The sequence below is a fragment of the Dendrobium catenatum genome, unplaced genomic scaffold (genome assembly GCF_001605985.2).
Source record: "Dendrobium catenatum unplaced genomic scaffold, ASM160598v2 fragScaff_scaffold_226, whole genome shotgun sequence".
Lineage (NCBI taxonomy): Eukaryota > Viridiplantae > Streptophyta > Magnoliopsida > Asparagales > Orchidaceae > Dendrobium > Dendrobium catenatum.
Genome location: NW_021318688.1, coordinates 649,288 through 721,376, shown reverse-complemented (window position 1 = coordinate 721,376; position 72,089 = coordinate 649,288). Strand labels below are relative to the sequence as shown.

Here is a 72,089-nt window from a genome sequence, read left to right as displayed (position 1 = left end):
ATAACATATTTTAAAGATAAATTTGTAAATTACTTCAAGTCATTTATGCATGCAAAGTCAACCAAGACGCAACACATTAGAAATAGACTAAAGAACTCAAATTTTATTAGCATTTGAGCATAATTTTACCTAACATAAGTAAAGAGGCTAATTAGGACTTTCTCTAGACAACAGCCATAATTTCTAAAAAACTTATACCACCAACATAACTTATCTCTAATAAAGATTAGATACATGGATTTAAAGAGCTTAAGTGGTTAGCTAGCTCTCCAATCCAGGTCAAGGTAAGCCTAGATTTGCATGTCATTAGTTAGGTTTGTGTCACTATCGTTTAGTGCCAAATTATGATTTAGGATCTGGGCTAGACACAAAATCATATGTCCCCAACACCAAGAATGAAATTCCAAAATTCTAATAAAATGAAAAATTAAATTAAAATCTTCTCTAAACTAAAATGTAAATCCCGAAACATAAGATAGATTTAGGTATTTCTAAATTGTTCCACAATCCCAAAATACCTCCTACTTATCATCCTTTTGCCTCCAAAATAATTGTTCGAATTCGATCCAATCCTTATTTAAATTCCAACCTCACTCCTTTTATATCACTCCTTAAAAATACTAAATGAAATTCCTACAATTATTTTAATCAAGAGTATTAGTAGAAGACACAAAGCCCCTCAGATATAATTAACTATGAAGGCTTTCCTTTGTAGTAGATTTAAGACCCCAAAAATAATCAAAATCTATTCTGTTTAGCTCCTAAATAGAACATGAAAAATATTATTCTATTTGGGAAAATCAAAATCAAAGATAATATATCATTATTATCATATTCAAATGATTAATAATAATTGATATTTTCTTTTCTTGGGAAGATATATCATTTATTATCATGATTTTTATTTTTAAATTAATGATAATACAACTAGATTATCCTATCTAAATACTCGATTGAGCATCATTATAATCCTTTGGGGTCATATATAGTTCCTTCTTGTATTTGACTATAATAATCAGGATAAAGTTTATAGTTTTATAATATGAACCCCATTAAAGAATGATATTTTTATCGCCCAATGTGATATATCATTCATAATGATGAGTTTGGCTATAAAATAAAAAGAAACTCAAAAGAATTATGTTTCAAATTTTATTTCTTTACACTTTTCAACAAAGTTAGCAAACAATTTTTTTACGGTGACTCCACTGGGGAGTATCTCTCTCTCCAACTTTAATAATGGTAGAAATTTTATTACATCGATAGTTAAAACTATCTTTGTTTTTTTGGCCCTTCTTCCCTTTTCTTCCTTGGATGAGCAAAACTAACATAAAAAAAGTGAAAATAAAAAGTAAGAGAGGTTAGTGAGGAAACCTCTAAGAGAATTGAGTATTTGACATTTCACCCTAAGTCAGTTGGTGGAATGAGAGAGTCAACCCAACCTTCTTAAATTTTCATATAAATTTTGCACACCTCATTTTGGGTGAAAACTCAATGTGTTGAGTTCCAAAATTTGAAGAAAATCTATCAAAATCCAAAACCCAGTCTCCCTTTCAAAATGGATAAGAAATAAATCTTCGGTGTTATTGTTATATGTTCCACCATGATGCACCCTTATAGCTTAAGCATATACAATGAAATCTAAATTCCACAAAATCACGAATGATTTTCATAACTTATTACTATATGTCAAATTGTACTCTGTATGACTAGGCAAATATGATAGGAATCAAAATTACCATTGATTTTCATATTCAATTTCAAAATCAACTAAATAAAATTATTCCTTTTAATCACAAAACATTAAAACAAATCAATCAATTGGCTAGAAAGAAGATTCTCTCCCTTGATCGCGACATGGACATTCAAAATCTGATATGTAATAAATCAATTCAGTTTGAGATGGGGTTTCAAACCCTAAAATTGTCTGTTAATGGAGAAGTTGTAATTAACATGCCTTCTAATGATCAAGGAGATTTCCCCTTGGTAGAGGATGTGGTCGGATCAGGGATTGACTCCCCTGTTCCTCAATCAAAGATTGTTGTCACCACCAAACCCATTGTACCCTCTATTGAGGAGGATAAGAAAATGAGGTTAACAGTTATGGTATATGAAAATGTATTAGTTTTTTAGGTGGAATTGAGCTCAACCATCCCATTTATAAGTAAAAACAAGAAAATAACTATCTATGAAGATTCAGAAAGAAGATAACCAAGGCTATGAAGATGGTTGAATTAGAAGCCTTATGTAAGATAGAGTTTAAGGTTACTGAAAACCTATGTATTCCTGCATACTCTCCTCTTCAAGGAGATTCACTTCTATCCTCTTTCTACTATAGTGTGAGATGAGAGGGTTAATAGAATAGCTAACTCCCCAGTATGTGCAGTGTATTTTTGTGTCAAGAAAACACCTAAGGAGAAGTTTGTCTACAGGAGAAGGATTCTTAGAAATGTCATCCACACTTACACTACTGAGGCAAGGGAGACTTAAGATGAATTTTTGAAGCAGATGAATAGGATGATTTCCTATCAGATGAAGAAATAAATCTCAATGGAAGATAAGACCAAGGTAAGAATTTTGGCCAACTAATCACTTAAGATAAAAAAAGAGATATGTGAGATATTCTTCCACCTCAGTACTAATAGATAAATATCATTATGTGACCCATAATCCATCTACCAAGATTGATAAGATTTTCCATGATGGATTTGACAAGAGCCATCATCATAGTGGTAGGCTGCCGGTTCACCTTAGAAAATCGTGAGGCTGGCCTTTATGATGCTTTGATCTAAAGACCCAATAAAATTTGTTGAAGTCAAAGGCAAGAGGACTAAATCCCATAGAGATAATACATTCTAAAGAAAATTAATGAACATTTAGGAGAACTACTATTTGTAGAAACCTCCAATCCCCCGATCCTCTAGTGTGATACTCCCAGGGTGGAAGTCCTACTACGCACCAAGGAGGCCGCTCTTATGACTACAGATCTCAAAATAGTCAAAGGAAAGGAGAAAATCAATGAAATGAATAATATGTCTATAAATAAAACTTTGGATGACCACACCTTCACCACTCAAGATATCAAGATAATAGAGATCCCAGGAAAACTAGAAACTAAGGAAATTGAAGTGGCAATGGAATACAGTGGTTAGTTTCCAATTAATCATGAGTCTATTGAGGGGCATTCTATTGATGAATTAATCCAAGAGATTAGGGATATACTAAAAAGAAAGAATTGATAGATGCATTTGATCCAGATTAGTATGATCTCTTAATGAAAATAATTTTATGGTAAAAACCAAAGCCTTAGTAAAAGATGCTGAGCTAAGTAGAGCTTATCCAATAAGAGAAGAGGATTTAATGGTAGTTGATTTAGATTCTGATGTGTCAATAAGATTGAGTGATAAGGATGAACTTATCAAAAACTTGGAAGTTAAAGTTGAATAAATGTTACTAAGGGTGGAGGAAATATAAATTTAGCTTGCCAAGATGTAACAGTCTCAACCCGAGCAGTCCCAACCTATAGTATATGTTGTGGAAAATTAGAGCAAAAATCCAGAATCTTCCATAAAAAATCTAAAACCAACTTCAATATGCCTTAGCTTAGTCCTAAGGGATCATATCTATTCCAAAGGGTAGACCTTACCTTGAGGAATATAATGTAGCTCATTATCCTAAAAGGTTTATGCCACCTTCATTTAAAGTTTTTACTGGTGTAGAAAACCTGAGATAACATATGGCCAAATTTTGTGCAAGCTAGTGCAATGCTGGAGGGTCCGATGCTCTGCTATTTTGCCACTTTGTTAGTAGTCTATTGAAATTAATTTTGAGAGGTGTATTGATCTATTGTATGGTTTAATGATGACATTCACTCATTTGGAGAGTCTATTCTTAAAGAGGTTCTCTATAGCTCAACAACATATTATTGTGAGTGATATTGTCGTCGAGAAGCAAAAGCCAAGGGAGTCTTTGGTCTAGTACATATTGAGATGAAAAAATATCTATATGAAGTGTGAAACCCAGCTGTGAGAGCAACATGCAGTAGAGATTCTTTTAAAGAATATTCACAGACCTATTGCTTTTCTTTCAAAGGGGTTCATAATAAAAACCTTTGAGAAATTTCATAATATGACAAATAACTTGCAAAAAGAGGCTTCCAAAATGCCATTCTTGGAGGATTTTTTTGGTGAAAGAAAAGTGTCAAAATCTCAAAAAGCCTTTAAGAAAAAATCAACAAACGTGTTAGTGTGGATAAAGATAAACAACCAAAGAAAAGTCAAGCAACTGATCCACATCATCGACCGTTTCAGGTACCTTCTTACCTTCCTAGAGGTCCTTACTCGACATCCTTTAAAGAGAGGATGGAGAAGGTATATCCTTTTAAAAAGGAGTTAGTAAAGAAACTCTTCAAAAGTTTATTAAAGAAATAAGACTTTATATTGCCAAAGGTCAGAGAAACTAGAAGAGGCAAATAAGAGGGATGATAACAATTTTTTCCTAAACCATCATATGCTAGGCCACCCAATTGTAGATTTTTTTTTTTTTAAGATTGGATTGAGTAGAATATGAAATAGGGTAACATCGTCCTCCAGAAGGAGTACTTGGTAAATTCAGATCTCAAAGGCCCATTAAAACCATTTTAAGTAAGCATTCTAGCATTCCTTTATCAATTGAAGATGATGATTGGGATCTTAATTTATCCTGGGCATTTAAAAAGCTGATTAATAAATCTTTCAATTTTCTCACAAGTTGTCAATAATAGCCTGGGGGTTGATCATGGAGGTTGAGTTGGTGGCAATGCAGGAGAACATTGTGATGATTGCCTCTCTAGTAGTTATAGGAACTACAATAAAAGAAGAAAAAGAGTGATATACTTGTAAAAAGGAAATATATAGTTGAGAGATATATTCAGATGGCGGATGGTGGAGAAAAACCCTTGTGCCCCTCTGACCTTATTTGACTTTTACTTTTCTCCATCAAATGTGAAGTGTCAAAAATTAAATAAAAATCATTTGCAAATTCTTGTGATTAGTACTAAAAAAATTAAAATTGGGAACTTCTGGGATTCGAAATCAAGATCTAATAGTCATCAATCAAATCACATCAATGATCAATCCTCTAAATTTGATCTCTATAGAGGGCGATGAACCTGACACCTTAGCATATAGTGACACCTTCAAAATTAACTTCAAGGGATTCCATTTAGTCTCTCTATCAGAAATTGATATTGAATTTTCTGTGGATAACATAGACCCCAACATAGTTTATTGTCTTGTGGATATCATGGAGGTACAATTTTGTGGAAGCAAAGCCTTACTTCCACGGCTTCCACCTAAAGATAAAGGCAAGTAGGTCGTATTTGATGATAAAATTCCATCAACAACTCAATCAAAAAATCCTCCCTTAGGTAGACCAGGTTCTTAGTCTAATGTCCCTAAGGTTTATTATAATGTCTTAGCTTATCTTAGTAAATTGCTAGCTAAGTTGAGTATTTATGATGCCCTCATTTTGTTAAGAAAAGTTAGAGAGTCATTAATTAAGGCACTTATCAACCCAGAGATTTGTCTAGCTCAATTAGCTACATCTTCCCAAGAGGAAGCTATGCACTTCAAAGAAGTCCCAGGAGTAACCTTTTTTTAATGAGAATTTACATTTGTGGACTACTGATTATAATCATCCACTTTACATTTTTATAAACATGGGAAGTTTTAGACTATCTAGAGTTCTCATTGATTCAGGTGCATCGGTTAATGTGAAGAACATAAAGACTCTCACATATCTAAGTAGACACGCATAAGCTAAGCACTGATAAAAAGAAATTGTGTCGGTTTAATGCATAGGGTGAGAAGGCTTTAGGTTCAATCACACTCTTATTAGAGTTATGAGAGTTAAAAATAAATGCTAAAATTTTTATAATTGATTTAGTGACATTTTTCAATGCACTTCTAGGCCCTGGATTCATGAATATTGGATGGTTCCATCTACCATGTATTAATGTGTCAAAATTCAATGAGATGGCATTGAGTATGTGATTCAATGATTTGCAACCATTATCTATTCATAAGATTGGGATCTATTAGGATGATGTGAATTATGTACCAAAAGGGTTCACTATTTATTTTAAAGGTGAAATTATGATCATAGAGGAGAAAGTACATAAAGAAATAACAAAAGAAAATGAAAATCAAAAGAAGAAAAAATAAAAAGAGAAAAGTAATGAAAAAAAGAAATACATGGTGAAGATGACATAGAGTGCATGGTATTTCAGCCTCTAAACACTTTTCCTCAAAGAGGTGTGAAGATGGCCCAAAAAACACTTGGTCGATGATCTGCATCATTTTAAAGAAAAACACTCCCAATGTATATCAAATTAGATTCAAGCTTAGATGACGACTCAACAGTACGGGGTGCAAGAGTTACTTTTAATTATAAAAAGATAAATCCTCCTCCAAAGTTTGACATCACTTTAGAATAATTTGGTGACTTAGAGGATGATGTTCCAAAAACTCAAAGTGACAAGCCCGAATTTGATGAATTAAATAAGAAGCATATTGAATTAACAGAATTGCATACATCCTTGACATCTGAGCTTGTTGAACTAGAAGAAGCATTAAAGAACTAGAAACACTAGAAATAAAACTAGACACAAGTGAGCCTAAATTAAAGTTTGAGGTTGAAAGCTATAGAAGTACTAATTAAAATTAAAAAAAAAAAAATTTATACTTCTAAATAATGCACCACTACCTATGTTAGCATAAAAGCTTCAACCTAAACTACTATAATATGCACCCACTAGGACACAGTTTGCATTATCTCATGTATGAAGCCATTCCCTAGGGTTAGGTATTAATCATTTGGCATTGTATGACACAGCTCAAACCTGCACTATACACCATAGAACACATCTTATGTAGAGGAGGACTAAACCACTTGCATCACATCATAGCATGCATTTTAATCATTCATTTAACCATAAGGTGGAACCCAAACTTACTTAGGTTCCCAAATCTAACCAATGATTGATCTTGTATGGATACTCTCACAAAAGACCTAGTTAAAGCATGGGGTACCTGGAAAATTAATTTTCAAGATATATGATGGTAAACAAGAAGCAATTTATCACACTAGAGTTTAAGGTAGGAGGCAAGATAACACTTTGGGATAACACCGCTAGGAAATTGGTGAGCTCAGTTTTGATTTTAATTTTAATTTTTTTTTTTCATTTAAAATGTTTTTTTTAGTAAATGGATTAAAACATAATTTGCTTAGTATTAGTCCACTAGAATTGTTACATATATATTTGTTATGTTTAGTTAGTACAACTAGCTTAGGTGGGAAAAGTTTTGGATAGATAATTATTGATTATTACTCTATATTCAACTAGGTTAGATTTTAGGTCATAAAAGTGAGTCATTTGTAGAATTTAGAGTGTTCTCCACTTGGATACAAAGGAATTCAGGGCCTATGATTTCCATAAACCATTGTGATTATTGTGGAGAATTTGAAAATGAGATATTTGAATCTTTCTATAAAGAGTTTGGAATTGAATAAAATTTCTTTACCCCTAGGATCCCTTAATAGAATGGGATAGCTGAAAGAAAGAATATAACATTAATGCAAGCCGCTAGGGTAATATTAGCTGGATATTCTCTCCCTAGATATTTTTAGGTAAAAGAATTGAATATTGGTTATTATGTTTTAAATAGGGTAAATGTTATATAAAAATTAAATAAGACACCTTCTGAGTTTCTTAAGGGTAGGACAACCAACCTATCACATCTTTATATCTTTGAGTGTAAATGGTTCATCCTTACCAATAGTAAATCTCCTCTAGGAAAGTTTGATTCTAAATATGATGGAGGAGTCATCTTATGCTATTCCTTTGTAGGTAAAGCCTATTGGACCTTTAATAAGTGGACCTTAGTTATAGAGGAGTCCACCCTTTTTTTTTTATGAATCCAATAAATCTTGTGATCCTATGTTAGAGGAGGATTAAGAGGTTGAGGTTACCCAAGGAGTAGAGTCTATTGACTTAGGTGATAGAGAAGAATCTCAAAATCTATTACCTAAAGAATGGAGATACTCATATAGTCATTCTAGGGAGCTCATCTTATAAGATCCTATAGTAAGAGTTAAAACTAGGCATGAACTTAGGAAGGAAGTTAGTCATTCTATATTTATCTCTATGGTAGAACCTGTAAGTATACATCAGGCCTTATTTGATGAATTCTATACCTTAGCTATACAAGAAGAGTTAAATTAACTTGTTAAGAATGATATTTTAGAGTTAGTTTGTAGACTTAAGGACAAGTGTAGTAGGTACCATGTGGATTTTCAAAAATAAAATGAATGATTCTGTAGTAGTGATTAAATATAATGTTAGGTTAGTAAATAAGGGGTATAATCAAATAGAAGGAATTGATTTTGATGAAACTATTTCCTCTATAGCTTGATTAGAGTCCATCAGAGTACTATTAGTTTTTTTGTATATTTTAAAAGGTTCAAGTTATACCAGTGGATGTAAAAGTACTTTTAAAATGGGAATATAATAAAAGATGTCTATTTAGAACAACCCCTAGATTTGATAATTCAACCTTTCCCAACTATGTGTATAAATTAAATAAGGCTTTATATGGGTTGAAGCAAGCACCTATTGACCTCATTTTTGTATGAGGTCACTATGATCAATCTAGACTCTAGGATCAATCTAGATCTTAGATAAATCCAGATATTAGATCAATCTATGTTTAAATCAATCCAAACCCTAGGATTAATCAAGACCCTAGATCAACCTAAACTATAGATCAATACAAACTCCAGACCAATCAAAACCTTAAATCAATCTAGATTCAACTTCCTCAAGTCAATTAGAATCCAGTCTCCAATTCAAACCTCAATCCATCCTTCAAATCATTCTCCAATATTGCTTCAGCCCTATCTAGTTAATAACAATCATTCAATTGATTATAATTTACTTGGATAATTCAAATGTAACCATTCAAATCAAAAATCCATCTTATATCTAGGCCTCTAAACAAAATTTCATAGTCTAAAGGCCTACGTCCTAAAGCCCTTATTAAATGATTTTTCAAACATTTAAAAATCCAATCAAATGACCCCCAAATTATGATCTATCAATTTCATATTGATTACCCATGTCCCTAGGGTATACCTTCCAAATTTGAGCTTATTCTGAGGTCTCCAACCCTAGAAATTGAATTAAAATCCAAAGGCTATAAAAGCTTCAAATATTTGTGACCTTCCACACCATATTTTAAATATTAAACAAAACATGTCAGACCCAAACCAGGCCTTGGGTAAACTTGGTTGAGAAAGTCAACTTAGGTTGACCAAATAGGCCTTAAGGGTCCAAATAGTCAATTTCACTAAAATGACATCCCTAGACCTTAAGACCACCTTCAATAGACTCAAAATATCATTTCAAACCTAATGAGCCAAAACCTAGTCATTGGGTTAACTTTTTTAACCAAGTCAACCTAAGTTGACCTAATGGTCCCTTAATGGTTTAAATGGTCACTTTGACCTAAAAGTCCTTTCCAATCCTTAAATATTATTCCTAATAGACTCCATTAATCAAGCCTAATTTATTTAACCCAGACCCAAACCCTGGGTCAACCTGGTTGACCAAGTCAACCAGAGTTGACCCAATAAACATTTAAACCATTTATTTTTCTTTAAATCAAATTTCAAGTGTGTTCAAACCCTATCAATTTCCCGTTTACTTTCCAATACATGGTATAAGTGCTTCCAAACTCCCCATAGATCAAACTTTGATCAGTTTGACCATGTCAACCTTTTGAGATTGGTGAAAATCCTATGTTCTTGGTCAAACCATAATTTATATTCAATCAAACTTTATCAAACCAATGATTCCATCTAATTTTAAGGCTTAGATGTTCTTTTATCCATCAGGATTTGAATTCAACTAGGTTTGACCAAGTCAACTTAATATGACTAGGTCCAACCTCACAAATTTACTCATGCGATTAACTCTTTCCTTCAAACCCCATTCGAACCACTTCAAGCCAGCTCATCAAGACTTCCTTTATGCCACCTCATCCACATTGACCCATTGACTTATAAAATAGTCAATGAGTGGTCAGATTGCCTCCTAAGGGGGTCAAGTTGCTTTAAGCATCTAACCCTCCTTATTTAAAACCACTCCAGACCTTTAAGAAATCTCTAAAAGATTCTAAGACCCCTCCTAAGCTCTGGTTAAGTCCTAATTATGCCTAATCACTTCCACATGTGTACTAGGGGACAAAAGGACTTTCCACCTGTCCTTTTTTATTTGATCCCTCTGTTCCTAACAACCCAAGGGTAGTTGGCTACCTTCAAGAAATAGAGATAAAGAAATTAGAGCCATCCAAACACCTCATGTCATTTAAATATGGGGAAAATAGGCTAAAGGACCCTCATTCTAGCCCAAGTCTTCTCTCACCATTCAAACTTCCCCAAGCCTATCTCTCATTTCATTCGTGCTTCCCACATCTCCCTTCATATATCTTCAGTCAAATCCAGTTGTGAGAAGTGGCCAGTGACCAGCTTCTCAATGAACTCAAGCTCATATTCGTCCAAAGCATAGATCTCTCAATCCGTCGTGTTCAATATTGTGGTCTTAGCTAAGGTATTATACAAGGATAGTATATAAGCTCAAAGAATCATTAATCATCAAAATCTAACTATTGGATTGAGGTAAAACCCTAACCATATGTTTGAACACTTAGCTTTAAATAGATCTTCATTAAGCACATTTTAAGCTCTAGGAATCTCACCCATGATTTTTTTTTCATTAATGCTATTTAGGTTTAAAATTTCAAGTGAAATGGTCCATCTAATCGAGAGAATGAGACAAAAAATCCATTATAGGGTTTGTTCATAATGTGCTCTAGATGCACATTTTCTAGACCATTGATCATGCGATCAATGGTCTAAATCAAGCCATTCCATAGTTTTGTTTACTCATAAATCTGATCCCACGATCATTTCCTTCATCCGGTACAATCTGAGCCACTCATTGTGAAACAACGAAGATCCAACAACTGGAAGTGCGCGTTTATGGGGTTAACTTTAACCACATTGCATGCGTCGCTTTGCAATCATTGGAAGTGATTGCGTGGTGATGCAATCATTGTCGATGATTGCCTGCATTTATGATTGGCAAATCTCAAGCTGCCAACTAGCCCTGGGTTGCTGAATTGATTAAAATGATTTTAAATTAACTTTACTTTTCTTAAATAAAAAAACTTCATTAAATCATAAAAAAATATTAATTTTAATCTAAAAAATTAATATAAAAAATCAAAATGATCTAATTTTTTAAAACCTTTAATTTAAAATTAAAATTAATTTACATATTCTAAAATATTTAAAAAATTCACCATTTGATCTTTTTTAATTAATTTTTAATTAAAATTAACTCAATTGTTTTTAAAAATTCAAAGCTTTACTTTAAATTAAATAATCAGAGTTGATGCTTAAAATATTTTAAATTAAATTTTAATCAAGTGTAAAGTAATTTATCTAAATAATTTTAGTATTTTAATATTTAATCAAATTAAAATTAATATTAACTCACATATATTTTAAAGATTCAAAGTTTTATTTAAAAATATTTTAATTAATTTGTGAAACATTTTAAAAATATTTTAGAATAAAAAATAAATTAAAAGTATTCAATATATCAAGAAATTTAATATATTATATAAAAACTTTTAGAATTTTAAATATTTTAATAATTAGATAATTCCCTTAATATATTTTAATTTTGATTTAAAAATAATTCATGATATTTTAAATAATTTAGTGATTTTAATTATTTAAATATATGATATTTAATTAATTTTAATTAAATGTTAACTTAAATAAATTTAAATTAGAAACTTTTATTTTACAATATTTTCATATTATTAAGATTTTTTCAAAAAAAATTTTGAAATTATTTTGAAACTATTTTAATTTTTCTAAAATTCAAATTAAAAGTAAGTTATTTTCTTATATAAAATTAAATTTAAAATTATATATATTTAATCGTGAAAGCTTTGAGCAAGTCATGGATTTTTGAACATATATTAATCATGATTTAATTGAATAAATGGGGAGATGATTAATAAAAAATCTTGTCTTGATTGTTCATTAATCTATTCATCATTTACTTTTATTATTTTTATTATTTGCATGTGTAGGATGCACATACATACCTAGATTTAGGATTTAATTGTAATATTTGTGGGATGCATTTGTACCTAACCTATTAAAATCTTAATGAGAAAAATTAAGGATATGACTTAGACAATTTTTTAAAAAATAAAATATAACTATATTGGGCATTAAAATATAAACATTCAAACATAGTAACATCTCCAGCCTTACAAAAATTTCACACTGATTTTAAAAATAATAAGCCATTTGATTAATTAACTTAAGATTAAATCCTAAATTAAGACTTAAAACTTCTAAAAATTCTAATAAATCCAAATTAAATCCAAAAAATACAAATAATAGCTATAACTGAGTAGAATTCAACCATTAATCAATGAAAAATAAATACCCCTTGATTAGACTTCAATTTCAAGCTTAATTTAATTTTCAAAAATCAGTCCATAGGTCATTTCTCAAATACTTGAGAACACCTCCATAAGTCATTTCCAACCTTTACAGGTGATTTCAAGATGTTTGGAGTTCATTTGGATTCAATCATTAAAACTCTTCTAATTAAATAATTTCATTAATTCTAATAAATACCACAATTTTAAAAAATCATAAATATTTCAAAAATTTTGATATTTAGAAAAATTAAAAGAATTAAACTCGATTTGTGGTCTAATATTTATTTAAAAACTTAACAATTTGGTCAACCATGGGTCAAAAATAGATCAAAACGTTAAAAGTTTATAACTAAATGTAAAAAAATTCAATTCCCACAAACTCAATGTCTAATTACTCACCATAATGTCTAGTATCTAGAAAAAATCTTAAAACTCCATAATTCAATCTAATTTGATAAGTTAAAATTTAACCCCTTTAATTAAATATATTAAATAATTTAATATAATTCCAGAAAATCTTAATCCAACTTTTAAAAACTAGCAACGAATCAATTTTAATTAAAAGTCATCAACCTTCAAATCTTAATCAATTCAATTCACTTAACTATGTTGGTTACTACTAGGTAACCCGATCCTATGAGGCTATTAACTTAGCCCCAAAAAAGATGAAATAAACTTCATGGCCCTGGTGAACAACAAAGGTGGTAACTATTTAACATTTAAAATACCCTTTAAAATTAATTGTAAATCATTAATACTTAAATTTTAACTAAACTTTCGCTTAAGCCTTTCAATCATCCAGAACATCAGACAACTTTAACTAATTATCTTACGTATGATATATCAAAATCACACAGCTTACCTCACACACTTTAGATGATTTTCTATGATAACCAACTCTAGTCTTAGGTTAGGTTGGTGTTTACTTTTCTATTATTATGTGCCAGGTTTTTTGAGCTTTCACTATATGCTAGTTGTCAGTATAAATTGATTGATTCTTTATATATGATAGGGGTTAGATTTACCCTTAGGTTAGACATGATTTAAATTCTAACATAATCTTATGTAGGTGATCATGCTTATACAGGGCAATTAAAATAAAAAGGGGGAATAAAATTAAGCTTTAAAAATAACAAGTTTTTTGCAAGTTCTTTAGAATGCTATGTCCCCCTTTTAAAATCCAAATAGCATGGTCAAGTGTAGTTATGAGTTTGAGCATTTTTAACTTTTGATAAATATAATTGCTTAGGATGTTGGTTTTAAATATAATTTCTTAGGATAACCCTGTAGGTGGTTTGAGTCTAATTTTTTTTATTATTTATTCATTCAAATGTAAGTAAATTGTATTTGAGTTAATAAAAGTGTTATAAAAGTCTTTTGGGATGGGATATTAAATATCCTATCTAGAATCCAAAGAGAAGAGTGACATCCCTTAAGGGAGAGTCCCTCTCCTTTTGGATATCCAAATTAGGATACTTTGAGAATCCAATAGAAAACAAGAAACCCCTTTCAAGGGGGACATTCTTTTCATTTGGATATCTAGACCAAACAAATCCAAGGAGGCCATAGAAGGAAGAAGAAGTGATGACTGAGAAGAATCCCAATCTCAAAGTCACTCATGTCTTAGGACTAAAAATTTGGGTTTGTTGTTAGTGGTACCTTACCACTTTACTTTTTCTATAGACCCTAAGTTATAATATTAAGTGTGACTTGCCACATGGACTTTGAATTTAATTTAATTTGATATTATTGATTTATTTAATTTGATTGTGCAGTATAAATAGTATATTTTCTCTAACTTTTTTTTTATTGCATGATGCTTTAATTTTAGCTTGGAATGAATGGAGGCTTCTGAAGGTATGAATAAACTTTTTCTACCTTAATAAAATTTAAAAAATTTAAGCTAATATAGAAACTCTAACGATTTTATGAATTAAGCTTGAAACACCAAGGGTTTCATGCATTCATTTTAAACTTTCTCTTTCTTATTAGGCACCTCCTTGCCTGCGGATTCTAATAGGCCACCTGACATATTAGAGTGCATGCTTATCAACGAGATGTTGTGCATTCTCTAGGGTAAAATATATCTTTAAACCTTTTAAAACTACTTTATTTTTTATTTAATAATTTATTCAGTCAACTAACTTGCATTGCATTAAATATAAACTTTAAAAGTGTCTAAAAAATTAACTGTATTTAATTTCAAGCATCATATTACCTAGCATAAGTCAAAGGACTAATTAGGATATGTTCTAGATGTCAGGCCCATTTTCTCAAACATAACTGAACAATATACCTACCACACTTACATAAAATATTAAAATCATGGTTTTAAAGTGCCTAAGTGGTTAGCTAGCTCCCCAATCTTGGCTGGGGTTAGTCCAGGTTTGTATTGCATTAGTAAGGTCTTGGTTACTAATTTTTTATAACCAATTTAGATTTAGGTTCTAAGGTAGGTTAAAACTATAAGAACTTAACCTTATGGGAATTTAATCCTAATATTCTTATAAAATTAATAATTCAAATTAAAAGTTCCTTCAATCCAGAATAAAAGCCCAATACATAAAATAGGTTGAGGTATTTTTTTTAATTATTTCAAAATCTCAAACACCTACTTTTGTTCCTCTGACCTCTAGAATTAAGTGTTCAATCTTGATCCAATCCTAATTGAAATTCAAGCCTTTCTCTTTTGATATCAATCTTTGAAAATTCAAAATAAAATTTCTATCATTATTTTAATCAAGAGTATTTGTAGGAGACTTTGGTCTTCCTATGATATAATTAATTATGAGGGCTTGCACTCATAGGAGATTAGGAAACCCAGATCAATTTTTAAAATCAATTTTTCAAAACTCTAATTAATTCTCTTTGAGAAAATCAAATTTAATTATTATTATCTTTATATTCAAATGATTGATAATAGGTGATATTCTCTTTCCCTGGAAGGATGTGTGTTTTATTATAATAATTTTGATTATAAAATTAATGATCACCTATTCAAATTATTATAGTTAAATACTCGATCAAACATCATTTTGACCCTCTGTGATCATATGTGGTTCTTCCCTTAGTTTAACAATGATAATCAAGCTGAAATTGCAATTTTCTAATCTTAACCCATTAGTGAATGATATTTTTGCCTCCCAATGTCATATATAATTCATGATGATGTGTTCAATTTTAAAACTTAAATTCCAAAAATTAAATTCTCACAAAGATAATGAACCTTTTTTAAAACTCCAATAAAAACTTTTTCAATCAAACATCACATAGGTAATAGTATTAAAGGCCTAGTATAATTCTCCTAGATCGATCATTTAATAAGGGTAGTGTAAATATCACCCTATGTATTATGAAAGTAGAGATTCTTTAATCTTTGTTAAAATATATGTGGATTGTATATTATTTGGATCAACAAATAAATGTCTTTGTAATTATTTTTAGAAGTTATGAGTAGAGAATTTGGGATGAGTATAATGGTAGAGCTGATATATTTTCTTGGATTTAGTGTGAAGTAATGGTTGATGGCACCTTTCTTAATCAAAGAAATTCTAAAGAAATATGATATAGAAGGTGCTAAAGTAATTAATATACTCATGAGTTATATCATTCAATTTAACTAGGATGTAAAAGGAAAGTCAATATATCAAAAAAAGTATAGGGGGATAATAGGATCACTTCTATATTTATCTGCTAGTAGATTAGATGGAATATTTAGTTTTTATCTATGTGCTAGAATATAAGTAGATCCAAAAAAATCCTATATAATAATAGTTAAAAGAACTCTTAGATATCTTCTGGGCATCGAAAACTTACGTATGTGGTATCTTAGGAATAGTTCTTCATTTAAAATTATTGGATATTATGAATTAGACTTTAAAAGGTATAGAATAGTTAAAAAAGTACTTCTAGCATTTGTCAATTCATAGTGAAATCACTAATTTCATGGTCTAGTGGAAATTAAAATTCAATAGCCTTATCCACCGCTGAGGCAGAATACATAGCTATAGGAAGTTGACCTCTTACTCTTGGTCATGTTAATGGCTAGTCCTGGTGGCAATTTTGAGTTCGATTCCATCTTCCACCGTTCCTTCTCGTGGTTTCTACAGTTGTTTATCAATCCTTTTGTTTGAGTTCAATTTTGGGGTCTCATTTTATTTCGCTTTTGTGGCCGGTTGGCCCTAAGTCGTTCTCTTCTCCTTATGGAGGCAGGGTCATCCACTACGATACCTAATGCTTGGGGTGTTCCCCAATCTGCACCAACTATTTCCTCGAAAGGTTTCCTGAGTATTCATGGTTCTGGTTCTATATCTTGCTCTTTTTGTAATGTTTTATCGGGATCTTCCTCTTCGAAGGAACCAACCTTTCTTTCACTAAATTGTTGGTTAAAGGCCTTTTAATGTCTTATGATGATATTCTCAAACTTGTTAGCCCTAACTTACTCTTGTTGTTAAGTTTTCGGTTCGTTAGTCAAATCTTGATGCGATTCAAAAATTTTTTGGAAAGTTGAAATTATCTGGCAATTTCTCTATTGGTTTGCTTTATGTAAGACATGTTTCTATTCAGTTATCCAATGAACTTGATTATTGTAGGTTTTTTGCTAGCAGAATTTACTATATTCTCAATTGTCAAATGATATTACTTAAATGGACACATTTTTTAATGTCAAATAAGAATCGCCCACATTCTTACTTAGATTTCTTTTCCTAATTTTTGTTTGTATTTCCTTAACTCTCTTGTTCTTCATGCTTTGGGTCCATTTTTGGTAGAACACTTCAAACGGACGAAGATACTGCCTCTCATTCAAGGCCTTCAGTGGCTAAGATTTTGGTGGAATTAAATATCACTAAGAAGCATCCTAAAGACATCTAGTGTGGTTCTAAAAATTCTAGGTATTTATAGAAAGTTGAATTTGAAAATGTTTTGGATTTTTATTTGCATTGTAAAATTAATGGTCATTCGATTAATGATTGTTTTTGTTGCTCATCCTGAACTCAGAAAGAATAATATGACCACTAAAACTATGATTGAACCAAATAATGGTGAACATGTTGTGCATGGAGGTCAGAACCTTCTTAAGGAAAAGGCACAAAACCTTCATTTAGAGGAACCAAAAGCTTTTGGAGATGACATAGACACTGATCCTTTAGATATATCCATAAGGAGTGAAGGTTTATTAGATAAGTCTAGTAAAGATGGCCAATATAATATTAATGTTGAAAATGTTGATTTTGTGGAGGAACATGTTCTTTCGGATGTTGGTGAGAATGGTGTAGAGGACAAATTTGGGGATTGTCAACATACTACAGAATAATTGGTTAGCCAAGGAATGGAGGAGAAAAATAGGGATTCTCTTTAGCAAGAAAATGACCATAATGAATGTGTTGCTAATCATGTTATTGAGGATAAATGTGAAAGTGGATCTAAGCATAGTCTTAAAAATAATCAGATGAATGATGAGGACAAGATTGATGACATGGAGGAAGGGGAAATTAGGTCTCTTGATACTTTCTCTCCTAAGGATGCTCTTAAGGATTCCACTATTAATTATATGTCATATCCTAATGAAAAGACTAATATTATTGAGGAAGGTTATACTTCTTATTCTAAAAAGAAGAGCAAGAATGAAAAGATCATGTCGGGCATTACCCCAAGGCTCATTAGAGCTTCTAACCAACTATTAATGGTTAAAGATCTTGTGTGGAATATTAGGGGTGTGGGTGGATCTCTATATAAAGATAGAGTTAAGAATATTTGTAGGATTTATGGTATTCACCTTCTTATTTTAATTGATCCTTTAGTTTATGCTACTAAATTGGATTTTGTTCGCATAAAATTGGGTTTTGATTTGGCTTTTGGCAACTCTACTAATAAAATTTTGATTTTCTGGTAACACTTTATCACTTTAAATGTTATTATGGATTTGCCTCAATTGATTCATACTACTATTACTTTTAATCAAGTTTCTTGTTATGCTTCTTTTGTTTATGCCTTCTATTCTAGATTAGGGAGAAAATTTGTTTGGGATCAACTTAATCTCTAAGAAAGTGTTGGTGGTAAGAGTCCTAATTATCATGCTATTGAAGATTTTAATGATATGAATATGAGTAGTAACTTGCATGACATTGGTTTTTCTTGCAATGGTTTTACTTGGAATAAGGGTACTATGTGGCAAAGATTAGATCATATCCTTCTTAATAATTACTAGATTTCTTCTTTTCAAACTACTCACATTAAGCATTTAACAAGAACTTTATCTGATCATTCTCCTTTATTGTTAAGCATTAATAGGACTAGTAGTAATACTTTTCAACCCTTTAGATTTCAAAATATGTGGCTTCTTGAAGATATTTTTTTGCATACTATGCAAAGAAATTTGGATGCCCCACTTTTCTCGTCTGATAATATTTATGATATGACTAGGCTTTGGTTTAAACTTAAAAGGATTAATCTAAAACTTCCTTAGTGGAATAAATGCATTTTTAAGAATATATTTTTTGGTATTATTCTTACTGAAAAAGATGTGGATAAGGCTAATATGGATTACATGCAGAATTCTTCTTTTGATAATTTGTCCATTCTTAATGAAGCTAAGACTACTTTGTTCAAACTTCAAGAAAAATAAGAAGCTTATTGGAGGAAAAAGGCCTTCTCTATATTTATTATGGAGGGTGATCACAATACTACCTATTTTTATAACATTACTAATCATAATAAATGTAGTAGGCATATTCATAAGATCACTTCCTCTGAAGGTAATGTTATTGAGAATTGTGATTTGATTTCTGCCTCAGGTGCTGAGTATTTTGAAAAAGCTTTCAACACTAATTTTTGCCTAGATTTTAATACTGAATTTTCTTTTACTCATTCTCTTATTACCGAGGAGGATAATTTGATGGTGACTAACATTCTTTCTGAAAACGAAATTTGGCAGACATTGAAAGACATGAATTCTAATTCTACTGTTGGTCTTGATGTTTTCACTAATAAGTTTTTTTTTTTCAAAATACTTGGGAAATAATTAAAGAGGACCCTATCAATGTTGTGATGGATTTTTTTAGGGGTAATCCTATTCAAAAATATTTTTACTTTTACTTCCTATAGCTTTAATTACTAAATCTAATACCTTTAATTTTTTGAATAAATTCTATCCCATTAGTTTATGCACCTTTTTTAATAAACTTATTGCTAAAATTCTTATGGGGAGGCTTGCTTTAATTCTTCCTAATATCACTTCTTTGGAACAAACTAGTTTTGTGAAAGGTAGATCTATATTTGATAATGTTTTACTCGTACAAGAATTAGTTTATGATTTGCATGCTAAGGTTGATGGTGGAAATATAATTTTTAAAGTTGATATTACTAAAGATTATGATAAACTAAATTAGGTATTTCTTTGTACCATTTTAAAGCTTTTTGGTTTTAATTTGAAATTAATTAATCATATTAAAACTAGCATTGAGTTTTTTTATTTCTCTATTATTATTAATGACAAGTCACATGGGTTTTTCAAATCTTCACATGATTTAAGACAAGGGGATCATCTATCTACTATTCTCTTTATCATTGCTATGGAATTATTAGCTCGTGGTATTAATAATTTTCTTAGAATTCATCCTAATCTACAATTTAGAACGGGTGGTGGTTTTCCCCTTATCCATTTGAGCTTTGCGGGTAACTTTATTATTTTCTTCAATGTTGTATTAAAATTATGTATAATATTTTCAAATTTCTTAACTCTTTTCAGCATGCTAGTGGTTTAATTTTTAACTCCTCTAAAAAAAATTTTATTCATTCTAAGTATATTTCTCCTACTCATATTAATAGTATTAAAATAAAATTGGGTTTGAAAAAGAGGCTTCTTCTGTTTAAGTATTTGGGTACTCCTTACAAGTTTAAGAAATGATCTCGTTTATTTGATGATATTTTCACTACTATCCATAAGAAAATTTCTTCTTGGGCTTTCAATTTTATCTCTTATGGAGGTAGGGTTGTTCTTATTAAACATGTTATATGTTCTATTCATATATACTTGCTATATGCTGTGTGTCCAAACTTAATTTTTTTTAGTAGAATGGAGACTTTATTTAATAAATTTCTTTGGGGTTCCAAGGATGGTAATCGTTCTACTGTTTGGAATTCTTGGAGTAATTGCTCAGGGGTTATGGATGAGGGTAGATTAGGTTTTAAAACCTTTAATGATAATGATGAAGACCTATAATCATAAATTGTGGTTTGCTTTTAGAGATAAAAAAGGTTTATGGGCCAAGTTCATGGTTTCTAAGTATTATGTTTGGAATCATCCTTTGAATTGTTTTTTTAAATATGGCAACTCTTTTAATTGGAAAAGATTATTTAAAATTAAGTGGGAAGCTGAAGAGTTTATTCAATGGGTTATGGGAGCTGGCAATATTTTCTTTAGCAAGATAAATGATTGGGAAACTTTTCTATTCATAATCTTTTATACACTCACTCTACCTCTTCTTGCAAATTAAGGATATTATTATTAATGAGAGTTGGAATATTGATTTACTTAGTAATTTTATGCCTGACTTTATTATTAAGTTAATACTCAATATTTCTATTCATTTGGAGAATGAGGATTACATTATGTTCAATCAATCTAGTGATGGTTTTTTTGATACTAAACAAGTTTGGAATTTTATTAGGCAAAGTCTTCCAAAAAATTCTCTTTATTTTTCTTTCATGAATGCTAGCATACCTCCCTCTTACTCTTTTCTTCTTTGGAGGATTATACAAATTTATTTGCCTTAGGATTTTATTTTATTAAAGAAAGGTTTTTATATTGTCTCTAAATATCAATATTGCTATCATATTGAGAATATGAATCATGTGTTTATTCAGGGCTCTATTGCTATGAAAGTTTGAGTTTATTTTTATAATATGTTTAATTTGCTTTCTACTACTCTGTATTATTCTATTGGTAATCTTCTTAAAGAGTGATTTATTCCTTCTAAAGGTCATATTAGGAATATTCTCCCTGTTATTATTTTTTTGTTTTTGTGTAGTAGGAATGCCTTCAAACATGAGGATATTAAAATGGATGCTTTAAGTGTCATTTCTAAAGTTATGAATAAAATTTACCAGCTTTTGTTGCTAAGTTATTAAAGGTTGATTCCTTTAAAGGTTTTTTTCACGTGGCTTGTGAGTTTGGGTTGGTTTTTAGTTCTTATATTGTTGCTTGTAATGATAGGATTATTTATTGAAGAAAGCCTTTGGATGGATGTTATAAACTTAATACTGATGGCTCCAAGAATAATTTAAATGCGGGTTGTGATGGTACTATTCAGGATTCTAATGGTTTTGTGATTATGGCTTTTATGGGTCCCTCTACTGCTAATAATACTATTCATGCTGAAATTGAGAGTCTCCTTTTTGGGATTAAATTATGCATTTTTCTTGGGATCACTAATATTTGGATTGAAGTTGATGCTTTGCTATTGATCCAGTATCTCAAAGGTAACAGCACTTCCAATCCTTAAGAGGAATGTTGTTGCCGATTCTTTGGCTAAAATGGGTTGTAACTTGTCTGGCTTCATTGAATACTTTGAGCATACTCTCCCTAAAGAGATCAAAGGTTTGGCTAGATTAGACCGTCTAGACTTCCCTTATTCTTGCTTTAAACAGTGGTCTTGTGTTTGGGTGGTTGCTTTTGGTTATGTTTATATTTTTTGTTGTTCTGTTATTTTTAAGGTTTTATGGTGGTCTTTAGGTTCTCCTATTGGTACTTGGGTTTTTATGTTTCTTTCGTTGCTGCTCTTATTATTTATGAATATGTTGCTCTTCTTTAGGTTGTTATCCTTTCACGTTTAATGTGGAGCTTGGCTCTTTGTGGGTTGGCCCAATTTTGTTTCAATAATACTACTGAGTTTTTATTTTAGATCGCTTTTATTATCTCTATTATTTTTTTGCTGTTGGTGTTTAACTGTTGTGGTTGGTTGAGAATTAGCAATGATGGGAATTATTATTTTATTGAATTAACCCCTTATTGTTGCTCTCTTTTCCTTGGATGAAGTCTTATGGGGTGTTTGGCTTTGGTTCATTCTTACCTTTATCTAATGAGGCTTTTTGGTTGTGCTGGCATTTTAAGATGTGAATGATGTTCTTCTGTCCATAATATGGATTTTTTTTTTCATTTGGGATTGCTGGGCTGTGGCTTTTTGCACAGGTGCCATCTTGGGTTTCTTATGTCCTACTTTCACTAAATCACTTGTCTATTTGTATGCTGATTTCCTATGCTACTTTGGATTAGCTAATCCATGGATTAGATTTGAGTGGCATTTTGGGTTATATCATGATCGTGTAGGTACTACACACCTGACCTATGCTCCAACTAATGACTTCAATTATGTGGCTAACCTATTTCCCTTTTATGATGCTGAAATTTTAGATTTTTTTTTGTAACTGTAACAACTATGGCTTAATTATGGGTGTTCTTTGGTTTTGGTCTACTAATCGTTTGGGTCGTTGCTGAATTTATCATAGCCCGATCTACTATAATGATTTTAAGTATATTCTTTTTTATAATTATATTTTTTTAGGTAACTCTATTTACAATAGGTTTGGCTCTCTATTTGACAATTTTTGTGATTTACTATTTGGTTTAATGGTTGGTGGAATCATAATATTACCTGTTATGGTTACAAGGTCGGCTACTATCATATTTTTTCGCTCGTTATTAGTCACTCCATTGGTTTACTGCTGTTGTTTGCTTATATTAATGGGTAGTGTTAGGGCTATTTTAATATCATTATCACTTTCAATTGAGCTAAATTACAGAATTCTCTCTTAGTTTGGAGTTTGATCTATTGGCCTAGCTTTTTTTATTTCTTTTTATATTATCTTTGCTCTTAATTATTTTATCTAATGTCCTTGCAGGCCTTTTTTCAAGTTTTTAGAGACTCCTCATTTTGTGTAGGACCAAACTATGATTGGAAAGGCAGTGTTGAATGTGATTTGCTTATTCCTTTCCTTTTTTATCTAAAATGTTATTATGTTGCTTTGTAATTAGGCTTAGTAGGAACCAACTCTTAAATACTTTTTTTTAACTTTTCTTATAGTTCTTCAGAGCAGTAGCAAACTGGAGGTCCCTTTAAGGACCTTGTATTTCTTTTTTGATATGAACATGTAGGCCTGATAGTGGGTTTTATCAAAAAAACAATAGCAGTAGAAAGTTGTGTTACTTAAGTCTTATGGCTAAATCAACAAATCCTTGATCTTGGACATTTTATAGGCATTATATCAATCATGTGTGAAAACACTAGTGACATTTATATTTTTAAAAATCTGATTCAACACTCCCACACTAAGTATATAGATATCAAACACCATTTAATTAGAGACCATGATGTCAAAGGAGATATAAAATAGCATCATGTAGCAACTGAGAATCAATTGTTAGACATTTTCACCAAAATCTTAAATTATGACACCTTTAGCACACTGATGACTAGATTAAGTTTCGTTGACATTCATGCTTAATTTAGTGTAGAAGTGTAAACATTATATGTGTTGTACTTTTATGTTTGTTATATTTCTTAATCTTTTTTTTTTTCATATGTTTGAAGTTATTGTTTGTAGGAGTTTTCCCTCATCGTCACACATAAAAATAGGCTAAAAATGGGGAAATTACACACATCTTATTGTACGATTATCATTGTACTGTATAATTTTAAAAGATTTGCTCATCACCAGTACATATTGTATCCATCTACTCTGATTGAGTTAAGTATTGATGGTCATACTGTACGTACCCCTACATTATATTGTATAATATATATGGCAAACGCCATTAGAAAAATTCAATTCAGCTAGTATAATATTTAATAACATATCTTACTATTCAAACACATATTCAAATTGTACTATGTATTAGTTAAATATCATATAGCCTGATGCCTCGAGAGGCAGGGGAAGCTCCATCATCAGGCATAACCCCATCTCAAGCACCAGCTTTTACCCACCAATCTCATGATAATAACTTGATTATGGAGAACCTTAACCACCTAGAGACACAAGAGAAAATATAATATCAGGAGAATACTCAGCATTAAGAGTGGCTCCACTAGCAGCACGAGCTACTCAAACAATAACACGATCAGCTTCAACAACAACATTAGGTTGATAGGGAGTGATTCAATGAGCAATTTACTTCTCTTTAGCAGTACTTTTAGCCACCACCACTACCACCTAATCAGGATCCTTCTTACTTTTATATTGTGTGTTATATTGTAGTATTACTTTTTTCTTTTATTTATTTTTCTACATTCTATTTTTCTTTTTCTTTCTATTTGGTTGTCTCTCCTTTTCAGTGATTTTAAAATTTAGGGTTTCAATATAGTGTGTTGGTTATATTAATAGTACTTATTTGATTGAGTTACTTACTTTAGTTTTATTTATATTTTTATTGTGTTGCTTTATTATTCCTAAATTAGAAAAAAAAACAGTAATCTTAAAATAATTCACTTAGTGTGGGAGATATTAGGAGATAATACAACCAATTAGAAAATCCAACCAATAATGTTTTCCAGTATAAAAAAGGGAGAGATTGTTACAATATGAGATCTCGAGCTTGTGATTTTGATGATAACAAATATTATTGATTGCTACTTTATTTCTTATAGTACATGTATTGCATATTTATTTTTATACTCACTAATATTTCTGATACATCGCATGTCGTGTAATGAAGATACAAGGCTTAAGACTAGGTAGAATAGAGTGATGTTTGCAAGAGTATTTAGTTTTTATTTATTTATTTATTTTAAATATTTCTTAAGTCAAAGTCATATAAGGGTGCATTCTAGCTTACCAACCGTGCACACACACACTAGGTAGTGAAAACATAAATTTCAAAGTTTCTAAAGTTCATACTCTAGGATCATGATCATACTATATTATAAGTACCATACTAACAAAGTTAGCTAATATGAATTTTAGGATTATTTTGGCCTTTGTTTAAATATCATCCCTAATCCACATTAGAAAACCTTTGGTCACTTTTTTTAGGGAGAGCTTCTGTGAGAAGAGGGTGTATTGGTTTTAGAGAGAGAGAGAGAGAGAGAGAGAGAGAGAGAGAGAGATGTGAGGTCGTAAGGGAGAAAATTCTTACATGAATAATAAAGTATGTGAGAGAGATTTCTGCACATAGTTGCATGGTGATCTTGTACATTCTTCCTCCAAGGTCACTTTCTTTACTTGAGGAGGACTTTGGGAAGGGTCTCCTTATGGGAAGGATCTGATGTCCCCTCCACATCGAGGAGGTGAAAGGTCTTCGACTACTTCGCCGCACCTAGTAGGTGAAAGTGATTCGACTACTTTATCGCAATGAGGAGATGAAATGGATTCAACTTCTCTGCCTTACCAAAGAGGTGTATATGATTTATAAGTGAATCTCCACTTTTTTATGAAGGAAAAGGAGAGTCACTAAGTTTTTAATGTAATTCTCATAGTGGAGGACTCCGGGGAGTGGACATATGTTATGGTTGATTGAACCACGATAAATCTCTGATGTATTCATTCTTAGTTCTTTACATTAACTTTTCTACACTTTATTGCTTGCATTTTACTTATTGCTAAATCTGTAATTTAGAAGTATGTTTTGATTTCGCTTCAAAACAAAACAACAAAAATTTAAAAAAAAAAAGTATATATATATTTTTCCTTGCAAGTTTCTTTTATAAGTGTGGACCTCCGAAAGAACACCGCGCGAACGGGTCAATTGGAAGGGACAGATTGGATCGTGCATACGATTAACCATTGAGGATAGAGGCTTTCGCCAACACACCCCGATGGGTAGTAATATACACGACCTAGTCACGGGTTTCCCCCATCCGATGCAAGAGCTCGAGTGGGGTTTAGTAGATGTGGAACCGAGTTTCCCAGGCCGGAGCCTGAGAAAACTCTCGATTAAGGATCATACATTATCCTCTCCGAAAATGGGATTAGCATAAGGGTATAGACTAGGAAATCCTACTCAAAGGGAAGAAAAGTCCGAAGGGCTGAATCAGCATGCGTGGCTCACACCAGCATTCGGAGTCTCTAGGGTACTAAAGAGAAAATTGGAGAAAAGAAATCAAGCATTTAACCACATGCATGAGAGAAGAGATGGAGGTGACGTCATTCTGTGACGCGGATAAGTAGGATTTATAGTCCCTGAAAGAAAGGGACCTACCTACTATTTAAGGCATACTACGAGACCGAATGTAGTAGCCTCGAATCATAAATCTATATTGGGCTTAGTGCTCTACGAAACACTAAGACCCATGTCCTAGCTAATGCAATCCAAAATCTGGACTTATCCCGGCCTGGATTGGGGGAGCCAGCTAACCACCTAATCGCTTTAAAATAATGATATCCAATCAATTATGAAAGATGGGTGGGCGGTACAGTTATTGGAAATAGGACCGACATCTAGAGAGTTTCCTAAGTGGTCCTGGACTTATGTGGGTCAGATGCTCCTAGCTAATGCAATTAAATTTGAATTAATTAGTTACTAATGCAATGCATGTTAGTTAAAATGTCAACTCATGAATGCTTTGGATTTTAAAAATAGGCTTAATATAAAATAATTTTTAGAAAAGACTGGGTCTCCCTAGGTCCGGCACTTCATTCTCATATACCAGATTATCCGGACTCTACCCGCAGGCAGGGAGATGTCTTATAGCAAGGAAAGAGAAATGCAGTAATATGCATGCGACCCCAGACGATTCCGGCAGTTCCTTAGATTTATTAGGTTTCTATGTTATTTAAACCTTAAAATTTTAGAAATTAGTTATGAGTAGAAAAAAAAAATTATAATCCTTAAGAGAGCCTAATGCAATCCAGGCTAAAATAAAATCAGCATGCAAGAAAGAAACCTAGAAAAAGTAGATATTTCTAAGCGCAATCAGGTAAGCACATCAATATAAATCCACAAAAATAATCAACTAAATGTCCATAGGCAAATTGCCCTTATTACAACCCAGGGTATGCAGAAAATAAAGTAGCCGGGCAGTTTATATGAGAATGAAAGTACTAATACCATTGACCATGTGCCAAGCCATGCTCTTAATTATGAGGGCTAAGCGCTCCACCTGTGCAGTTATAATTAATTTAGCACTCATTTTATTTAGGGGGAGCTGAGCAAGCACATGCATAAAACATTATTAGAAACCATGACATTGCTCCCCCTTTTATTAGCTTGAGCATGACCACCTGCACGGAAGAATAATATATATGCATATAGATCGTTCCTAACCAAGGGGTAAATCTAACGACCATCACATTACATAGTACAAGAAAAGTAAGCAAACACGGTAATCTAATTTTCAAACAGCATGCAATAAAAATATCGAAAAGCTCCGGCACACAGCAGAAAAACAGAACCCAGCATCTCTGGGTCTCCTATTATCTTAGGAAAATACTAGACCTTAATACAAGTAGTTAGACAGGTAGTAGGCTGAAATCGAAGATTCCTGTCCAAAGTTATGAATTTTCTAAGTTTCGGGCCCTAAATGAACTACGGTTGACAAAAAAGTTGACTTTCTAATCTAGGCCATTTTCTAAAAACTTAAGATTTTTAATAAATACTAGGCCCTAATTGGTGTCTAACTCAAGTGAGTTTACCTAATTTGGAATTTTCTACAATTAGTTATGGATTTCTAAAGATCGGGTAATTAAGGGAATTTTCTAAATTTTCTAATAAAGGGCCTTTTTTATTGTTTTGATCCAAATCAACTCCAAACTGATTGGAATCACTCCCAAAGGTCAGAAATGACAAGAGAAAGTGTTTCCAAGTGTTTGGAGGAGATTTGGGTTTTTTAAAATTTTTTAATGAATTATTAGGAGCCAAATAGTAAATTCCACCTATGATTAAATTAGGGGTCAACCTGAAGTCCAACTAGGGAGCCCTATTTATCTAAGGTCGAGGATCAGATTTTGGTCAGTTTGGGGTATTATGTTTAATTTTCTGACCTAAAATGTATTTATTATAATTTCTGGAAGGTCTCGAGGCTTTATTTAATAGGTTAAATAGGGTTAGTTAATTAAGGGGCCTAAAGACTCCTAAAAAAATTCCTAGAAAATTATGAGATGTTTCATATGTCACTAAGTTTAATTGTTGAAGTTTTCATGTCGTTCTGGGGTCTATCCTAGTCCCTAGAAAACTTCTAAGTTTGCTAGACGAGTTCTTAATTATTGTCCTTAGGGTGTCGTTACGTTATATGGGTTTAAAGTGATGTTTTACCTAACCCTCAAAGTAATAAATGCATGGGAGTACAAAAATGAAATAAACACACATGTCCTGAGATCTAGGAGAACCTAAAATAAGTGCTCGTGGTGCGACTTACACATGCAGTCTACGAAAAAAAATAAAAGGAAAGACACCTAATGAAGGGATTAGTGAATGATTGGAACTCAATCATCCACTAATCTACTCTCCCATGATTGTTCTTCATATCTAGAACCCATATCTAAAATTTCATGAAATAGTAGGTCTCCCAAAAATTAGAGGATTTAATTATAGGTAGTTTTAAAATAGTTTAAAAGTACTTATCAATATAAATATATTTTTAGAAAATAAAGTAATTAAAATACGTCAATTCATAATACATAAGTAAAACTAGTTTCAGAATGTGCAGAATTTAAATACATTCAAATCAAGGTGCTGTGCGTCAACAGGGATTCAAAACGGGAAAGTTATTAATTTTGGAAGTTTACAACAAATAAGGGGTAAATTTCGCAATAGTTTTCAAAATAATATATATATATATATATATATAGTAAAAATCATCATTTTAACATTAATATAGAGAAAAAAGCTCTCGTTCTCTTGATCGGGTGGATGGAATTGTGAGCAAAAAATGGATTTTCTGCAATTTTTAAAGTTAAAATATGTTTAAAATAATTTAAAAGAAATTAAAAATAAAATTTGGCGGCGGCGACAATCGGTGCGCCACGTGGCAGACACGGGTTGATCCGCGGAACCGCGGCCAATCATTGCTTGGCGGCGCGATGATTGCGCCGCTAGCAATGATTGCCGCAATCACTGCGGCAATCGTACGCCGCTGACGCGGCGTCACTTAGCCATGTTGGCAGGCGACGCGAGGCGTTCGATCTCCCGCAATTCGGTTCAACGGTTCAGATCGAGTCGGCCGGCGATTCGTTTCGGCATGTATACCCCAGCGGTCGGACGGCGGGATGGAAAGGCGCGATCCGAACCGTTGATCGGCTGATCAACGGTCCGAAATGCACAGTGCTAAACGGATGGCCGGACCGAACCCTAGTTCCATTTTTTTGAAGATTTCTCTCAATCGGGTGAACAAAATTTGATGAAATTTTAAACCTAGATACTATGTATGAACAGAAACCATGGGTTCTAACTAGGGTTCACAATTTTACCGAAAATACTCGATGAAATCGAGAGATCCCTGGCTTGTTGCACTTGTAGACTGTCCACGCTCCTAGTTGTAGAAGAAACCGCGTTTCAAAATGCGATGGATCGATTGGAAGAAGCCTTAGAACGTTGTAGCCTTCGGTTCGTCGGAAAGCTCGCCGTTGGCGACTCCAAATTCTCAAGTCTGGCTTGGGAAAGGTCGGGGGGACCTAAGAGAACTCTCGCATGAAATCTCTCAGGCTGAAAGCGACCAGGTTCAAAGCAAGAGCGAAAAGTCCCCCAAAAGACCTAAATTTTCCCTATTTAAACCTCCTAATCCTATCATTGATGGCTTGGATTCGATCCACCGCCAATCATAAGGCTAAATCAAGTGATTTGGACGGGATTTTGAGTTTCAAAACAAAGGGGATTCAATTGGCATTGATTGGAGTAATGAATGGGCTCTAATTGGGCTTTAATAGGTTATTTCAACCTAATAAAGGCTTGATTTGACCAAGTCCACATTTTGACTTGGTCAAACCAGTCAATTAGGCCAAGGAGCATGAGGTATTAAGCCACGAATGGGTTTAGAATTAATTTGGATTGGAATTGGGTTCTTAATGGGCTTAATAGGTCAAAAATAACCTATTACGTCTTGGGTTGACCAAGTCAAAGGTTGACTTGGTCGACCTAGCCCATTTAGACCCATGGAATGATGGGGATGAGTCCAAGGGAGATTTGGGCTCAATCTAGAATTAAACCAAACTCAAATAGGCTAAAGAGGCCAATTTGGGTCAACCCTAGTTGACCTAGTCAACCAGGTTGACCTAGGACCTGAGCCTGGGTTCAACAGACTTTATATTGACCATCTGAATTGACTGGGAGTGGTCTTGGTCTCTGGCTTGGTCGATTTGACCAAGTCAACCCTCCAGACCCCATGATTTGACAAAATCAAGGTCAACAAACGGACCCCCAACAGGAGTGGCGAATAACTAGTGAACCGCTCGTGTTGACGTTGACCGACTATGCCAAAGAAAATGGAGTAAAGAACATGAGTGAATGAGTATCAGTAAGATGGTGGAAAAAGCAGGAGATTCTTCTCCAGGCCTTGAACCATAGCGGGGGCAGAGCCTAGGAAAGAAGAAGGAAAAGAAGCAGCAGTGCACATGCAAGGTGTCACCAAAATGGTGAACCAGTAGTGTGGTCTTCTCCTGGCCTTACCCTTTGAAAAGGGTAGAGCCAAGGATGGAACCAATGGTAAAGATCACCTAAAAAAGGTGAAAACGTGGTAAGGGGATTCTCCTATAGCCTTGCCCTGTAGCGAGGGCAGAACAGAAAAGAGAATCAAAAGTAAAGGTCACCTCAAGGGTGAAAAAGGTAAAAGGATTCTCCTATTGCCTTACCCCGTAGCAGGGGTAGAGCCAAGAGAAGAACCACAAGTAAGGTAGCAAAAGCATACCAACTATCTGTCTGACTATATCGAATCAGCATAATAGAAGGTGAAATGGTCACATATCCTCCTGCCTATTTCAGGACAGTGGATTGGGGTGACTCAGTATCTGCCCGACAAAATCGGGTCAGCAAACAAAGAAATCGCAAAGCCTGGTGTCTGCCTAATCGGAACAAGACACTCAGGGAAAAGGGTGGCGAGGAGTTCCTTCCAGGTGCCCTGTCAGGCTCTCTCTACCAAGTAAGTCAAACCAGCTTCCTGTCTGTTTATTTCAAACAGCATGATAGAAGGTGAAAAGATCCCATCTCCTCCTGCCTATTTCAGGACAGTGGATTTGGATGACTCAGTATCTGTCTGATCAACTCAAGATAGCAAACAAAAGAGTCATAAAATTTGGTACCTATTTGATCAGAACATGACACTCAGAAAAAGAGGCGAGGAGTTCCTGCCAGGTGCTCTGTCAGGCCCTCTCTACCAAGTAAAATCAGCTACCCGCCTGACCGTATCTGGCCAGCGGGGTGGAAAGTGAAAAGGATCCCGCCTCTCCTGATCCTTTTGGAATAGTGGATTGGGGTGACTCGATACCTCTGCCTGACCTCAGCAAAAGTAAAGAAGACACAAAGTGGAAGCCTGCGTAGTCCTTTACAGGATATCCGAGTAAAGGGGTGTTGAGGAATTACGCCTCCCAGGGACTCTGTCTGGCTCACTCAACGGTAGGTAAAAACGAACTATCAGGATGACCGCATCTGGACAACGGGTAGAGGGTGAAAAGGATCCCGCCCCTCCTGCTCCTTTCGGAACAGTGGATTGGGGTGGCCACTACTTCTGCCTGACCTCAGCGAGAAGCTCATGAACCACGAAGTGGAAGCCTGCGTAGTCTTTTACAGGACATCCGGGGTAAAAAGAGAAATGTTGAGGAATTACGCCTCCCAGGGACTCTGTCGGGCTCACTCAACAGGTAAACTTCAATATCTGCTCGGCCAGCTCGGCTTTGCAAATGAAGAAGGGCTTGATACCCACTCAGTCATTTCAACTGAGTGAATAAAGAGTCAAGCTCTGATGCCTGCCTGATCAAAACAGGACAATCAAAAGCGTGGCGAGGAGTACCTGCCAGGTGCTCTGTCATGTCCTCTCTACCAAGTAAAACCAACTACCTATCTGTTCATTTCAAACAACATGATAGAAGATAAAAGTCACCTCAACATCTGCCTGACACGTATCTGTGTAGGGAAGTGAGGGAGAAAGAAGTAAGTAAATGGGATAATTTTAAGGGTTGAGCCACCTAGGGAACCCCTTCTAGCGCTCTGGTAACTCACGTTAGAGGACAAATCATCGTGGTCATGAGTATCCAGATGCTGTCAGGATCTCCTAAGGAACCCTAACCCTACACAAAAGGGAAGGAAGACATCTGGAAGATGTCTCCTAAACAAAGCTGGAAGAGATACCCTCTCAGTAGAGTGTGCAAAGGGGCAATCTCATTCTATCTAAGCCAAAGGAACTGAAGTAGCGAGGGGGCACCTCTACTACAAAAGGTAAGACTATGCCTAGTAAAAACAATCCTCAAATGGGCTACAGTGGCAAACTCATACCAACTGATGGGGACCCTGTGAGAAGTGGAAAAAGTATCATAGCATCCAAGGGACCTCTCCGGCAGCTAGGAGTGGGGTCTCAATGGGGAAACAAGTGGTAAAAGTATCTGAAATTGCTGACTCTCTACTAGAGAGTCAAAGCTCAAGGAAAAGATGATTGCAGCATCTAAGGCATGATGCTTTATATCACCAATTAAGGGAAAAAGAGCCAAAGTAGTGAGGGAGCACCCTCTCTACTAAGGGCAACAACTCTGAGCAAGTAAAATCTCACAGTGGTAACACCCACACAAACTAGTGGGACCCTGTGGGAAAAAAAAGTGACCTCAACGCATTCATAAGACTAATCCGGCGACTAAGCCTAGTGTATGAATGGTAAGATAGGTCACAAAAAGTAGTGGAAGAACTGATCCTCTGCTAGAAAATCAAAGTTCTCAAAGTGGTGATGTTAGTATCCGGGGCAAGGTATACTACATCACAAGGAATCAACTCTAGGTAGTAAGGAGACACACTCACTATCTGAGGATAATCATCACGAGTGAGATCAAAGATCATCAAAAGGACACAGTGGTAACACCTACCCTAACTGGGTAGGACCCTGTGAGAAGTGAAAGTAACACTATCGCATTTATAAGACCACTCTGGCTACTCAGAGTAGTGTATGAATGGGGGAGTAGGCTGCCATAAAAGGGCAATCGGGGGGCGATCTTTCTTCAGAAAGACCCAAGCCCACAAGGTAGTAATGTTGACATCCATGGTACAATATACTACATCACTAGCAAAGAAAAGTATCTTGGAATCATAGAGATCTATGACCAACTAAATGCTGACTCAACCTTGAAGAGCTCATTAAAGAGTTTCAAGGGAAGAGAAAGAGGAATTTTTGAAGAATTTGAGCTCTTAGAGAGTTTTACCGGGTTCCTCCTGTGACAAGGACAACTGGTTTTGCTCTACTAAAAGCTTCCTTTTTTATATTTTTTTTTCCACATGTATATTTGTTTTCATTTTTTATAAAGGGAATTGTGATTGGTTTTGATATCCCAGACCATGTTCGCCACATAAACAAAACTGAGGAGCACAATCATATTGAAATAACAAAGATCAACATCAAAATAGAGGATCAACACTATCACACCTGACTAGCATAGGATGGTGTGGACCCAGTATCCTACCTCCAAAAGAGTCTAAACTAATGACTCTGGAATCCCTGATCACATTCAACCCATATGAGTGGACTGGGGGCTACATCTATCAGATCAAAACTGATAGGAAGAAGAGAATCTCATAGGGATAAAGGATCACTATTACCCCACCTAACTAACATAGGTTGATATGGACCAACTATCCTCTCTCAAAAGAGTCTAATCTAAAAAGACTACGACATTTCCGATCAAATTCAACTCATGTGAATAGACTGGGGGCTTCAACTATTAGAGCAGGACTGAGAGGAAGAAGAGAATCTCATTCAAGTAGAGGATCAATATCACCAAACCTAACAAACGCAGGAGGGTGTAGACCCAATATCACATCTCTAAATGATCTAAATTATTGATTTAGACATTTCCTATCACATTCATCTCGAATGAATGGACTGGGGGCTCCAACTATCAGAGCAGGACTGATAGGAAGAAGCGATTCACTTTCTAATAAAGGATCAACATCACTGATCCTAACAAGTACAGGAGGGTGTGGACCTAGTCAAAAGTGATAAGTGATCACATATCCCAAAGGAGTTTTTAGTATTTAACTCCCTCTAATTTAAAAAGAACCTCAATTTAAATTTACTAACTCACATCAAGCTCCATACTAGCTAAATCATGACATCTCACTTATATAAGTATTTTCTTCTCTTGAATTGAAATCTAATCCAAAAAGAAATTTATTTTTCTCCATTTCTTGTATGAGTGTATTTCCATATCTTATATGATATCATTGCATAGTGACGAATTCAAAATCATAATTTTTAAACTCAAGTATCAAAAATATCAAAAGGATATAGATTTTCTGAGATTTAGATGTTTACTAGAAAGGGAAGCCATTTACTCAACACTTTTGGGCTCTTTGAGCCACTTTCTCAACATTCATGTGCTTTGTACAACTCTCAATTGCTTGATACACTTTGTGTATCTTTCACTTTTGGCGCTTTGCGCATCATTTCACTTTTTATAACTGGCTTCCTTTTCCAAACCTCTAAAAGTAAAATATTTCTCAGTTGTAAGATCATCTTCTAAATACAAGAGAAGAAGCCTTACTTCTCTTGGGTAAGGAAGAATGATCTACAAAACAAATCCTATCCTCTGATAAGAATGAATAGCTTGATAAAAAAAATTATGAAGTTTCATTCATCAATATACTATAGTTATCTATGAGATAGAGAATCACAATATAATAGAGAAAATTTTTACTTCTAAATCCAATTTTAATTTAAAAAAGATTTTAATTCAAAAGAAAAAATCTCTTCACCCTAGGATAAGATAGAGAGATCATACTCTTTCATGAGTCATCACTATAAACTAGTAGAGCTAGAGAAATCAAATGAGTCAAAATAAATGAGAAAATCATTCTCTTTTTCTTTTATTAATTAATCATCGATAGAAGGGAGAACGAGGTCCTTCAGCCTAAGTGCTGGAAGGGGTCCTGTCATCCCTACTGAGGTTACAACCATTTTTTTTAGCTCTCTAGTACAAGTGAAAGCAAAAAGAAAATGTGCTCATTTGGCACTACAACAGAAGAAAGAAAAGTAAAACAAGTGCTAACAAAGCAGCTGGAGTGGCAACTGTCAATTTGGCCTTGGGATGCCTCCTCTCAACTGCCTCTAAACTCTATACAGCTTACTTAATCATTTGCTAGGTCATTTTGGAGAGTGCTATTTGCCACTCTCCCTCAGAATTGTGGAGTGATCTGCCACTACTGTCCTGACTGTAAGTCTGACTATCATCATGGCTGGAGTCTGAAATCCTCTGCACTATCTGAGTAGCCCTTCCCAAAGGCTGTACTAAGTCACTGTCCTAGAGCTGGATCTTCCCACTACCCATAAGGCTCTCCACTCTGTCCTTGAACACAAAACAGTCTTCAAGTGTATGTCCAATACATCGGTGAAAGGGGCAATAGAGTGGATGTTCTGTTTGTCCTTCTTCATTTTTTCTCTTATTAAATGGGAATGTCAAAATATCTTTCTCAGCCAAGCATTTGAATATTTTCCTTATACTTTCTCTTTTAAAGGGATATTCTTTATTAAGTCTCTCCTGTAAAGATGGCTGGCTCTGGATAACTGAAGGTACTGCATGCATTGCTCTCTGAACCCTGTCCACTCTCAGGGGGTCTAGTGTAACTGAAGGCACAACTGGCTGATCTCTAGAAGTACTGGCAGCGGCTACACCTACCACATGGGGTATTGCCCCCAAGGCTGTCAACTATGCTGTCATGGCCGTCATAGCTCTGGCCATCTCCGCCATCTGTGCCTGGAGGTTTCGGACCGTAGCATCCGTGTCAACTGATCTGGGAGATCCACCCACCTCGGGCTCTCCCTGCTCATCCTGATCCTCAGGCACTCCCTCATCCGAGTGACCTCTACGGGTAACCTCACAAACCCGTTGTACCGGCACATCCTCATCGGTATCCACTAGTGTATCATCATCATCTAAAAAGGTTCGTCGCATCGCCTCTATGTACGGACTCATAGGAGAGGTGATCCTATGAGTGCTAGGGGCTAACTCTGTCTCAATCCGTACTAGCGATCTATCTGGGGTAGGTACCACATCCTCATCACACATCATCGGGACCGCCTCAGTCTCAGAAGGAACTGCTAAGTCTATCAGATCATCTGCCTCATCTAACTGCTCTGTCTCTAACAACTGCTCTGCCCCAACTGTCGAAACTGGGTCGAAAGGGGTGTCCGCCCGTCGTCGCCTCCAGACCCATCTGGTACGGCGGGGCACTGTACTGGCAACTAGCTGCTCTGGGGCCACTACCTCTGAACTGACATGAGGCCAGGCAGGCTCCTACTGCTATCTCCATCCTCGACGACGTGGGCATCGTCCTACCGCAGGAGTAACTACTAGCGGCCTAACTGCTGGAACTGTCTGTGCTAGCTACTGATGTGTCTGCCCCCTCTGTCAACTATAAAGTCTTCTCGCAGTCTGTCGTCGTAACTAGAAGGTAGCCCGAGCAATCTGACGGAGTAAGCCCTCCCGACTGACGGGCCCTCTGCCACGATCTAAGCGGACGATGTTCCGAATCCTTTGAGTGAGGGCTCGGACACCAGTGTCCCTGGGTAACCTAGCTCGGGGTAGGGTAGTGGCGACAGGAGGAGTCGCCGCTATACAGGCAACATCCTCCTCATCTCCACTATGCGTCAGTGGGGAGAAGCGTCCTCCCTGAACTACCTCCAACTCTGGCGCTACCATCACCTCTGGAGCAGGTGCAACAACAACTAGACGTGGCCTTCGCTGCCTGGGAGCCACTCTCCTCTGCCTCTGAACTAACTCGTCGTGAATGACGGCATCGGCCATCCGCTGCCTCTCTGCCTCTAACGCAGCTAGCCGCAACCTCCTATTCCTATTCCTCCGGGCCCTTCTCCCAAGGCTAGAGGTGGAGGTTGAGGGGACATCTAAACCCACTGCCTGGGTGGCAGGGGGAACAGGAATGACTGGAAGTGCTGGGGTTTGACCGGCAGTCTCGGGGTGAGAAAGCCGAGAAAAAATAGAAATCCGGCCAGAAGAGGGCGAAAGTACCTCGGTCTGGGCACCCCTCTTCCTAGTGGAAGCGGGAGGGGGAACCCGAACGCGAGGTGCTTCCTCCGGCATAACGGGAGTAACAACAGCAGCAGGCTGCCGACGCTGAGGGGCCGGGGCATCCTGTGCAACAGGTTTCTGCCGGTCGCCTGACCGCTGCACGAACAGGTGGAACCACTGCAGCAGGCTGCCGACGCTGAGGGGCCGGGGCAACCTGAGCAGCATGAGCGGTAGGCACTAGACGCCTCACCACAAGATGAATTGGAACAGGGTGTGGCCTAGGCATTGGTCGCCTATCCACAGTGCACACTGGCTGTGCAAGTACAGGAACAGAATGAGCTGGTGCCCGGGCTGTCCGCCGAGCAGCTGATAGTCTGAAAGGGCGCATGGCTGCACGTCCTCTCCTCTGAGGAGGAGAGAATGCAGCAGCCTCCATTGGGGTCGGCCCGCCAAGAGTGACAAAGGTCGAGTCAGTGAAGGAATCAAAAGTGATTCCTACCACTAGCGGACTAGTGAGCAGGGACTCAGGGAGAGTCACCCGCGCGTCCGAATCGAAAGCAAAGGTAATAGAAGGAACAAAGGAAGCCATGGCACTGCTGCCAAGAAAAGAATTAGTTAGAATTGAAATAACAAAAGAATGAAGGATTTGATAAAGATTTGATAAAGATAGATAGGAATTAATAAATGGGTGGAATAGCCTATAAGGCTGGAAAGAAGTAGAGTAGGGAGAAACCCTAACTAAGGAAGGAAACCTAAATAAGGAAGAACCCTAACTAAGAGTGGGACGGACCTAATCTAAGAAGTACCAATCCCGGAGTACACACAAGAAAAGATAATATATAATCCAAAGATGGAGAGAGAAATTGGTCCCACTGTGGTCGCCAGAAACCTGTGGACCTCCGAAAGAACACCGCGTGAACGGGTCAATTGGAAGGGACAGATTGGATCGTGCATACGATTAACCATTGAGGATAGAGGCTGTCGCCAACACACCCCGATGGGTAGTAATATACACGACCTAGTCATGGGTTTCCCCCATCCGATGCAAGAGCTCAAGTGGGGTTTAGTAGATGTGGGACCGAGTTTCCCATGGGCGCAAGCCCCCGTGGTTAATTATATCCCAAGCCGGAGCCTGAGAAAACTCTCGATTAAGGATCATACATTATCCTCTCCGAAAATGGGATTGGCATAAGGGTATAGACTAGGAAATCCTACTCAAAGGGAAGAAAGGTCCGAAGGGCTGAATCAGCATGCGTGGCTCACACCAGCATTCGGAGGCTCTAGGGTACTAAAGAGAAAACTGAAGAAAAGAAATCAAACATTCAACCACATGCATGAGAGAAGAGATGGAGGTGGCGTCATCTTGTGACGCGGATAAGTAGGATTTATAGTCCCTGAAAGAAAGGGACCTACCTACTATTTAAGGCATACTACGAGACCGAATGTAGTAGCCTCGAATCATAAATCAATAGTGGGCTTAGTGCTCTACGAAACACTAAGACCCGTGTCCTAGCTAATGCAATGCAAATTTTGGACTTATCCCGGCCTGGATTGGGGGAGCCAACTAACCACTTAATCGCTTTAAAACCATGATATCTAGTCAATTATGAAAGATGGGTGGGTGGTACAGTTATTGGAAATATGACCGACATCTAGAGAGTTTTCTAAGTGGTCTTGGACTTATGTGGGTCAGATGCTCCTAGCTAATGCAATTAAATTTGAATTAATTAGTTACTAATGCAATGCATGCTAGTTAAAATGTCAGCTCATGAATGCTTTGGATTTTAAAAACAGGCTTAATATAAAATAATTTTTAGAAAAGACTGGGTCTCCCTAGGTCCGGCACTTCATCCTCATAGGCCAGATTATCCGGATTCTACCCGCAGGCAGGGAGATGTCTTATAGCAAGGAAAGAGAAATGCAGTAATATGCATGCGACCCCAGACGATTCCGGCAGTTCCCTAGATTCATTAGGTTTTTATGTTATTTAAACCTTAAAATTTTAGAAACTAGTTATGAGTAGAAAAAAAATTTATAATCCTTAAGAGAGCCTAACGCAATCCAAGCTAAAATAAAATCGGCATGCAAGAAAGAAACCTAGAAAAAACAGATATTTCTAAGTGCAATCAGGTAAGCACATCAATATAAATCCACAAAAATAATCAACTAAATGTCCATAGGCAAACTGCCCTTATTATAACCCAGGGTATGCAGAAAATAAAGTGGCCGGGCACCACTGCCAACAACCCAGATTTCTAAGCCTATGACTGACGCCAACAACTTTGAGTGGGATATTGGGTCTTCAAATCTTTAGTCTCTTGGATATCTTCTCCCTGGACTTCTTGGATCTCTCCTCCTTGGACTCCTTAGATCTCTCCTCCTTGGAATCCTTGGATCCGTCGTGGCTTGAATATCCAAACGAAGAGACAATTCCCCCAATATGGGTGTATTGCCTTTTCTTTTTGGATATCTAAAGCCATCCAGCTCGATCTTCCAAATGTAAGAAGACTCTCCCCTTAGGGATGCCTTCTTCTTTTAGAATCCGAGCTGGATAAGAATATCCCAACTTAAAAGTTATTTTCACAACTCTTAACAATTATTACATACAAATTTATATTTATTGAAAGCAATAAATCTAAGAATCCCTGCAAGGTTATTCTAATAAAAATCCCAAGTTGTTTATATGAGAATGAAAGTGCTAACACCATTGACCCTGTGCCAAGCCATGCTCTTAATTATAAGGGCTAAGCGCTCCACCTGTGCAGTTATAATTAATTTAGCCCTCATTTTATTTAGGGGGAGCTGAGCAAGCACCTGTATAAAATATTATTAGAAACCATGACATTGCTCCCCCCTTTTATTAGCTTGAGCATGACCACCTGCACGGAAGAATAATATATATGCATATAGATCGTTCCTAACCTAGGGGTAAATCTAACGACCATCACATCACGTAGTACAGGAAAAGTAAGCAAACATAGTAATCCAATTTTCAAACAGCATGCAATAAAAATATCGAAAAGCTCCGGCACACATCAAAAAAATAAAATCTAGCGGCCTAACCTAAGTCTAGAATTAGTTCCCTAGCAAACAATGATATTTTTGTGTAAGACTTGTGTGGTTTGGATAGATCCTAATATGGATAGTTAGTTGAAATTATCTAGAGTCAAGTATGTTTAAAATCAGGAACGAATAATTTAGTTGAAATTCAAACATTAATAGATTAGGGTCCATTTTAGTTAATTTAGTTTGTTGATCAGTTTTAAGAACTTAGGATGATGATATTTGAAGTTAAAGTTATATTAGCCAGTTTTGGAAAGTCCTGGGTCCTTCTAAGACTTAGACTAAGGGTCCAAAAAGTCACTATGAGAAATAGGCTAGTTCTGGGTCTCCTATTATCTTAGAAAAATACTAGACCTTAATACAAGTAGTTAGACAGGTAGTAGGCTGAAATCGGAGTTTCCTGTCCAAAGTTATGAATTTTCTAAGTTTCGGGCCCTAAATGAACTACGGTTGACCAAAAAGTTGACTTTATAATCTAGGCCATTTTCTAGAAACTTAAGATTTTTAATAAATACTAGGCCCTAATTGGAGTCTAACGCAAGTGAGTTTACCTAATTTGGAATTTTCCACAATTAGTTATGGATTTCTAAAGATCGGGTAATTAAGGGAATTTTCTAAATTTCCTAATAAAGGGCCTTTTTTATTGTTTTGATCCAAATCAACTCCAAACTGATTGGAATCACTCTCAAAGGTCAATAATGACCAGAGAAAGTGTTTTCAAGTGTTTGGAAGAGATTTGAGATTTTTTAAAATTTTTAATGAATTATTAGGGGCAAAATAATAAATTCCACCTATGATCAAATTAGGGATCAACCTGAAGTCAAACTAGGGATCCTTATTTATCTATGGTCGAGGATCAGATTTTGGTCAGTTTGGGGTATTATGGGTAATTTTCTAACCTAAAATGTATTTATTGTAATTTCTGGAAGGTCTCGGGGCCTTATTTAACAGGTTAATTAGGGTTAGTTAATTAAGGGGCCTAAAGACTCCTAAAAAAATTTCTAGAAAATTATGGGATGTTTCACATGTCACTAAGTTTAAGTGTTTAAGTTTTCATGTCGTTCTGGGGTCTATCCTAGTCCCTAGAAAACTTCTAAGTTCGCTAGACGAGTCCTTAATTATTATCCTTAGTGTGTCACTACGTTATATGGGTTTAAAGTGATATTTTATCTAACCCTCCAGGTAATAAATGCATGGGAGTACAAAAATGAAATAAACACACCATGTCCTTAGATCTAGGAGAACCTAAACTAAGTGCTCATGGTGCGACCTACACATGTAGTCTACGAAAAAAATAAAAGGAAAGACACCTAATGAAGGGATTAGTGAATGATTGGAACTCAATCATCCACTAATCCACTCCCCCATGATTGCTCTTCATATCTAGAACCCATGTCTAAAATTTCATGAAATAGTAGGTCTCACAAAAATTAGAGGATTTAATTATAGGTAGTTTTAAAATAGTTTAAAAGTACTTATCAATATAAATATATTTTTAGAAAATAAAGTAATTAAAAATACGTCAATTCATAATACATAAGTATAGGGAGACCCACTGACCATCCGATCGAGGCTTCAACACGATTTGAAAATAGTTTGTATCTTGAAAATAAATATTATCTTAATTATAAAAATAATATCAAAATACCTAAATAATCCAATCAAGGGAGAAATCTGTCAGAAAAGCCAAAACCAGCCATTGAAACTATGGTCAAAATAAAATTCACATTTTTCTGAAAAGATCGAGGGGTTATACGCAAAAATCCGATTTAAAACGACGAAGATATGAAATTTACAAGTTTAAACATCATAAAAGGATATTTTAAAATAGTGTCACTTTACTATTTTTTGAAATAATAGAAAATACAGATATACTTTTTATCTACAAATAGTCTTAAACTGTGCAGAATTCAAAATACACCCAAAACAAGGTGCTGTGCATCAAAATCTGACTTAAAACAAGAAAGTTATGTAATTTCAAAGTTTAAAGATAATAATTAAATAGTTTTAAAATAGTGTTATTGGCTGTTTGTAAAATAACTGCAGACAGATCAAAAAATTTAAGTAAAACTAGTTCCAGAATGTGCAGAATTTAAATACATTCAAATCAAAGTGCTGTGCGTCGACAGGGATTCAAAACGGGAAAGTTATTAATTTTGGAAGTTTACAACAAATAAGGGGTAAATTTTGCAATAGTTTTCAAAATAATATATATATATATAATAAATAATTATAAAAGCTTATTTTTACTGTTTTATTAGTTATTTAAAATATACTTATCATTTTTAAATAAAAATAATTTTAAAATAAAGAGCTCGGGAATACGAGCAAAACGATATATTATAAGTCGAAAACGGACAAAAAATGGATTTTTTGCAATTTTTTAAAGTTAAAATATGTTTAAAATAATTTAAAAGAAATTAAAAATAAAATTTGGCGGCGGCGGCTGTCGGTGCGCCACGTGGCGGACACGGGTTGGTCCGTTGAACCGCGGCCAATCATTGCTTGGCGGCGTGATAATTGCGCCGCCAGCAATGATTGCCGCAATCACTGCGGCAATCGTACGCCACTGACGCGGCGTCACTTAGCCACGTAGGCAGGCAACGCGAGGCGTTCGATCTCCCGCAATTCGGTTCAACGGCTCAGATCGAGTCGGCCGGCGATTCGGTTCGGCGTGTATACCCCAGCGGTCGGACGGCGGGATGGAAAGGCGCAATCCGAACCGTTGATCGGCGGATTAACGGTCCGAAACGCACAGTGCTAAACGGATGGCCGGACCGAACCCTAGTTCCATTTTTTTGAAGATTTCTCTCAATCGGATGAACAAAATTTGACGAAATTTTAAACCTAGATACTAGGTATGAACAGAAACCATGGGGGACCAATTTCATAGAATAATATTCATTATATAAAAAGTTAATTAGCTTCGTGTGTTCTAACTAGGGTTCACAATTTTACCTAAAATACTCGATGAAATCGAGAGATCTCTAGCTTGTTGCACTTGTAGACTGTCCACGCTCCTAGTTGTAGAATAAACCGCGTTTCAAAACGCGTTGGATCAATCAGAAGAAGCCTTGGAACGTTGTAGCCTTCGGTTCGCCGGAAAGCTCGCCGCCGGCGACTCCAAATGCTCGGTCTGTCTTGGGAAAGGTCGGGGGGACCTAAGGGAACTCTCACACGAAATCTCTCAGGCTGAGAGCGACCAGGTTCAAAGCAAGAGCGAAAAGTCCCCCAAAAGACCTAAATTTTCCCTATTTAAACCTCCTAATCCTATCATTGACTGCTTGGATTCGATCCACAGCCAATCATAAGGCTAGATCAAGTGATTTGGACGGGATTTTGAGTTTCAAAACGAAGGGGATTCAATTGGCATTGATTGGAGCAATGAATGGGCTCTAATTGGGCTTTAATAGGTTATTTCAACCAAATAAAGGCTTGATTTGACCAAGTCCACATTTTGACTTGGTCAAACCAGTCAATTAAGCTAAGGAGCATGAGGTATTAAGCCACAAATGGGTTTGGAATTAATTTGGATTGGAATTGGGCTCTTAATGGGCTTAATAGGTCAAAAATAACCTATTAAGTCTTAGGTTGACCAAGTCAAAGGTTGACTTGGTCAACCTAGCCCATTTAGACCCATGGAATGATGGGGATGAGTCCAAGGGAGATTTGGGCTCAATCTGGAAGTAAACCAGGCTCAAATAGGCTAAAGGGGCCAATTTGGGTCAACCCTATTTGACCTGGTCAACCAGGTTGACCTAGGACCTGAGCCTGGCTTCAAGAGACTTTATATTGACCATCTGAATTGACTGGGAGTGGTCTTGGTCTCTGGCTTGGTCGATTTGACCAAGTCAACCCTCCGGACCCCATGATTTGACAAAATCAAGGTCAACAAACGGACCCCCAATAGGAGGTTTATTTTATCCTTCTTGGGGCTAAGTTAATAGCCTTCTGAGCCCGAATTACTTAATAATTACCTATTAATTTAAGTTTAATTTTTTTGTTGGTGAAATATAATTAATTTAATTTATAGAGTATTAGTTCAAGATAATTATAACTTAATGTTTCTATTTCGTTAACTCATTTGTGGCGTTGTCACAACGTGCATGATGACCACGGGCTTCATAGGACATGCAACTCCGAAGCTCGAGTTAGTCCAACATAAAAAGTTTGTTTAAGGAGCGAGTTGAATTTATGTATAGTTATAATTGTTGTGCATTTTATTTAGTTCAATAAATGATTGAAATTCTAAAATTTTTGTGATTTTGTTAAATTTATGAATATTTATTAATTATTTAATTAATTAAATTTGTTTAGATTTTAAGTTTTTAATTTACATTGAATTCAAGAGATTTATTCTTTTTAAAAATATTATACTTAGGAATGAGTCAAATGCCTTTGAGTTTGTGTTAGTTGGAATTTTTTATAATTAATTATAATTTTTCAAAGTTTGGTCATTTTAATGAACTAGATTCAACTAAAAGTTGTCGTTTTTTTTTTCACTGGATTCTAGAAGTTTTATAATTTTCAATTTGTTTAATTTAGAGATTTTTATAATTAATTATGAATTTTACATTTTGTGAATTTAATAAATTATTTAATTGTTTATTTAGAGAGATTTTCTTATTTTTGTTCCACCTCAACCCAAAACCTCTTAAAATGTTTCCAAAATTTCACTGATTACTCCTAGGAATGATTACAAATGTTTAAAATTTATTTAAAATATTTTTAATAATATATTTTAATTAATCAATTAATAATTTTCCTAAGTTTTTAAATAATTTTTAATTCACGGTGTCTGTGATGGGCCTTTTAATTTTCATTGGTTGAGAACTTACTTCTGAGAAATTTGAAACTTAGTTTATATTTTTTTTAGATTTAATTTAGATTAATTATAAATTTTTTTAAGTTTCTAGGTCAATTATGTGCATTAATCTTGTGTTTGCTAAATGACAGACCAAATGACCTCCAAATTTAATAAAATTTGAACATTGGTGCATAAGCACATACGATTCAAACTCACTAAATTTGCGGTCACCAAAGCCCCCCTAGGTTTCAAAATCAATCACCAAAATTAAGTGCATCTACAACTTTGATGATTTGTTTTAGGAGTTTTACTTACAATATTTGGGTGAAATCAATGGTATACTAACTCATGTGTAATCATAAATACACTACAAAAAATAAAAGGAAAATACTATTGAATTGAAGAGTTATGAATTTACAAAATTATGGGTCAAATCATGACACATGACATTGAAATTTTAATTTACAAAACTAGAGCTCAAAATGGCCAGAAAAAAGTTAGGGTACGTAGGTAACACACTATAATACGCTCTATAAAACTTTTATTTTTACTTAGTATCCAACTTTAATTATTTATCTTGCATGCAATCCTAACAACAATAATATCTGCATTAGTAGCACCTATAATGCATTGGCCAAACTAAAAGATTTTGCTATCTCAAAATAAAACCAAAAGATCATCCCCACAAATGTTTTTTACTACTTTTTTTTCATTTTCTTTTAAATTCTTTAGTGACAATAAGATGCCTATTCCAATCATATCTGATGAAGTATATGAAAGTTGCTCTCCTTGGCCTATTGGTTTAGAGCTTAGGCATCCAACTAAGAGGTTTAGGGTTCGAGTCTATGTGTATGCATTGTGTGTGTGAGTTTGCCTTAAATGGCCAAAATGTCCCAAAAACAAACGTTCTATCCAAAATATTCCAGTGAGAAAAACCTCTAATATATACGAACAACATTTAGAAATTATGCTTTTCGCTTTTCACATAACTAAATTTTCAATTGTATTAAAGCAGACAGACCTGACACTTATCCATGCCACAAATCCTTTTTTTTTTTTTTTGGACATTAGGCCATTTAAGGCAAACTCACACACACAACGCATACGCAGACTTGAATCCAAGACCTCTTAATTGGAAGCCTAAACTCTCAACCAACAAGACAATGTGCATCTTTATTCGCTACACTTTTGTGGGTTGTACTGCACGACCAAATCGATCAATTCCCATAATGGTAGACCATTTACCAAATCAATTCAATCTTGGAATAAAATTGAACCGACCACATTTATTAATTTCATGGATTTACTTTGATTTAACCACAACTATACCGTTCAACATCAAAATATAACATTAATCGGACAATACAATCATTTTAAATAGTTAAGATAGATATAGTTAGTAAGTACATATCTTCATTTAAAACGTTAGCCACTGTACTAAGATTAATAACAAGAACATATTACTTGATTAAATGATGGGTTTTATTTAGGCATCGTTTGCGATAATTTTCCTACTATTTGTTTTATTATAATTATAATTTTTATTTAATTTTTTTTAGCTGTTTAAAAAAATTATACTAGAAAACGTAAAAAAATTATTTTCTCTAAAGCTGTTTTACAAAGAATAAAAGACTTAGATAATAAAAAAAATTTGAAATTTAAAATGCCAGAATAAGCCGAAGAAAACAATAAAATTAAAAAAAAAATGTATATTTAAATTTATTAGTAAAAATAATTATTATTTTTAAAAATATTTGAATTATAACACTCCTACTGCTTTCCACCTTGATCCGTTCCGACTCCCGTCGGCAAGCTCCTCCCGTTTACGCCACCAAGGGAACCCCACAAGCGAAACCTCGCCGCATCATGGGTCCCTCCCTCGTTGAAACCCCAAACGGGTCCTGGCCCGACCCGTACCCTCCTGTAGGGGCCACCACGTTACCTCCTCCCTTTTCCTTTCACAGATTCATCCTCGCCTAAATCTATCAAACATTTCGCTTTTCTAACGTCCCATCTAATTCTCCTCTTAACTCTCCCCATCCTCTCCTCCTTCCATCGTTTCTCGCTTCCTCACCCGAGCCCCAATGGATTCCAAAGTATCTTCAGCTGCAACACTTAACCGAAAATAAAACTCCCCGCATGGATCCAGGGGCCGAGGATTCCGGCCCCCGGGAACCTTCTTCTTCTTCATCTAAGCCTGCAGAAACCCCTACATCAGAAGCGCCGCTTCCACCAACAATAACTTCTCCGGCTGCCAGCGCATCATCATCTTCCTCCCAACCAAGCCGCTACGAATCTCAGAAACGCCGAGACTGGAACACTTTCCTACAGTACTTAAAGAATCACAACCCGCCGCTCACGCTAGCTCGTTGCAGCGGCGCTCACGTTATCGAGTTCCTCAAATATCTCGACCAGTTTGGCAAAACCAAAGTTCACTCGCAGGGCTGCCCCTATTTCGGGCTGCCAAACCCGCCCGCGCCCTGCGCCTGCCCGCTCTGCCAGGCATGGGGATCACTCGACGCTCTCATCGGCCGCCTTCGGGCGGCTTACGAGGAAAACGGAGGCCGGCCCGAGTCAAACCCGTTCGCGACCCGAGCTGTCCGAATCTACCTCCGCGAGGTGAGGGAGTCACAGGCTAAGGCCCGTGGGATACCCTATGAGAAGAAGAAGCGCAAGCGGCAAACAACAGCTGCTTCTTCTTCTGCTTCTGCTTCAACGGCAGGAGAAAGTTCTACGTCAGTAACTAGAACTGGAGGGGAGACCCACGAGGGATCCGGCTCTGGAGTATAGCTTTTTCTCTTCTCTCTAAATTGCTCGCGCTTCTTTTTCCTCTCTCTCTATATATATTTTTTCAATTTTCTCATTATTTGGTGGTGATTGAGGGGTTTGTGAGTAGGGAAGAAGATTCGAGTGTATGTTAATTTTCAGGTAGTCAAGTATGGCATGCCAAAGAAGATTAATTATTAAATAAATTTATTAATCCTCTCCTGCTCTTTGCTCAGCTCTTCTAAATAAGAAGAAGAATATAAAGAAGATTGAGAACTTTTTTCCTTTTTAAATACAATTAATTTCAGGATTGGTGTTTATTGTTTAGGCTCGTTTCTACTGTTTGAGCAGTTGGAAATTCTCCCTAATAGTTGTGGATTTTTTATTTCTTATTTGAGTAGTTGGAAATTCTCTCATAGAAAATGGCAATATATGTTTAGTAGATGTTTGTTTTTATTTAATTAGACAAAGATTTCTAATGTATTATATACAAATATATTATATGAGATTGTGTAAAGCTATGGAGGCTTAGAGAATGCACAGAGTAGTACTACACATGCGCTATAGCGATGACATGCGCAGAGATGTATATGCTCTTGTTATTTCACTGTCACTCAGCACGTATATTACATCGTTTTGGTCTAAGATTTCTTTTTCTTTTTCACATTATTATTTCCTGCAGCTCGTTTTTTAAGTAAATTATGGTGTACTCAGTCATTGACAGGAAATATTTCGGTTTATTTGTGTCTGAGGCGTCTAATGATTTCCCTCTGGGATCATCCTTGTCGTCTATAGATAAGTTTTCCATATTGCATCGATTAATATAATTTTAACATCTTCTGTAAACACAAAGATATGAAGTATGGATCTATATTTTAACATTTTAGATGTGAGAATATATATAATTCTATTCATGAATAAATGGTACCTTGTTCCTACTTTCAGTGCCAATTATTTGGTTGATCAATAATGGCGGTCCTCTTCAAATGAATTGTTGAGGTTGAAAAGATCATCCATAAAATTCTTTTGAAAAATATGTTCTCTGAAATATTGCTAACTGAAGTGATGTTAAGTTCTAGCCGTATAGGATTTGGTCCCCCTCCTGAAAGAGTTTATTCCACACGTGTAGAAACCGCACGCTGTCGAACAGCCCCGTTGCAGCAGAGTACCTCTCACTGTTCTCTTTCTTCTCTCTCTCTCTCTCTCTCTCTCTCTCTCTGTGTGTGGAGATAAAGCTGGGAGGTCAAGCTTTTATTGATTTAGTTAGGTCATTTATCTTTCTCTGTCTACTTCTGAATGGTTTGAACTGGTAAAATATTTAAAAGGAAACTAGGAAAACAGCAGCAGCCTTCCTTTACTTCCGTTGGTTCATAAATAGGCTATAGTGAATGAATCAGGTAGTCATGAATGCAGCCAAAAAACACGTCGTTTTCTACTTTCGTGATTTCCATTCTCCAACATCTGCTTGCCGGTCACACGGAAAACAGTAATTTCTGTCTCTCTCGATCACTTTAATGAGGTTTGAGCTGTTTTGAGAAAGAGGGATCGATCTTGAGCTGGAGTTGGAGAGCAGGAGCCCGAAGAGCTTGTTCCTTACATGCGGTTCAGTCTGAACGTAAAGTATTAGGGCTTCTTCGGGGCCATTCGTTTAGGGTTCCTTTTTTTTTCCAACTACTAACATTTCTTGCTTTCTTTATGTTATTTGAAGGGGAACTGATCCTATTTGATCTTAGGTTTTGGCAGGTTTGGTTCTATTTTATGAAGGATGAAAATTTTATTATTTTCGGACTTTCTGGCGAATATAAATGCATTGGTAAAAGCGACGGACGAACTGTCGGATATTTCGCCGGTACTAGTTTACAGAGGAATTTATGGCGTATTTTCCACCGCTTATTTAATGGCGAAAATTCCGCCAGATAATTCGCCAGTTTTTATAATATTCCGTCGCATTTTCCGTCAGAAACTCTAGTGAAATCTCTGGCATAAATTACCCCAGCTTACTTATACATGACAAAACTATTTCGACATATTTTCCATCAGTTATATTAACGTCGAAAATCTGCCATTTTCCTGTAGATATGATTCATGAAGCGGAACATGTGTCATAGGCTCTTGGGTTTTAAGAATGAAGTGATTTTGGATTATACAAGGATTCTCTTGTCCTCATTGCTCATTTTAAAACACTTGCTCTTCTTAATAATGCCTGCTTATCCTTGAGTTTTGAGCTTGGTCCGATCTTCAAGAGCCTAGGCAATGGAGTCAATTGTACAGCATTGAAACATTTAAAACCTCAGACGTACTGTTAGGATCACCTAATTCCTTCACATTGAAGATTTTGGCAGAAAAAAAAAATCTCAATCTAGCCTCTGACAAAAATAATATACAAGTTGATATATATATATATATATATATATATATATATATATATATGAGGGAGATTCTCTCTATTCCTATTAACGTTGACTCTAAAGATGTTATCTTATTTAAGTTAGTTAATGATGGCTTATTTAGATTGAAAGATGCTTGGCATGATTTTAGAATTAAAAAAGAGGTTAATTTAATTTACTCTAGGATTTAGCATAAAAGTATCCCTGCTACGGTGTCTACCTTTGTCTGGAGAATTTTAAACAGATTTATTCCTACGGATGATATTTTGTCTAAAAGAGGTTTTGTCATTCCTTCTAAATATCAATGTTGTTTCCATGTTGAAAGCATGCACCATGTGTTTGTGCCAGGGCCTATTGCGATTAAAACCTGATGTTTCTTTGATGATATTTTTTAGGTTAACAATTTTAAGGGGACCATGTCCATTTATGAGCTTATTCAGGTTTGGGTTGTTAATTATAAAGGGCATATTAGGAATGTTACCTTTTCTCTTATTCTTTGGTATCTTTGGTTGGAAAGAAACAATGCTGTGTTTAATGGTATTAAAATGGATTCGTCCAGGGTTATTCATAATGTGAAAGACAAATTATTTAGCATGATTTCTGTTAATTTAATTTCTATGAAAGGTTTCTATCAGTGTTACCATGTTCTTTCCAACCTTGGTCTTAACCTGCAGCAGTTTTCCACTTCTCCTAGGCCTCATCTGGTTGTTTGGTTAAAATCGAGGATGGGCTCTTTTAAACTTAATGTTGGTGCTAAGGTGGCTAACAATATTATGGGATGTGGTGGTATCATTAGAGATGGCTATGGTAATTTTATTATCGGTTTTGCGGGGCTTTCTTCTGGCAACCCTCGGTTGGACACTTTGAACTCTATTATTTGTGGGTTAAATTGCTGTCTTTCTCTGGGTATTACCAGCATTACTATTGAGGTTGAGTGTCTCCTGGATGTTCAATGTTTACTCATTGGTGTGGATGCTCCTTGTGATCCTGAGGCGTTTCACATTATTCGTGCTATCAAGTTATTACTTACTTTTGTTCATACTGAGTTTTCTCATGTGCTTAAAGATGGTAATGCCTGTGCTAGGTGGCTTGCTCAGGTTGGCACAGGCATTTCTTGTTTCAATGATTTTGTGGAAGCTAATTCTCCTACGCCTCTTAGAGGCCTTATTAGATTGGATAAAGTTTCTCTTCCTTATGTCAGAATTTAGTTGGTGTTTTTCCTGTTCTCGGGCTTTGATCCTGCGGTGCTGCTCTGCTGTTATGCTTTGGCTTGGTGGGTTATTTTGGTTGGTTCATTTTGGTATGGAGGTTTTTGAGGTGTTATTTCCTTATGGCTCTTTTTTTCCTGATTCTGGGTGGAGCAATGTTTGTAGGTTTTGGGTTCTGGTAACTCTTTTTCTTTCTTCGTTGATCGGGTGCCTTTGGCAGGGTTGCCTGTCGTTCTCTGGATGGCTGTTTATGAATTGATTTGGTAGATGGGTTTCCTGCTCCTCTGTTGATATTGGGGGGGAGCCCTACTGTTTAGTTAGGATGTTGATTACGGGTTGGATTGACTACTGCTGTTTCACCTATTCCTTGGTGGATTTCTTAGGTTTCTATTGTATTTGCTGGAGGCTTTGTCTTTATATTTTGATATGTAACGATGTTGGTGGTTATTCTGGAAGCTATGATCTTGGGATTTATCTTGGGGTCTATCCCAACATTGCTGGTTTGAGGTGGGAAGGCCTTTTCTGTTATCGGTGGTTTTTACTGTCTGTTGGTGGTAAAACTGGTTGGAACTGTGCGGGTTTTAATGATATTCTATTGTATACTACTTGCTTTACCTATTCCTTTGTGTTCTTTTGCAGGAAGACAGTACAATTTTTACATGAGTGGTATAGTTTTCTTCTTGGTATGTGCCCCTCTTTGTTCCTCTCTTTTTGGTGTTGTTTTTTCCTCTATGTTGCAGGTGTTTTTTGTGTCCTTCAATATTTCAGTCAGTTTTGGATAAGGGAGGTTATGCTAATTGCTGATTTGATCTATCTCCCCATTTTTTGGGTGTTCACCCTTGAGCACCGTAAAATGTATCTAGGTTTCATTGTATTTTGGATTAGCAGGGATCTTGAGCTTTTAGGTTTTTTTTGTTTTTTTTGGATTGTAGCTATTTTGAGTGGTAGTAAAGCTCGAGGTCCCTTTAAGGACCTTGTAATTTCTCCATTATATTAACGCGTAGGCTCCTCCATGGGTTTCCCCCAAGAGTTTCCCCCATATATATATATATATATATATATGAGCAAGGTTTGGTTTGCCAAAACTCCTATGATTAAAACTTATATATTCTCCGAGAGGTCTGGGTACAAGTATCTCTTCAAATCAGGAATTTGTCTTATGAATACTCACAATATTTATTTTTACCCTCTCTACTCGTCTGTTATCATTTGAAAGTTGCATTAGCTTTCAAACTCTAGCCTGTTTCTTGGGTTTACCAAGTCCATTTCAAAAATGTTCAGGCTAAAAAAAAAAATTTGCTTCAAGGCACTACAATGACAGATTATAAGGTTAAGTCAATAGACGAGATGGAAAGGAAATTGCGTTTGAAATCTTTAATGATGCTTAGATTCTAGCTTAGATAAAACTGTCAAAATTGAGTTACCTGGCACCTCTAAAGCTAGGGCCTGGTCCACCTGCTCTGGCCTCTTGTACTCATGCTCCATCAATTAGTTTAATGGTTTTTTTTCTTAATGCAAGCCAAATTGAGAATGGTTATGTTCAAATTTGCATATTGAATACGAACATAGAGTGTGCCATTCACATTCATAAAGATAGAGATCTTACTATAATTTTGATGCAATATTTAGAAGGTATAGATTTTTATAGTAATTTCTACTTGTTTGGGATCGGCCAGTACTCATTATCATAGTTATTATTTTTCATACAATCTTTGTTGATTTGCTGTTCGGTAACTCATATCAATACATTATGATTTTTTTTTTGTTAAAATTCAAAAAAGGACCTACGTGTTAATATAAAATAAAAGTGCAAGTCTTTAAAAGAAATATAATGCTCATTATTGCTCAAAAGAGCTACAATCCAAAAGAAAAATGAAAACTACGAACATATTAAAATAATATAATCATAAGAAAACATAAGGAAATATGTGGCTATGCAATTTTTTTTCATAAGAAAATAATATAAAATATTTATTTTTTATGAGTAATTAAAATAAAGATCAAAATGATTTAGAGTATAATAAGTATTTTTTTATAAATTTTTAGGAATTGGAAAAAAAAAAGTGAGCTAAGATCCAGAAATTGCAAGATGATAGCCAATGTACGTCTAATTATTGAAAAACTCATTAAGATAGCAAAACCATTTTCTTAACTTATATTAAGCTACAAAATCTTTATTTGATGTTTTTAGCCCACTCTGTGGTATTCATCAATCTCAAATTGATGTAACTTCATAACCAAATAAAGAGCAATTGTTTAAAATATATGGTAATTGTTATTCTTAAACCATTAGAACCTTCAAATCATGTGTTTGGCAAAAGTAAAATCAACTTAATGTACCTTTTTGACTCATGGTTATGGTACCAAATTTGAGCATCAATAAGTGTAGGAATGTATTATCTCAAAAGATAGAGATAAATTTCACATGTAAAATTGAAAATAGATGATATATACATTAAGGAATGTATTATACTACATTGAGAGGCTAAAGTTAACTTTTTATCACTTCAAAGGAAAAAAAATATAAATTAAAATATATTTCAAAATGATTTCCCCCACCAAATACAAGGAACACTAGTTTGGTTTTATTTTATTCCATGATTCAATTTTCACATACAAGTATGCTCTTATAGTTAATTACATCTCCCAGGGCTAAGCCCAAAGAAAATTGTCACTTATATCATGAAATGTAAGTTGATTCACATATAGTTTCAAAAAATTACTTTCAAATATTTTAATTAAATAGAACAACCTTTAAAATCCATAATAAAATAATATAGTGACAACCTCACAATCTAGCACACATAAATCATATTTATGTGATGTTTGTACATGATATTTTTGTGTGAAACTTCAATGTGCCTTTATTGCATTTAAGTGCCAATGAAAGAATGTATATGATATACACATTTTCCTATAATATTAATTTTTTTATAGGGTCAATTGTATAATTTTTTGCTTTCACAAATATAAATTTAGAATAGGAAACCATATAAAACTTATGGGATTGAAATTGAAAACAAGAGAAGGATATACCATATGGTGATGCAATAGACCCTTGAAGAACCCTAAAGATAAAGCTAAAGGACCACATTCCAAAACTCACTTTTGTATAAATATAAGTCGACTTGTATTATGACAAAGCTAAAATTTCCTTTGCATTCTATTAAATTATTATTATTATTATTATTATTATTATCAGGTGGGGTTGGGGGTATTAATAAACATAATCACAGCCGACCCTTCTTTATGCTTGTTTGTGATTTATTTTCTATTACTTGCTTGTTTACTTCGGTGCATGCTCCACTAGAATTTCTGCTTTTCCTTAGGATTATACATGTTATTATTTGTGGAGTGGCTTGGACATACTATGACAATAGGTTCTTAAGGACTAAATTTCCAATAAAAATATATAAATAAATTTAATAACAATCATAGAGCAATTAAAATGTATTATAAGCATTTCATTTGATTATTGTGTATGACCAATGTTTGATTTTTTTTTTTTTTTTTTTTTTTTTTTTTTTTTTTTTTTTTTTTTTTTTTTTTTTTTTTAAGATGGGCTTGATAAGAAAAATAACATGTAACCCTAGTTCAATAGATGTAAAATATTACACATCCATATGGCTAGGCTACATAGCTTTAATGTCTAAGTTATAAATTCTGTTGTGACTCATTGCTCACGAGTTTATATTTTTGATGATAACAAATGTTATGGCTCACATCTTTATGTTTCATAGTATTTTTCATTTTGTACTTATTTTGTGTGTATACTAACATTTCAAAAAAATCATATTCTAGATTGTTAAAGACTTTAAATCAGAATAGATTAGAGTTCATTGTAAATTGAGTCTGTATTTTTCATTTCATTGAGTCTGGGAGAGTGTGATTGAAATTGAGTAATTGAGCACATACACATCGAGGGAGAGTTTAAAATTCATATTTTTTTTTAAACTGATCATAATGTACGATACCACTTCGTACTAGACGATTTAGTCAGCTATTTTTTCCTAGCGAGCAGTCGAACGAACAGAAATGAAAATTTTCTAAGTATGGATCATACGGGATGAATCCTAGTTCGTACAAGGACGAACGTCTCCGGTATGGATCATACGAGATGATTCCTAGTTCATACACATATGAATGTCTCGGGTCCGTTCTAGCTCAAAGATCGTACAGGACGATCCCCAGTTTGTACAAGGACAAACATCTCAGGTTAGAACTCCCTTTTCGTCCTGACAATTTTGAAGATTTTTATGAAATGTTCATATTGTATGATGACTTGTTCATACAGACAAATTTGAACTGTTCGTACGGGACACTATGTATTCATACGGGAATACTATGCATTCATACGGGCAATTCGTATGTGACACTATTCATTCATATGAGATGATTTGCAATCGTACAGAACAATTGTAGGACAGTTTTCTTATAATTTTCAATTTTTAGACACTTTTTCATGTCCTTTCTATATAAGGAGTCTTAAAAACTGTCACAAATGGCCTTTGTTGTGAATTTCTCTTGAGAGGGATCATTGAGTGTGAGTGTTTGGGAGAGATTTTGAGGTGAAGTGTGAGAGATCAAGACGTGGTTGTGAGGGATTCACAAGGTTACCCAAAGCGATGATCTCCTCAGATGGTTCTTAAGTGAAGTTCTTCAACATCGATCGTGGGTTCTCTGCCTTCACCAGGAGGGTGAAAAAGGATGCAGGTTCTCTGCTGACACTTGGAGGGTGTGAAAAGACACTGGTTCTCTACCGACACTTGAGGGTGTGAAAGGACAATGATTCTCTACCGACACTTAAGGATGTGAAAGGAGGACAGATCTCTACCGACACTTGGAGGGTGTGAAAGAAGATGATGGTTCTCTGCAGTCCTGGGGATTGGTGGAAGAGAGGAAAATTGTGAAAGCTTCTCTGCCTTGCTGTGGGGCAAAAGGAGATCAGTCACTTTGGTATAGTGCAATACCTGAAGAGAGAGTATTCAAGGAGTGGATGTAGGCCGTGTTTGACCAAACCACTATAAAACTTGGTGTTCTTCTGTTCTCTTTTATTTTCTGCATTTTTATTTTACACACTTTAATATTTTATGGTTGAAAAATCTTTTTTGATAAAATTATAAATTAGTTTTCTAAAATTCATCAAGAGTTTTTTAAATTATCAATTCACCCTCTCTCTTGGTTAGCATTGAGACATTAATTTAAGTTTAACAACCAAATCAAGATTCAACAAATTCCAATTCTTAAAGTGAAAATTGCCTAACCCAATATGCATTATAAAAAGACTTGAACATCGTAATTTTAAAACATTTAGATTTGTTTAGCTCATGGTTCTTTTTAGTTAGAATTATAAGTTCACTAGAGTTGGTCCTACTTAAACCACTTGGTAGGATTAAAAGTTAAGTTCCTTGTATTTTTTTAGACTTATATTCAAGTTACTATCTTTCATATAGCTCTCACCATAATTTTAGGATTTAATACTCATAGTCTGATGGTTATAGCGCTTTTTTTTTTATAATGCTAGTTCTTTTTTTAATATTATGTTAATGAAATGTACACATCAAATTTCCACTAAAATGATCCACACAAAAACTAAATTCATGCTTTAAAATATAAATCCAAACATAAGATTGTTTGGAGTGCTTCTAAACTATTGAAACTTTATTTTTCTGTAATTTTCTTCTATTAGCTTTTTAGTAAAAGAATTCAAAATTTAAAACTATCTTGTTTGTAATTTTAAAAGTATGCCCTTCTATAAATTTTTAAATCAAAATAATATTTGTCATAATTTTAATCAAGTATATTCTATGGAGATATGGGCTCCAAAAATTTGCCCCCCAGCCACTCTGTGGGCCTTTTCTTCATCTTGGGCTGTCGAGGAGTGTTTTAACAAATATGTTTCTAGATAAATTTTTAGAAGGCATATTTAGTTTTATATAAGACACTACCTAGAGATTTTTCCCTCATTTGCAAGGACTTTCTGATCTGAGTTATATTTCCTATAGGCTCAAGCCCCTATAATTAATTACCCTTCCCAATAGCAAGAGAGAACTTTTGATTAAGGTTTGTCATCAAATAGATATGTAAGGTATGTAGTATCTGGTGTATAATAGCAACATGATTTGGTATTTAAAATTTAATATTTAAAATTAAAAATTCACCACCTCCTACTTAAAGAGGATGGTGGGGGGGAGTGACGATGAACCTAATCAGGATTCTGTAGTTTCATCATCCTAGGACATTGTAGTCCCTAATCTACTTAGTCAAAGGAGATAGTTGACCCAACCTGACAAAACGATCCTTGTTAGCAACCATGGGTTGCTTCGTCCAGGAGTACCTTATAGACCTTGAGTGAATATTTATCTAAGAGGACAAATATTATAGAACTTAGTCAAAGCCAGCCCTTCTTTATGCTTGTTTTTGCTTTATTTTCTATTAATTGCTTGTTTACTATGGTGCATGCTCCACTAGAATTTGTGCTTTTCATTAGGATTCTTTATGTTATTATTTGTTGAATGGCTTAGACATATTGTGAAAATAGGTTCTTAAGGACTAAATTTCTAATTAAAAAATAATTAAATTTAATAACAATCACAGGCAATTAAAATATATTGTCAACATCTTATTGGATTATTGTGTATGATTAGTGTTTGATGGTTTATTTATTTATTTATTTATTTATTTTGTAAAGATGGGCTTGATAAGAAAAATAACATGTAACCTTAGTTCACTAGATGTAAAGCACACATGTTTGTATAAATTACATATTCAAACTAATTACAATTCATTTAAAAACCAAAAAATAAAATAATGCATTAGTTAGAAATATTACACATCCATATGGCCAGGCTACATAGCTTTAATGTCTAAGTTATAAATTCCAATTTCTAAAATGAAAATTACTTTAACTTAATATTCATTACAAAAAGAATTGGACACAATGATTTTAAAAGATTTAGAATGGTTTAGCTCATAGTTCTTTTTAGGTAGGATTATAAGTTCAGTAGAGTTGGTCCTACTTGAACCCCTTGGTAGGAATAAAAGTTAAGTTCCTTGTATTTTGTTAGACTTATATTCAAATTACTATCTTCCTTATAGCTCTCCCCATAATTTAGGATTTAATGCTTATAGTTTCTTATATACTTTGTCTCATTCTTGTTCTTTTCTTAATATTATGTTAATGAAATGTACATATCAAATTTCCACTAAAATGATCCATACATAAACTAAATTCATATTTCAAAATATAAATCCCAACATTAAAATTTTTGGAGTACTTCTAAACTATTGAAAGTTTATTGCTCCCTAATTTTCTTCTATTAGCTTAAAAAAAAAAAAAGAATTAAAAATTAAAAACTATCATGTTTGTAATTTAAAAAGTATGTCCTTCTATAAACTTTTAAATCATAATAATATTTGTCACGATTTTAATCAAATTTATTCTAGGGAGATATGGGCTCCAAAAATTTGCACCCCCGGACTCTCCGTATACCCTTTATTTATCTTAAAGTCCTTGAGGAGAGTTTTAACTAGTTGGTTCTGAGATAAATTTTCAGAAGGCATATTGGGTTTTAAATAAAACACTACCTAGAGATTTTGCCCTCATTTTGCAAGGACTTAATGATCTGAGTTCAAGTTTACTATAGGTGCAAGCCCATATAGTTAATTAACCCTCCCAATAGAAAGAGAGAACTTTTGATTAAGGGTAGTCACAAAATAGAAACGTAGATGTACATAGTATCTAGTGTATTGTAGCTGCATGATTTGATAATTGAAATTTAATATTTAAAATTAAAAATTCACCACATTGTACTTGAAGTAGGTGGTCGAGGAAGTGATGATGAACCCGATCAGGATCCCAATGTTTTCTCATCCCAAGTCATCTTTGTCCCTAGTCTACTTAGTCAAAAGATCATTGTTAGCAACCATGAGTTGTTTTGTCCACTAGGGTGAATGTCTAAGGAGAAAAATATGCATATACCTTAACTAATAAAGAACTTTGTGCCCAATTAATCATATCCTATTCATTCATTGCTTAAGGACTTAATGTCATCAGGGAACATGTGGGCTCTGACCATGAAAAAAATTTAATAGTGACATTTTGCGACAAAACCACCTAGTTCAAAGGATCCTTGCTAGTCATAATCATTTGCCTTTATAGCCATTTAGTAGCAAAATCATTGGTGTGGTGCCATTTTACAGTGAAACCACTGCTTAAAGGATACATGCCACGTCCTTACTAGAAAGAGATGAATTGATAATGAATCTTAATGATATTCTCGATCTAACATTTACTCTTTGTGAGCTAGAGTGATTATTTTAACTTTCCACCTCAGTAAATTGCTATAAAGGGCAGATGTGTATTTTGTTTTAAGTTATTTAGGTGTTTTGTTTCAATTTTAAATATTTTAGTTTTTTGGCAATTTTTGGAATTTTAGATTTTTATGGGCATTTTGGAGGAATTGTTATGTTTGTGGTCCTTTCCTATTGAAATTTTTTTGTCAACACAACCATCATTGTGGTATATGGACTGTTTCATTTTTGTTAGTTAAACCTTGTCAACTCTACCAACTTGCTAACAAAGAATTTAGTTCATTGTCATCTTTATGTCTTTATTAGTGAACTTTTCTTATAATAGACTTTGAACGCCTAATATTAATGTATAAGATAAATATCTCAATTGATGCTGCAACTGTATATTTATTTTATTATTCAAACCATGTTGACTCATATACATTCATGTAAATGGATCGAATTCAAACTTAGATTCATTTATTGGCTTGTGCACCATCCTTGAGCATCACATGTGTACCCATAACATGCTCATCATGGCCCATGTAGGTGTATGCATTTGCATGTATTTTGTATAATGTGTTTGTATGGTTGTTTCATGTATGCATATATGTTGATATGTGTTTACATTTTGTTTGATATATTTGCATGATGCATGTTGTATATTAATGAAATGTGATGCCCTGGTCTAACGTATTTTGTAGGTTGGGTGATACGCTTGCATAATGTTTCATGCATGTTGTATTTCACATATATATAATTCATTTACACATAAATGCACATGACATGCTTGAATAATATTTTCCACTTATTATAATGTATGTAGGCAGGTATTTTAAAGTTTTGTACATATATCAGCTATATGAATGATTGTCATTTGAGTGTACATAATGCTCTATTTTGAAGCATGGAGATGTCTTTTATCTGCTTGTATGAGTGATGCAGATTCTGTGGCATGACTCTATATTATGGGTTGCTTATTGCTTTATTGCAGGTAGATTATCATGCACTAATGAGTCTCATGCAATTGCTCGTAAATAGCATGTTGTATATATGATGGGTCTCCTGCAATAACCCATAGGTGCTTGCCTTTGTTGTAACCCTACAATCTTCATGGCCCTTTGGCATTTTGTTCGTATATAACATGTAATGATTACAACATGTCTCCTATAATAGTCATAGGAGCTTACATTCATCATCAATACCTCTCTACATGTTGATTAACATCATTCACAGTGAATTATTGCATACATTTGAGAGATGGCTCATATTGAACGAGCTGGTTGTTATTGAACATAAGAAAACTACTACATCCACACCTTGCTCATTAGCATTATTTCTTATTCATATCTGTAGGATGATCGTCGTGCTTCATTGTAGTGATATTAGCTGCATTGTATACGTTTGCAAAAGGGTTATGTTATTTATTGGTGAAGCATTATATGCATTACAAGTACTCTACTATTACCCACATGTGTGCTGCAATGAATGAAGATATTCTAGAACCACTCATAGATATATGTATTTATTATATTTCTCATGATTCTTGCTTATAAATAACATGTAGCATGCTTGATGAGTCTCCTACAACGGCATGTAGTTGCTTACATTTTCTATGTATCAACCTTCTTTGCTAGTATGTTGGTTAATGTGTTTGATTGACATTGAATTGTCATTGACTACAAGGCAATCATAGCATTCATCATATATTCTCCATGCTTTGCTTATAAACTTATCATTGTGTCTATAGAAAACTTCTTGTAGGTACTTCAAGCTGTATTACATGCATCAAGCTTTGAAGATGATTTGTTGCATACATGATGAACCCGATAATGTTGACTATTGATATTTGCATTCCAATCATCACGAGAACTTTTAATGTTCATTAGGGTTTTATTTCATAACTTGCTGGTCTATTGTTACATCCTATCATAATTCTCATTAATCTATCTTTGCAGGCAAGTTGTACTTCAAGTTTTATTCACCACAAGTTCCGTGCTTATTATTTATGTTAAATTTGAATGCTTTGTATCTTTAAGTAACATTTACATTTTTTGTTAAATTCCGGTTTCCTATGAATTGTTTGATTTTTTTCCTTGTGGCTTCAATTGAGTTTTGTCCCTTATTGTCTATTCAAGTTTTCTATCAATTATTTAAATCAATGTCCTCTAGTCACTGGAAATTTCGATAGCCTCCCAGTGTCTCCTCTATTTAGGAGAATTTTGAGGAACTGGTCCATTCCACCAAGCTAAGAAAGACATGTATGGTAGGTGTCAGATAACATCGTAGCTATGGTCCTCAATCCCACCACACCAACAATCACGTGTACATGTCTTTAGAAGTACCTATTTGAAATGCATACTTGTTTCCCAACTGGTGCTGACGCATGCACAAGGGTACTTAGAAGTTGTCCCCACCATACTAAGAAAAGTGTATATAGGGCTTACCCACCTCATTACAAGTTCCGCACCAGGTTCCCTAATACCACACTAAGAAAGCATGATTAGGTAACTTTTCAATGTGCCACGATCACCAAGGATAGGATTTGGAGTTTTTTTTTAGTTTGTCAACATTTACTCCTTTGCATAAGGCCGGTGATGTTGAGATCAGTGTTGAAGGCATGAAGATCGAGGCGATGAATCACAAATCCTTTTCCTCCTTTTTTTCTTTTTTTTTTCCTCTTTTTTTCTATTCCTTTTTTATTTGTTGATCTTTCTCTTTCTTTTTTTTTTTTGTCATTTTTCTTCTCTTCTTTTTTTAAATAATAATATTAATAATAACTAACTAGAATAATTAATAATTGGTGATAATGATGAGAGGGTCAAAAATGAAATTGTTTTGTTGTGGATTTATCTTAGGGTGACTATGAGGTAAAATGAGTGTGAGAGATATTGTATTGAGTGTGGAGAGTTGCTGAAAAGAGTGGCTTTATCTTTGTGAGAGTGATGAAGGAGTTTAGAACTTATAAGGTTTGGTCGAGCATCAGCTAGGTGGAGGAGATTACGTGCAAACTAAGAGAGGAGGAGTTAGAGCAGATTCGCTTGGCATAGTGGCAAGGAAATCAGTGACTGTATCACAAAGTTTGACTAAATCAAAGGTCGCTTGGCATTCACTGTGAAATCCTTAAAAAAAATTTAGGACTTTTTGGCATATAGTATTCAACAATTATTTCAGGAGTCATTATAAGTCTAAATCATAAATCGTCTAAGAAAAAAATTTGTAGTGTAGTGCTTTAATTGCCCTAATTTTTTCATATATTTGGACACTAGTGAAATATCTTAAGAAATTAACACCTTTCGGTACAAGTGAGATTTTTGGGACTTTCAGGTATCTATTTTATAAACTAATTTCACCAGAATGTTCAGATATGATTAGCTAATTTATGTATACATTTTTATAATTTTTAAATTTTCAAATTTAAAGATATAAAAATTTTAAATAAAATTAGTATTTTAATACTAAATAATTATTTAATATTTTATTATAATATCCAAAACCACTATTATATAATATGATTAAATTTTTGCCTTTTTCATTTTTCCCAATTAGAGAACGGAAGGAAAAAAATTAGAAGAAAAGTAAGGAGAGTGAACATAGAAATCTAATTTTGGAGGTCTTAGAGCCATTTTTGTCCGTCGGCCCAGTTAAAAAACTTGTTTGTCTTAAGATAAGTCATATTATTCTCATTTTAATTTTTAAAAATACAAAATTTTTAGCAAAAATTTTAAATTAAATTTTTTTTTTTTTTTTTTGCAAAAAAGTTAACATTGCACTAGTTAAACTTTCAATACGTAACTTTTATATGCTATATAGATTATAATTATAGACATTTTAAATATTTTCTAGAATTTTTACAATGGGAATTTTAAATTATGGGGCTTTTATTGAATAAAATTATCTTGATGTTAAAAAATAGTGGTGTAGTATAATAAAAGTATTTAAATATTATCTTATCCAATATCTGATAAGTTGGTAATTTTCTAAAAATATTCATTTTTACCTAATAAGACTTTCTATTGGTTACCATTATAGAAAATTGTACAATTTTGATACATGCTCAATTACTCTTTAAATATTATAATGTGATGATATATGCATATTTATGATTAAATTATATTTGGTTGGAGCCATAAAGGGTGTCAAAATCTTTTGAGATTCTATTTATATTAGGAAATATTCTGATGCCTATAGGGTATGTTCTGATGACTATAAGTCATCTTCTGCTATCTACAGATATGTTTTGGTGCTATAAGCATAAAAGGGAGTCATAAGGGGCTAGAATTTTTTGAGATTCTAACTAGGTCTAGGAAATATGATATAAACTGCTCTATAATATGTATTACAATTAATTTATCTATTCAATATTATTATTTAAACAATTGGATAAATGTTATACTATTATTATAATTCTTAGTACATTGATTTATTATATCTTATTTAACTTTTTTTTTTAAATTTAGAAAAATATTTAATAAAAGAATTTTAAATTTTATATCATACTTTGTGGCATGCTGAGTTATTGTAGCTCACTATTAATTTACTTTTGGTTTTTAGGATTTGGGAAGGGGAATGAGACTCTGGACTAGTAGTTCATGATCAAATCTATGGTTAAAGGTACTTTGCTATTTTGATTTGGGTACAGTCATGGCTAGTTAAAATTTTAGTTATGTAGCCCTTTCTTGTAGCCATGTACTATATTATAGATATTTATTTGGATGAAATAAAAGAAACTTTGTGGATGAGTATATTTTTAGTATTTGAATATTTTAGTAATTCTATAGTCTACTTTATTTAAATGAATATTGGCAAAAAATCTAAAATAATTTCAATATTAGATCTTGTGATTTGTCTGTCATAGCTCAACACAATAGAAACTGCCCTGGTTGGGTTGGGTTATGACATTCATAGGTTATGGAAGTTGATGGATCGTGCAATCATAATAAAGAGAGAAGAGCAAATTTCTTGGGTTGGGATTATAGAGGGAGGTCAGGGAGCATCTGATCGGGTTGTGTGAGAACGAGTGGGGCTCAACCACTAGGTCAGTATGAGGCAGATCAGCGCTGCTATAGAGTCAGGATTAGAACTAAGGATTGAAAGTAGCAGTTAAGATGTATGTACATAGTTTTTAGAAGGTCGGACAACTGAAGGTGTCATCAGGTTTGGCTGGAGAGAGGGAGTTCGGGTGAGGTAGAGGTCGGAACATGTTTCAGGGTCATGAGGTTGTACTTTGAGGAAGAGTTTTGATTGAATTTATGAATAGGAGACTATCATGTGTTGAAGAGTCTATGGGATTCGGCACAGAGAAACATGATCTGGCGTTTGGCTTGCTAATAGAAGACTTTCGGGTGTCATAAAGGAGAGGAGCTGAAGGCTGTGGTCGAGGAGAAATTATTCTGTGTGGAATCCTATCACAGATCTATGTTCGGATGCTTACGTGGAAAGTGAAAAGTCCGGGTTATTTATATTGACTTGCATTAACCGACGATACCCGACCCGTCAAAATTATTTGTCTTCCAGCCCGACCCGGGCATAACGTTAAATTTAGGTTGGCGCTTCTTTTTTTTAGAATTTAAGGCGCGAATCACCACAATATATAACGCTTTCAGCCAAAATTTTTGTAGAAAAAATGCCAATGAAGATGAAGATTGATCTAGATCTGAAGGAGGATGTTTGTTTTTATGAGCAGAATATTTTTGCAGGGCTCGGAGGAAGTCGATAACCTTGAGAATGCCGACGTCCAGGAAACGAGCGCACATGAAGCAGAACACCTAAAACCAGTGTGACTGGATGAAATATTTAGCTTATCGGTAAAGTTCGCCTTCTTCCAAGTTTTCTTTATAGCAATGTTCCAATTAAATTTATTTACAAAGTCATTTTTTGATGTAATTATTTTAATGTACAAAGATTTTTGATGTATTTATTTTGTTTAACAAAGATGCATATTTTTATCAACAATGTACAAAATGTTAAATTGTAATTGACTTTAAAAGAAGACTCGATGGTCCCATCTTTTAAAGCAGTATTGAGCTAGGGTACAATAACGAATTTGTAGTTCGATTTTCTTAATGCAAAGTTTTGTTGCGTACTAATTGCGTATGTATTGCTTATTTATTTGATATACATTGAGTATTAGTTACGTATTTGTTTTGTATATATTGCGTATTAATTGCTCATTTAGTGAGTTTTTATTGTGTATTGGTTGTGTATTTATTGAGTATTATTTTGCTTAATTACTGCTCATTGGTTGCGTATGGATAATTCATTTATTGCGTATTTATCAGGATGTTTATGTTGATGAAAAAGAGGATTACGAGGCTTATTGTAATTATGGCCAAAATCTTAGTTTTAGTGTTCGTAAGGATCATCACAGTTACTAGCCAAATTCCAAAAATTTAAAATCCAAAGACTTTGTTTGTTCAAAAGCTGGTTTCAAGAAGTTGCCTGATCTTAATATCCAAAGAAAATATCGAAAATCAGATACCCGAACTGGTTTTCCAGCTATGATTAGGTTTACAGTGGATGAAGCTGGATATTATAAGGTGAAAAAAATTATTGAAAGTCATAATCATGATTTGCCTAAGACAGAAGACCGGCATCTTCTTAGATCATGCAGGAATGTGTGTGATGAAAAAGCTTATGTTCTTAAAGCAATGACAGATGCTGAGATAAGAACCATTGATGCATTTTCCTTCCTTGCTGATGAAGTTGGAGATGTCGAAAATATTGGATTCACAAGGAGAGATGCGTACAACTTTATTCAAAAAATAAAAAGAGCAAAGATTAAATTTGGGGACACTAATACTTTGATTGAGTTATTTAAAGAACGTCAACTTAATGATAACATATTCGCTTGGGATATCCAGAAGGATGAATTTGATAGATTGTTAAATTTTTTTGGGTTGATGGGATTGATAGGATAGATTATAACTGCTTTGGTGATGTGGTAATATTTTATACAAGTTATAGGCTTAATAAGTATAATTTGGTATGCGCACCATTTGTCGGGGTTAACGATCATTGGCAAAACATTTTGCTTGGGATGGCCTTCTTGTCCAAAGAGACAATTGAATCATTTACGTGGCTGTTTATAACTTTTGTAAGAATGATGGGTGATAAACATCCAAAAATAATATATATAGATCAATACCAGGCAATGGCTAGGGCCATAGAAGTTGCACTACCTCACAGTCGTCATAGACTGTGCCAATGGCATATCCATAAAAAGGCTCCATCAAAAATATCGTGCTACAATACCAACAACAAAGTCAAAGGCCTCATCAATAAGTGTTTGAGAAGATGTGACTCTAAGTAGGAGTTTGAGAATGCATGGGCTGAATTGATCATACAAGGGAACCTCCAATATCATGTTTGGTTGCAGGATCTTTATAGAATAAGGAATAAGTGGTCAACAGCCTTCAATAAGGATTGTTTTAGCATAGACATTCTATCCACACAACATAGCGAGTCTACTAATAATGTGTGTCATGGCATTTCAAAGCCCATAAGTTATATAACTGATTGCTTTCTGGGTTTAGAAAAGGTGATGAGGAATTGGCGCCGGAATGAACAAGATGAGGATTATAGATGCAGCCAGTCTGAAATAGAACCTGTAATAAAAAATTGCTCAATATTAAAGCAAGCTGCTCAATTTTATTCAAAAAAATATATATTCATTTTTTGAACAAGAATTTTTACAATGTGTTGGTGTAATAAGTGTAGAGCTTCAGTCTTGTGATTCTTCTAAATTTTTTGTCTATTACACAGAGAAAAAGGATCATTCTAAACCATGAGTTGTTGATTTTGATGCACAAAATGATAACATTCAATGCTCCTATAGAAAGTTTGAAACGATGGGTTTATTGTGTTCTCACTGTATAATAGTTTTTAGGCAAATGGCTATTGAGAAAATCCCCGAGAAGTACCTACTGTTGCGATGGTCAGCACGAGCTCGACAAGATATATATTATGGTCAAATTTTGAAAGGAAATTCTCAGAATAGCTCTGAAGCTAGTATTGGATTCATATTCAGAAAATATATTAGTAGGTTTGCATATGAAATGAGCACACGAGCGCAACTGAATGAGGAGGGTGAAGAATTCCTATTGGCTTCGATGAAGGATACATCTGAAAAACTTGATTTGATTATTTATGGGAAGAGAAAGACATACAAGTCTACACATGGTGGCAATGTACAACTGAAAGATCCTCTAAAGCTTAGGCCTAAAGGCATATCCAATGCTAGGCTGAAAAGAAACTAGGAAAAGAAGCCAAAGAGTATGATTTTATATTCTGACTAATTAGATTTATTGCCTATTATGACATAACATATTGTTATTAATTTTTTTAACAAGGAAACCACCAGTGAAGAAAAATACAACAAAAATTTCTACTCCTTCAAATCAATGTAATTTCACAAGCATGCCCGAATGCTTAATAGAGGATTTCATAAATTCTGTACACTTTAATCAACCATCAGCTAAGCAATGTAATTTCACAAGCATGCCAGAATGCTTCACTGAGGACTTCATAAATTATGTACAGTCCAGTCAGCCATCAGCTAAGCAGTGCAATTTCACAAGCATGCCCGAATGGTTCATCAATGACTTCATATCCAGCGTACCGTCTAGTCAGGCTTACAGCAGTTCACAAGCATACCCGAGTGCATGAACAATGAATTCATAGTCGGGGAACCGTCCAGTCAGCCAACAGTAAAGCGAGCAAAGCATTCTAATTTCACAAGCATACCCAAATGCTTCACTGAGGAACACATAAAGGGTGTACGTTCAAAAAAGCCATCAACAATGTACATGAAGTTGATGATGGATATCTTTAAATCAAAAAATTAAATGTAATAAGAATATTTATATTATTATCTATAGATATATTTATTTTAATAAGAATATTTTTTTTAGCTGTAAATTTTGATTTGTGTATGGCCTGCATATGCAATGCATCCTGGATGCGTATATAGAGCGTATGTAATGCGTATTTTCTATGTTGCTCAAAATTCCATGTTGCCTGCTTCTATTCTTCACGAGGATGCATATTAAATGAATGCATTGAAATGATTAAATTATAATTAAATAATGTTTTAAAGGAAAAATCAAGGACTTTGATTAGCATATGAATGGCGTATGAAATGCGTATCTGATGCATATATGGAAAGTATAGCATGCGTACTTTGCAAAGCCAAAGCAAAACCTTCTTTAATCACAAGGAATCAAGGATCAATCATGAGAAACCCAATATTCAACGCTTCCTTATTCTATTCTTCACGAGACGAAGCATTCCAAACACCTTTGATTCATCAAACATCTCTATTGAATGCTAAACCAATTAAACATAACCCCCACTCTCTAGAACTATCACTTTTGTAGCACAAGGGTGTGCACATATACTATGTATCATTGAGAAAATTTTTATAATCATTTTATAATGATCCTAAAATGAGTATTTAGAGGATGCATATTGAATGAATGCATTGAAACGATTAAATTCTAATTAAATAATTTTTAAAGGAAAATCAAGGACTTTGATTTGCGTATGAATTGCGTATCTAATGTGTATATGGAGCGTATAACATGCGTACTTTGCAAAGCCAAAGAAAAACCTTCTTTAATCACAAGGAATCAAGGATCAATTGTGAGAAACTCAATATTCAACGCTTCCACATTCTATTCTTCACGAGACGAAGCATTCCAAACACCTTTGATTCACCATATATCTCTATTGAATGCAAAACCAATGAAACATAACCCCCACTCTTTAGAACTATCACTTGTGTAGCATAATGGTGTGCACATATACTATGTATCCTTAAAAAAAACTTTTATAATCATTTTATAATGATCCTAAAATAAGTATTAAGAGAATTCATATTAAATGAAATCATTGAAACGATTAAATTCTAATTAAATAATTTTTTTAAGGAAAAATCAAGGACTTTAAATTGTGTATGAATGGCGTATGAAATGCGTATCTAATGCATATATGGAGTGTATAGCATGCATACTTTGCAAAGCCAAAGTAAAACCTTCTTTAATCACAAGGAATCAAGGATCAATCGTGAGAAACCCAATATTCAATGCTTCCTCATTCTATTCTACACTAGACGAAGCATTCCAAACACCTTTGATTCATCATATATCTCTATTGAATGCTAAACCAATGAAACATAACCCCCACTCTCTAGAACTATCACTTATGTAGCACAAAGGTGTGCACATATACTATGTATCATTGAGAAAATTTTTATAATCATTTTATAATGATCCAAAAGTGAGTATTTAGAGGATGCATATTGAATGAATGTATTGAAAAGATTAAATTCTAATTAAATAATTTTTTAAAGGAAAAATCAAGGACTTTGATTTGCATATGAATGGCGTATGAAATGCGTATATGGAGCGTATAGCATGCGTACTTTGCAAAGCCAAAGAAAAACCTTCTTTAATCACAAGGAATCAAGGATCAATCGTGAGAAACCCAATATTCAATGCTTCCTCATTCTATTCTTCACGAGACAAAGCATTCCAAACACCTTTGAATTGCGTATCTAATGCGTATATGGAGCGTATAGCATGCATACTTTGCAAAGCCAAAGAAAAACCTTCTTTAATCACAAGGAATCATGGATCAATTATGAGAAACTCAATATTCAACACTTCCTCATTCTATTCTTCACGAGACGAAGCATTCCAAACACCTTTGATTCACCATATATCTCTATTGAATGCTAAACCAATGAAACATAACCCCCACTCTTTAGAACTATCACTTGTGTAGCATAAGGGTGTGCACATATACTACGTATCCTTGAAAAAAATTTTATAATCATTTTATAATGATCCTAAAATAAGTATTTAGAGAATTCATATTAAATGAAAGCATTGAAACGATTAAATTGTAATTAAATAATTTTTTAAAGGAAAAGTCAATGACTTTGATTTGCGTATGAATGGCATATGAAATGCGTATCTAATGCATATATGGAGTGTATAGCATGTGTACTTTCCAAAGCCAAAGAAAAAACTTCTTTAATCACATGGAATCAAGGATCAATTGTGAGAAACCCAATATTCAACGCTTCCTCATTCTATTCTTCACGAGACGATGCATTCCAAACACCTTTGATTCACCATATATCTCTATTGAATGCTAAACCAATAAAATGTAACCCCCACTCTCTATTAAATGTTATTACTTATTTATTTACTGATGTTTGACCGTTATTTGTTTCAGTTGGTTGAAATTTATGGCATGCTGATGTGGCTGATTTGATATCTACTATTATTGATGGCATTCATTATTGGTTTGACCAAATTTATTGCTCTCTATTATTGCTTTGACCAAATCATCTGTGTTGCGTATATATGGCGTATATATTGTGTTTATAATGCGTACAAGCATATAGGGTGCGTATTTTCTTAAGTGGAACCTTTAAATATTTGGTTTAGAGGGTTGATTGAATATTTATGAGTCTTTATTGGCATTTGATTGCTTACTATTTTTCAACATTCAAATTTTCACTATATAATGCGGTATCGTTTGAAGAAAAGTGTAACTCATGATTTTCAAATAGAAGTAATGCAGCCTTGACCGAAGGTAAGATTTTTTACTTCAAAAACTAAGTCTAAGGCTATTGTTAGTTTGTGATTCTTTTGAGGATGATGATAACTAAGTAGATTTCTAAATTGTAAGAATAAAAAATTTTAGGTAATTCTTATCCTTAAATGAATCACAAACTACCAGAAGCCTAAGTCTTATTTCTGAAGTAAAAAAAACTTTCTTTTGGTCAAAGGCTGCATTACTTCTATTTGAAAATCTTGCCTAAACATCAAAGGAATGTTCTCTT

The 72,089-nt window shown here is 34.3% G+C and overlaps 1 protein-coding gene across 1 annotated transcript; it reads left to right on the top strand.

The window, feature by feature from the left end:
- The first annotated feature begins 47,560 nt into the window (after window positions 1–47,560).
- LOC110108869 (protein LIGHT-DEPENDENT SHORT HYPOCOTYLS 5) lies at window positions 47,561–48,624 on the top strand. Its single transcript, XM_020839705.2, has one exon. It carries the CDS (start codon window positions 47,722–47,724, stop codon window positions 48,370–48,372), a length of 651 nt encoding a protein of 216 aa, XP_020695364.1. The 5' UTR covers window positions 47,561–47,721; the 3' UTR covers window positions 48,373–48,624.
- Window positions 48,625–72,089: the final 23,465 nt, after the last annotated feature.

Bases quoted from the DNA above. Each gene is read 5' to 3' on its own strand.
- LOC110108869 (XM_020839705.2), top strand. From the start codon at position 47,722: ATGGATCCAGGGGCCGAGGATTCCGGCCCCCGGGAACCTTCTTCTTCT.